General features: G+C 40.2%; 1 protein-coding gene across 1 annotated transcript; it reads right to left on the minus strand.

Moving 5' to 3' along the window:
* Window positions 1-639: 639 nt before the first annotated feature.
* Window positions 640-20582, minus strand: LOC120538208 (adhesion G-protein coupled receptor G4-like). The gene is made up of 5 exons (XM_039767659.1): window positions 20563-20582; window positions 19664-19782; window positions 16640-16844; window positions 959-1124; window positions 640-807 (listed from the first exon to the last, which is right to left on the minus strand). Exons 1-5 carry the CDS (start codon window positions 20580-20582, stop codon window positions 640-642), a joined length of 678 nt encoding a protein of 225 aa, XP_039623593.1.
* Window positions 20583-72089: the final 51507 nt, after the last annotated feature.

Genomic DNA, 72089 nt, shown 5'->3' on the forward strand with positions numbered 1-72089 from the left:
TTTATGCTTCTTTGATAGAAAACACACCATAAATATCCACAATTATGTTCCAAATTGTGCACACTCAGTCCTAAGAGACAAATGAGAAGGCAAGCCAGGGTGTCCTTATAAATGTGTAGCTACACAGCTGAGAGAGGTATGAAAATCAAAAGACATTATCTCCCAAACTCATAAAATGTTTGTACCTCTAGATTTGTCAATCTTGCCAATCCAAGTGATTGTTTAGTGTACTGTCAATCAGGGAGACATTAGTGGCTAGTCAGTATGTGGGTTGAACAAGAAGAGCATGTGATGATAGCAAGTTGAATAACTAGGGAGCAAACTATACTTAAAAAATTAACACATATACATGAATGCCTAGAACAAGTAATAATAAAACATAATTAATGAATAATAAAACTATAGCAGTAGGACAAGGTTTTTAAATAAAGGAATTAGATCATTAGATTAGGCTTGATAAAGTGCCTCTAAATAACAGCAAATCAAACATACACTAAAAGGTCTCAAGCGACTGCAGAGTAATCAGGAAATAGCAAATCAGAGGTGTATTCAGAGATGAGCAATTTAGTTTTCACTGAACATCAAAACAAGTTCAGAAAGGTAAGACAATGCAAACTATTTCCTGTATCGCCAAATGAATCATTCAGCATTGTCAGGAATTACCTGAAAAAGTGACACATTAGCAAAGAACTGAAACTGGAGTCGAGAAGCAGCTTCCAAGATCTGCCAATTCAGGTGATTGTTTAGTGTACTTGGTAGAGAAATAAATGCCACTGCATCATCAATGGGAATCTGGCTGATGAAAATCTGATTGATAAAAAAAGGTAAAACAAAATACAGTTAGTTCTCGCCAATATTGATGCTCATTATGTTGCACAACATGTGAAATTTTGATGAGCCTGAAGTCATAGTGCCACTAGGAGCCAGAACTGCATTTGTGGAGGTTCAGCTCTATTACCTCGGGGCCAAAACTATGGCTGAGTGATGAAACACCAAAGGTGATCCCCATGAAGGAGGAGAAGTTGATGTTCAAAGTTGACAGAGCCAGTAAGTCAGAGGTGAGGTTGACTGAGTGTCCAGTAAAGAACATCTTGTTGCCTACAGCATCTGTGATTTTCAAGATTCTGCACAGTATACGAAAAGGAATAAGATGAAAGTCAATAATTCATTATAAATAAAGAAAATTCAAAAGTCACTGAAATTAAATGGAAAGGTTTGCTTAGCATGTCAAATCTGTTTACAACCTTCACTTTTCTACAGCTTGACACCTGCTTGAGAATAGTTTTTTGAGGGACAGAATGGAATTGGGAGGCACAGACAGATCAGAATTTAGACAGGCAAGATAACCAGAAATTACTAAATTTAAATAAACAAAGATCGGGATGTACAGACAGACACCTGCACAGAATCATGGCCAAAGAACTGAACTGGTTTTAAGCCAAAAAAGAAACATATGATCAAAGCCAAAAAGTACATAACACATAAATCATAGTTAGAGGGATGAAAAAGTTGTAGTAACCCTCAACTCAGAAACTAAAAATTGTTTATTCATGAATCCAAATTTTGAAGAATGATAAAGTCTAAGACACTTATGCGGTTGCACACTCTCAGTCAGCAAAACTAGCAATGGCATAGCCATAAACAAAACCATTCCAGAATGGCAGTGCCCATAAGAAAAACACAATAACGCTATGGGAGAATGTGAATATTTAACACTGGTAAAAACATATGGGAGCAAAAAATAAATATTAGAAATAGAGTTATTGATCTTTAAAACCCCAGGAACTCTACTTAAATGAATACAAAATTAAATTAAAAATTAATCACTTTTAAAGGGTAAATAAATAAAAATCATAAAAAAGCATAAGCACTGATCATGACAACTTTGCAGCAAGTCTACTACTGTCTCTTGCCATAAATAGGCCAGAAACATTATGCTGCCCACTTTGCATTTTGTTTCCAACAAACTGGAGAACTTTACTGGGAAAGTATACATCAGCCTCTCACTTGTACTAACTTACCAAAGTCTAATTTATAAAAGATATAATAGTATCAAAAATGCCAGCTCCCTTTCCAAAATTTGTATACTACCAGTTTCCACCAGTAGCTGATTTGTTTTGTACAATGAGCTTAGCTGACTCTCTTTACTAGACAGCACAAAAGACAGAAGAGAGGAACAATGTTTCAAGAGGGCACTTTACAAACTTGTTATACCATTGTAACATTCTGTAATGTGAATCAAGTCTGATGGTTTCTTCAAGGCCTGACAATCATGTATTGCTTCACTTCAAAGCCAACTTCTACCATGTAAATGCCATGCTTAGCCAACAGAGAACTAAGGAAGTGTGTCATTAATCTTGGCCAGCAATATTTTAAAAAATGACTTCCATAAATCATTAAAGAAGAGTCATAACAATAAAATCAGAGGCTGAGATTTACAGATAAAACAAAATATGTATTCTCATGTCTGTTTTTTGTAAAAAATGGTCAAGATGCACACATAAGGTGAAAACAAAAGTAGGCAAAAACACAAGAATAAAGCACAAAAAAAAATCAAAGACAATTAGTCATCAAGAAAAAAACAAAAAAAAAAATCATGAATGCAAAAGGATTGAGTGACCATGGAAGGTATGTCCTCTTTTGTTCCCATTACATTACTGCCATATGTTTAGTGTACAGCAATAGAGCAACATATTAAGATGTCATATTCATGGCAATCATAACAATAAAACTGTAGTGGTCTACTGGGTTCAATTCTGTACTCAGTTTTGCAGCTTGTTCTGTCTTGTCATGGTGACCAAGTTGGGAGCATGGGAAGATTATAGGGGGATAAGACGAGGACTTCAGATACCTCAAAGCATGTTCTACACACCTATCAGGAGGCAACAAGAATCAGCTGGGAACAGACACACTCCAAAAAGAACCCAGAAGTTCTAGTGAGGTTTCCACACCTAATGAGGTCACAACCAAAGACAGAACTACCCTTTCCAGTCACATGTCATGAAAAACGGTGAGTCCACAAGGCCTTGCTTTAGCTGTTAGACCAGGAAACTAGAAGGAAACACCAATAAACAGGAAGGTGGCAGAATGTCAAAAAAATTGAATGTTCCATGTAATATGGTTTAAAACAAAAGACAAAATTCAAAGTCAGAAAATAACAAAGCCAAAAATTCTAAACCTATTGATTAGACTTTCCCTATCTTAAATTTAAAGTTTTTACTAAGCAAAACCTATTGTGAAAATGATTTATTAATTTAATTGCATTACGTTTCCTTTTGTGTTATTATTTAATTTGTATTAATGGAAATTCATGATTATTATAATTGACTGTTATTTTATTTATGTATATGTTCACATTGTCATGTTGTTTACTGTTCCTTTGCATAGTCATCTCCATTTTGTGGTCATTGATGCCAAATTTGCCTGTCAAGTGCATCAAAATGTGGATTGTATGTGATGTCTCTGCACAGAGACTATTTAAAATGGTACCGTACAGCACCTGAAGGCAAAGATTTTGCAAACAAAATCCATGCAGACTTAATGTAATTGTAGTGATGATTAGCACTCTTTTGCAATGTTGGCATTTCATTATTGCTTTTGTTCTTGGTTTAGTCTCCTGGAAATTTCTAACCCAAAGGCATATCTTTATCTCTCAGCATTAAACTCCTTGTTTTGGATCAGATTAGTAGATGATTAGTTACTTTGTTTCAATCTCCAGTTAGTTTGGTTGGGTTTTAAACAGCAAACAATACATGCACAGCTGGTATGTCATGGACTTCATTGATTGAGCAGAAATCGCTTTTTTCCCAGGAAAAAATCATCACGAAGATCTGACAAGAGCTCACTTGTGCAGGGGCAAATTTGTGTTGATTACATGGTTTATTTACCAAGCAGTGCTCAATGAGCAGAATGTCTGTTATCTGATAACTAGAAGAGAACAGGAAAACGTGTTCCTTTGCATTTACACCATACACAATATAGTGCATTCAATTTGAACATCATGTTTAAATTATTCCAATGGTGATGGGCAAATCCAGAGCCACTACTACCACCCACACGCCTATAGTATAAAGCTTCAGCCTAGATTTGATCCGAGAGCTCCATCCAAACACTGCTGCATGTCTTTCTGAGATATGAGCATTCTGGTGGCATAAGGGGTTCTTAAGACTTTCTGTGATTGGGGACCTGAGAAGCAAACATCCCCATCTTGAAAGCATTGTTTCCCTTGATTACAGGAACTGTCTATGGTGATGGGCACACCCAACCTTCAAAGTTTTACTTTCCTTTCTTATACTTGTTATCTATGGGCACTAGGGAATCCATTCCTGGGAATTCAGGAATCCCGCATGTCATTCCCCGGAATCCTGGGCTCCCGTGAATGATACAGTGCACGGGCATTTCACATGTGAACGGTTTTAGAACGACCAACACTTATTTTTAATAGAACTACTGCAATATGTTGACACCAATAAAAGACTAACTTTAACTACAAGCAGTTCATACAGTCATATAAGTACATGTATCTAGTTAGTTGCTCAATAAGAACGTAGAAAGCACAACGTGTCGAGCGTGTGGTCGCCCAGGCCAGAGCGCACCTTCGTGTAGAGTACGCCAGCTGCTGAGAAAGCACACTCTGCCTCCACTGAAGTAGGCGGCACAGTCATCAGATACTGATACACTTGTTCTATACAACACCCGAGCTTGCCATTGCTGTGAAACACCACCATTTCAGCTTTTACTGATGCATCCAGTTTCTTGTCATCATTCTGTGATGGCAAGTTTCTTGGCACAGTTAATGCAGATGCAACAAACTCAAGCATTGCAATTTCAAGTTGCTGTTCAAAGCTGTTGTCTGATGAAGACACCAGCCTGTACTGTCAACAGCATGTGCCACAGACGTCAACGAACTCTACCCCCTCCCGGCATTCGTGAGCTGCAGAGTGCAGACACCTCCCAGTCCACTGTGCTCAGTCTTAGTGGGAGCCGGGAGACTGACAGCTGCTGGTCTGTTGTTGACTGAATTAATGAGCAACACACTACACCGTGGGCCAAAAAAAGTGCCACTTAATTATTTTCTACCTATAACTATAATATGTTTTTTCTTGATTGATTTTTACACTTTTACACGCTATATATGCGAGCCTGGCCATTCCCGTTGAGCTGGGATGTCCAGCATTTACATTCCCGGGAATGCAGGAATGAAAAAACATCTGGGTACCAATTGAATTCCCTAACGGGCACATTGTTCTGTTTTTACAGCTTTTCACTATTTAGAAATGTAAACAGAATTTTAGGAGTGTTGAGCCAAAGTACAATGCCAGCCTGACGTTTAATGTACATGGGTAGACAATGAAGAGGGATATAATGTAAATGATGTATTGTTATATGCACACAAATACTCTGCCTGCTCCTATTAACTCGATGATAACTAGGAATATTGACCCCATTTGCAAATGCAGAAGAACAATTTACAGGCTAGAACTTCAGAATATAGCACAATTCTGAAAAATTTTGTACTTGAAGTAAAACCCACACAGATTTGTGGAGAATGTTCAAACTCCACACAGGCAGTGCCCAGGCCAGGACTCAAATGCAACAACAAAATAATTTAATTAGAATATTAAAATATTTAAGAAGAACAAATTTAATAGAACAACAGCCATCTGTTTCTCCCAGTGCAGCCAGTGGCTTTGTGTTGATTTGGAACTGAAGCTAACAAAAAGTGTATGACCAGCTAATAATAGAAAGGCAACCAACCATGATGTTTACTTTGTGTGGCTCTATCATGTATGACCTTTACTCTTCAGCACAATAGTGCTGCATGGCATTTAAGCTGCTGCAGAAATGTTGATAAGCTACTGAATTTACTACAGGAAGACCATATACCAGGTACCTTTGTATGCTTCCATCACATTACATCACGTAAAGATTTCCAATATTCCCAGTTATGATTTTACATAAGTCAGTCATCCATGATCATACCAGCCATAATTCTCATGGACGAACATAGCAGTCTATTGGATATTCGTGGTGTACAAACTTTTTCTTAACACACACAACAATAGAGGTATGGATTATGTTACCAATAAGTGCACAAACAGTAGTATTTTGGTAGTCTTTAACTGTCCACAATCATCATGTTTTGAAAAATGTTAGTCAATTGAGACTGACTTTCTACATTGGCCTAAATGGACTAACATGTTAAAATTCTTCACATTTACTTTTTTTGATAAAAAGACAACAATGGACTCTTTATGTACTTACAATATTTCCTTTCACTGAAAAAAATATTTGTTTAATGTCAGCTTTGTAGTGCAGGGAAGCCCAACATAGCAGAAGGGTGCATTGCGGGATCTAGCTTAACTTCATACTTATAGGCCATTGCTTGTGCTTTTGTAATGAAACATGCTTATTGCAAGTAGAGTTTGCAACACTGTGATATGAAGAATACTAACTGTAGTTTCTGCAAAAGTGATTAAGCTTAACTTGAATTAAGTTATCAGTTTCTTTGGAAAGAAAAAAATGGAAAATATAGGGGAGCTCAGCAACAAGTAAGCAAAAAGAAATGTCACACACAACTTTCTCCTAATATAAAAGGCATAAAAATAAGGCCTAATAAATACTACAATCTTTCTTCTTTCCAGAAATAGCAGATTTCTGTCTTAAAAATGTGCAACTATGTAGAATAAATGTTGTCAAAAGCACTTTAAATGTATGCTAAACCTAAAAATGAATTGTATTATCTCCAACATAAAAAAGAGGTAAAATGATTATAAGAGGTGAACTTTTTTTGCAAAAGACTAAATTTTTTTTATATTTATTTATTGCATTGCCACAGTTCATAATGTAATAGACAGCACGCATGCACTAATGACCCTTCCAGGATGGATCCCATTCCATTAACTGCCTTGGAGGCCAGGAGACACTTCCTGTCTTAGTCATAATGTGGAGCCAATAATATAAGGAGTTTGTCGACATCCAGGCAGGAGTAGATTAAGGACCCTTACCCAGCCAGGAGGACAACTTAATGAAGCAATCAGGGAGAACTCCATATGCGAGATGGCAGAATACATGGGCCTCGGTATTCTAATGAAATCTCCTAGGGCATGTGGGGAACTAGAGAGCTGTGGTGCTGCCCTATTGGATTCTATGAGTGCCACCAGGGGCTTTTTCTGGGACTACCACTTTACCCAGAAGTACTTCCAACATGATATGTGCTAGCACAGGAGGTACTCCTGGGTCTTGGATAAAAGAAGTTGCTCTGTCTCACCCATGCGAGTTGGAATTGGGTAGAAGAAGGACAAAGCTCATCTGGGAGGACTGGAGGAATAAACGATAGAGAAGAGAGAAAAGAATACTTTTTAATACAATGTGTGAGATGCCTTTTGTAAGGTATTGTTGTTAATACACATTGTGTTTGAACCTGCAACTTGTGTCCACGCAGTTCTGCCTGAAATTTGGGGTGCTGTAACGACCCCTAGTAGTCACAATAACAACACAAGAACCTTGACATATTAAAGAGTCATAGGTAGAGGGGTCATTATTGTAACATGTACAGATTACAATAGTAGAGGAGACCATTCTGCCCATCAAGTCAGTTTCTTTATCTAATAGCTAAATTGTCCTAATATCTCATCTAGACACATTTTACAGGTTGTCAGAGTATCCAATTCAAATCCATGCCATGGTGGTTTGTTCCAAATTTGCACAACTCTATGCATGAAGTAATCTTAAATACACTTCCCCTTAATTTACTACTATTGTCCTTGAGCAGGTGGAACACTGTTTAATTGAAAGATTCCTGCTATAATAACCTTTTTAGTGTTGTAAAAAGAGACAAGAGGAGACAGCATAAAGATTTGGGGTTTCCGGCCCCGTATACTGAAAAATTCTCCACAGTCAATAAACAAAACAACGGTCAGATACATAAACAAAATTGATCCTATGCACAACACAAAAAATGGCGTCGGCGGCCATTTTATAGAGGAGGAGCCAGAAGTGGAGGAATGCTGGGAAGGAACCGTGAGGGAGGATGGGATTGATGACGTCAGGAACAATGGCGGAGGAAGGGCGGAAGTAACGTTCTGCGGGAATGAGGCTTATGGTGGTGGAGCGTCTTTTTTCCTGGAAGAAAGCAAAGGAGAAAGGTTAGTACCCCGCCACTCCCTGCCGGCAAACGTCTTCCGAAGCATGTCAAGGTCCGTCCGCGGTCTTCTATTCGCGCGTGCGTGACACGACCCCCCCCTCAGCCCAAGACCGTCAGATCGGGCGGACCTAACCAAGAGGTCGTGGATGCGAGAGAGGGCATCGGCATTGGCCTGAAGGTTGCCGCGACGATAAGTGACCATGAACTTATACGGTTGCAAGTCCAGAAACCACCTGGTGACCCGCGGATTTGACTCCTTATGTAGGGACATCCACTGAAGCGCAGCGTGATCGGTCACTAGAGTGAACTCGCGACCCAACAGGTAGTAACGGAGATGGGTTACTGCCCACTTAATGGCCAAGGCTTCCCTCTCCACTGCCGCATACCTGGTCTCTCGGTCCAGCAGTTTCCGGCTTAAGTACATCACAGGGTGTTTGACACCATCGACGCTTTGGCTCAAAACGGCGTCCAGGCCTGTGTCCGAAGCGGTGTGGAGAATAAAAGGGAGCCCGAAATCAGGGGTCCTTAATACAGGTGCCGACGTTGGGGCCTTTTTTAGGTCACTGAATGCGTGTTCTGCCTTGTCGTTCCATACCACGTACAGGGGAGCGCCCTTCTTTGTTAAATTGGTCAAGGGTGCTGCCCTTTTGGAGAAGCGGGGTACAAACCGGCAGTAGTACCCCGCCAACCCCAAGAAAGCCTGCACCTGTCTCTTGGTATTCAGACGGGGCCATTCCAAGATGTCCTTGATTTTGGAACATTGGGGTCTCACCTGTCCTCGTCCCACAAGGTAGCCTAAATCCTTCAAGCCAAAAAAACACTTACGGGGGTTAATGTGGAGGCCGGCTTTAGCTAGTGTCGCGAGGACAGCAGAGACCTGCAATAGATGCTCCTCCCAGGTGACGGAATAGATGACGACGTCATCCAAGTAGGCGGCACTATAGGACTGGTGGGGCTTCAGCACTCTATCCACCAGACGTTGAAATGTCACTGGGGCCCCGTGTAGCCCAAATGGGAGGACCTTGTATTGCCAATGTCCGCTAGGGGTGCTAAAGGTCGTTTTCTCTTTCGCAGATGCCGTTAAGGGAATTTGCCAATACCCTTTCGTCATGTCAAGAGTAGTCAAGTATTGAGCCGTACCCAGCCGTTCAAGTAGGTCATCAATGCAGGGCATCGGGTAGGCGTCGAACTTGGAGACCTGATTCAGACGTCTGAAGTCATTACAAAACCTCTAGGAGCCGTCCGGCTTGGAAACGAGGACGATAGGACTGGACCAAGGACTATGGCTCTCCTCAATAATGTCCATATCCAACATCCGTTGCACCTCCAGTTCCACTTCAGCGCGTTTTGCCTTCGGGAGTCTATAGGGTCTCTCCCGGATGATTACTCCGGGGTCCGTGACTATGTCGTGCGCAATCAGCGAGGTCCGGCCCGGTGACTCGCTCACTACTTCGGGGACTGCTCGGATTGCCTGGGTTATATCTTGCCGCTGTAGGGGTGTCAGCTCGTCACCGAGGTTAAGGGCAGACGTGCTTGTGAATAGGGAGAGGGATCTACGAGTGTCGGGAGACTCCTCCCTGTCCTTCCAGGGTTTTAAGAAATTAACGTGGTAGATCTTCTCACTCAGTCGACGATTAGGTTGTTTAACCTTAGTCAACGAGCCCCTTTCTTTCCTTAACCTTGTATGTGCCCTGCCAGTGAGCTAGCAACTTAGAATGGGAGGTTGGGACAAACACCATCACTCGATCCCCCGGGCAGAACTCCCGGAGGACGGAGTTGCGGTTGTAACACCGGGCCTGCGCTGCCTGCGCTGCCTGAGCACGAGTCACGTGGTCCTTTAGGAGTGGACTGATTTTAGCGAGCCTGTCGCGCAGTTGCGCCACATACTCCAATATATTGGAGGAGGGAAGGGCCTCAGCCTCCCAGCCCTCTTTTAGTATGTCAAAAAGTCCTCGGGGTTGTCGCCCGTGCAATAACTCAAAAGGGGAGAAGCCCGTAGAGGCCTGGGGCACTTCCCGGTAAGCAAAAAGCACGAGCAGTAGGAGCTGGTCCCAGTTCCTGCCATCGGCGTTAACTACTTTGTTAACATCTGTTTAAGCGTCTGATTAAAACGCTCTACCAGCCCGTCTGTTTGAGAGTGATAGACAAACATCTTCAGGTGCTTTATCCGGAGTAATTTGGCGACCTCCCTGAACGTATCTGAGGTGAAGGGTGTACCCTGGTCCGTGAGGACTTCTTTGGGTATACCCACTCTAGAAAATAAGTTGACTAATTCCCGTGCAATATTTTTTGTGTTAGCGGAGCACAGGGGAACCGCCTCTGGGTATCGGGTAGCGTAATCCACCATGACCAATATATATTTATGGCCGCGGTTTGAGGGTTCCAGGGGTCCTACTAAGTCCACCCCTATTCTGTCAAAGGGAATATCTATTAGGGGTATAGGGACGAGAGGAGCGCGGTCCCTCCTAGGAATCTGGCGAATCTGACATTCCGGACAGGATTGGCAGAAACGCCGGACCTCCTCGTTGATCCCGGGCCAGTAAAAGCAGAGTTTTATCCTCTCCGAAGGTTTTTTGGCCCCGAGATGGGCACCTAGGAGGTGAGCGTGAGCTAGGTCACATACCTCCCGCCGGAAGGTACGCAGAACAAGCAGCAACTTCCGCACCTCGCCCTCATGTGTCGCCACCCAATACAACAGATCATTCTTAAGCACAAAGAAGGGTTCGCGTGGTATGGATCCGTCAGCTTGTGAGCTGCCTGGAAGAACAACAGCATTCCGGGCAAACCGCAGGGAATCGTCATTCCACTGCTCCCTTTTAAATGAGGCAGGCGTGGGCCGAAATTGATGGGCCAAGTTGCTCAGGGGGTCTTGTGAGCTGGTCAGCGGAAGTGTTCCCTGGCTCGTCCCCCGATGTGCCTGCGCCATTAGGGCCTGCCCCAGAGCACGGCGTAGAGACTGCGGGAAGGGTGCCTTGCCCCCTCATAACCAGACCCAGTGAGGCTCCGGGAGCGGTGTGTGTCTTACCGCATTTTTTTGTGTGACCAGTCTTGTCCCAAAATCACTGAAGGGGGTTCGGGCAACACCGCGACCATCAACTTAGACAATTGCCCCTTCCAGGTGATGTAGCACTGTGCAGAACGGTATGACTTGGTCTCCCCATGCACGCAAGTGACTTGCAAATGTTGCTTAAGCCACTGTCGTGGTAATACATAATGGCGAGCGACAATGGTTATGTTGCTGCCGGAGTCAAACAGAGCCACAACCGAATGCCCATTCAATAACACCACTCCCGTGTTCGGACTCGCCAGGGGGTGCGACAGAGTACAGTACCGTCAGCTCCGTGGTGGTGTTCAGGGGACAGGTCGGCAGTAGGTGGCTGGTCTCACCGCACTTGTAACAGTGCGGGGAGGCCGGCTTTTCTTTGGGTTTCTGCGGCGCGGGGGTGGCCACCCGTCCCTGTCGGTTTCCACGAGTTTGCCTTTCCGACCCCCCGGCTCAGAAGACCGCGAGCTGACGTTCCAGGACTTCCAGGAGTCCTGTCATGTCCTTATAAGGGTGGTGCCGGACCTGCTGGGCGAGGGAGCTAGGCATGGCATTTACCAGGCCTTCACAGGCCTCCTGCTCGACGACCTTCCGGGCTTGGGGACCCTCGGGCCGTAGCCAACACCCCATTTTTCCCCAGAAGTCGAAGGCCTGTGCTCGGGCCGGCTTCTCGGGGTCGAATTGCCAGCTCCGCCATTCACTCGCCTGCTGGCCCGGGCGTGATGCCGTAGCGGGCCAGGATCTCCTGTTTTAGGAGGTCGAACTCGCCTCCTCCTCGGGGAGATCGTAGTAAGCCCGCTGCGCGGGTCCCTTCAGGTAGGGCGCCAGAATGGACGCCCACTCGGACCGCTGCCACTTGTTCCAGGTGGCCATCCTTTCAAATATGCCCAAGTATGACTCTATGTCGTCCGCTTCCGTCATTGGTACTAGAGGTGGAGGCATTGGTCAAGGTGGGTCGGGCCTTACCCTCTGGGCTTCTGCCAACCTGGCCTTCATTGCCTCCAACTCTCGGGTGGTAGCGGCCTGCGCTTGCTGCAGGGACAGGATCTGGGCATTCATCCCCTTCAGCACTGTGTTGAGGTCCTGTCCTTCAGTCATTTTTTTTGAAGCAATATCCTGTCGACTAAGCCACTGTAAAAGAGACAAGAGGAGACAGCATAAAGGTTTGGGGTTTCCGGCCCCGTATACTGAAAAATTCTCCACAGTCAATAAACAAAACAACGGTCAGATACATAAACAAAATTGATCCTATGCATGACACCGAAAATGGCGTCAGCGGCCATTTTATAGAGGAGGAGCCGGAAGTGGAGGAATGCTGGGAAGGAACCGTGAGGGAGGATGGGATTGACGACATCAGGAACAATGGCGGAGAAAGGGCGGAAGTAACGTGCTGCGGGAATGAGGCTTTTGGTGGCGGAGCGTCTTTTTTCCTGGAAGAAAGCAAAGGAGAAAGGTTAGTACCCCGCCACTCCCTGCCGGCGAACGTCTTCCAAAGCATGTCAAGGTCCGTCCGCGGTCTCCTATTCGCGCGTGCGTGACAGTGTCTTTGAGAATTAAAAAAAAACTTGGACTAGGTCTCACTAGCTCGCTCTGCTCAAGACTAAAAAGGATTATTTTCCAGAGCATCCCAGAATTAAACACATTCTGGATACACCTGGCGACTCTCCTTTGCACAGCTTCAAGTAGTGCTATGTCTCACTCCTCCTCTTCCTTGTGATGGCCAAGCAGAGGGCACTGAGAAAACCCTAAGAAAACAGACAGACATCTCTAGAGTCCTCAGAGCATGCTTGTCATTTTGTTCAAGGAAGGACAGGAAGTCAAAAGAACAGATAATATCCAGTAAAGGAGACAAAAGCACTGGAAGGCATAGCTAGCCTAGTAAAGTCAAACCCTTGCAAAGAGCTCTGCCTCCTCTGGTTACACAAAAAAGTACACAGAGAAATAGAATGGCTGGAGGGTGATGACTCAATTCACTTCTAGCCAATGAAGAAGGAGTAATGAAAGAGGAAGAGAAACTCTGGTCAGAACCATGTCTAACCAAAGTTAAAGTGGGCCTTATCGCTGTAGAGAGAACCACTACACTTTTGAGAGCTTGAAAATGTTCATCAGACAATTGACGCTCATGGAAAGGAAACGGTAACTGTTAGGGGCTCATTTATACTTCACGCTCAGAACGCGTATGCGCCCGCATCATGGCTGCCACGCGTTCCCAGCGTTCATTTCACGCGTCCTCTGAGCAGGTCCTCAGAAATTAGCGCGACACGTGCGCGAGTTGCAATACCAGCAAAAAGTCGGTGGGCGCAGTGTGCTAAAAGTCGGAACGTGACGTCAGTGTCTCTGTTGACTATCTACATGTGACAGAAAGCCTCTATGCAGATCCTATGGGATGAATGCTTCAATGTGGTGAAGCAAAATGCTGACATACAGGTGCATTCGTGGTGCTTTTATATTCAAGCATCGCATATTCCCTATCGTAATGACACGATACATTTTAAAAGAGTTTTTTTTGCAACTTAATACAGCAACATAATGTATAGCGCTATATTTGAGCCACTGAGAAAAAAATAAAGGACACGGTGAAAACGTGTATTTTGTGATTAAAGTAGAAATTTCGGCTTTAATCTCGAAATGTCCACTTTAACCCCGTAGTTTACTTTATCATTAATGCAGACCATCGTAAACGTCATCCCAGTTTTTAATCGCTACCAGCTTCTTGGACCTGACAGCAGCGGCAAGCAGCAATAGATCACCACACAGAACACATGACATGTATGATATTCCAACTCTCTGCACATTTAGAATCTTTAGATTTGTACTTGATACCACTTTCATGATTAAATGCATTAAAGTGTGTATGTCACATTTTACATATAATTTCATTTAAATAATGAATACTGTTAATAATTACACACATGGAGGAATAATTACACACATGGGGGTGTCACGGTGGTGGAGCGATAGCACTGCTGTCTCACAGGGAGTTATGTTGCTGGTATTTCCTGCTTGTATTCCACACTGTGCTCTGGTTTCCTTCAACAGATATGCAGATTTGGTAATTTGGTGCAGCTAAAATGACGCTAGTGTATGCGAGTACTTGTATTCACCTTGCGTTGAGCTGAGGCCTCGTCCAGGGATTGTTTCTCACTTGTGCCCAGTGCTTGCTGGAATAAACACATCCCTGGATTGATGGATTTAATCAATAAACATAATTTTCAGAGATATTGTGGTAAGGTGTCATCAGAATTTAATGAGTGTTCCAGGCAATTCACAACACAGAGAAGCCGAACATGTTCTCACTGTGATAATATCTCGCACTGCCACTTGGTGGATTCCTCCAGATTTACATTAAGTACGCGCGCAAGTATGAACACTACAACGCTTGCGTAGCAGGAGCATCCGCTGCAGCATGCGTCGCGTGAAGTATAACTCCGGCCTTAACCCAAACAGATTGTTTATTTAAATCCTTTATAAATGTACTGGGTCTCTGATATCTCCAGGGGACTATCTGCATCATTTTCATTTTTTTTCCAATAAAATAAGTGAGTTTGTGTTCTGGTTGGTTGAGCATCCCCCCAGTAGTCACAATACTTTAAATGTATCTGAATCCATTTACAGAACCCAACAAGATTCTAAACAGTTTCACATTGTCCCAGTGTGTGTGGGCTTTATTTACACATCCCAAACCCATACATCTTAGATTGATTTGTGATACTTGTGTGCTCTAGGGGGGCACCACTGTGTAATTGTACCACAGCAGTCCCAATTCTAATAAAGCGATTTTAAATGAGACAATACCTTTGTACAGGCTTCTTTTGTTTAAAATACAGCACGGCACGGATCTGTCTTCCTTTTTCCTTCCTTTTCTCTTTACTCCTCCCAGACAAGTGTTGCCCTTATCAGGTCCCAATTCCGACTCCCAGGACAAGTGGAGGGCTCTTAAACCAGCAGTACCTCATGTGTTCAATCTAGTGCCTACGGGAGGCATTTTCAGGTTAGGCAGGACCACCCTGGTCACTCAGCAGTTAATTCCCAGCAGCTCCCCCAGCAGCTGCCATAGAACCTGAATGTGCAGCCATATGGGACCACAACTGTCATGCTGCCCTTTACTCACAGAAGGAATGCTGCCACCCATTGTACAGGGGAACAATCTGCCCATAGAAGGCAGTCTCCCAATGTTCCATATTTCTGGCCTCCCAACCAGGAAAAGGGTTGTCAACCACCCCAGTCAGGTTGCTTCCCCAACCATCCATCAACATGTACATAAATGGCTACTATGATACCAGCCCTGGCACACCTGCTGCCACAGTGTTCCTCCATGTCTAACTCCTGGCACAGAGGGGGAAGATTGTAGCTTGCTTCCTGACCATCCCTCATTTTGGCTTCCAGGCCAGGTAAGAGAGCAGGGTCCATCCCGGGTCAATCGCACACTATACTGGTTCAAAGCAAGTAAGTTTACATTTGGGGTATGCACAAGGTTGAATACAATAGTCAGGTGTGCCACATCCAGAAACAGCTACTGCTTTGTGCCCAATGCTTCTAGTATTGACACTGGATCTCTGAATAGTTTAGGAATGTTAGAAAATACAGAATGCAATCATACACTATCCCACCAAATCAGTGTAAAAAGCAAAACAAAATTCATCAATGTCCAAATACATGTAATATGCTTGAATGACTGATTGTTAACGGACAGAGTCAGACAGTTGTCAATGCTTGCACCATAGCAAGCTAGTGAAGTGACCTAAGGCACTGGACTATAATCACCAGGTTTTCTAGTTCAGTCCCTTCTTTGGGTCATTGTGTTTCCATGAGCATATAATCCAACTTACTAGTGCTCACAACTACACAATAAAAACATGAATTCATCACAGTAACTATGCAAAATGCCTTAAAATGGTTTTAATATATACATAACTAGATACATAACAATCATGACCATGTATACCTATAATATCACCACATACTTTTAGATGTGATCCCCAAAGCTATGTGACTATGTCACTATGATGTCCCTGTAAACAGCCTTTAAATGATGTTTACAATAAAATAGCACCATACAAACCACACCTTTGTAGATTCTATCCCACCCCTGAGACGATGTATAACCATGAGTAAGTAATTTTCCCTGTTAATGGCCTAGTTACAGAAAAGCAGAGACAACTATATTGTCACTCTGTTAATCTCTTAGGGTTGTTATTCACTTTGGAAACAGTTATAATAAAAATAAACTCTAGTTGATTCAATCTTCAGCATGCATTCCTACCCCTGACATTACACACATCATAACTATAACTCATAAGCACCTTAGTTATGATGCTAGATTGTACTTTATTGCTAACTTGAACTCAGACCAAGATTAAGCTGAAATTTGCCATTTTTGTAATGAATCTTCAGGTTTTCCTTCCATCATCAAACTGTCAGACCGTTCTCTTCACTCCATTACAACTTACCTGCTTGCAGTGTCCCATAAGTTATCACTTGCTTTCAGGACATTGCTGATGATATCAATAATGACCTGTCCAAGTGGAGGGGTCAGCGCTCCAACTTCTACCACCTCTGTTACTTTCAACAGCACAATGTTAAGATCTTCTTCAGTAATGGAAGTCATGTTAGTGGTCAGGTTCTTGATCAGCTCTGCCAGTACCCATGCATTGTCTGTTAACACAAACACAGATGCTTATTAATGATCCACACTGCCACTTATCCAAATCTAATTTCATCTCAGACCCAGACTTTAGCTTAGCACAATATGTTTGTAAATTCTGACATCTCATCATTCTGTTGGGTCAGACTTGTTACTAAGAGATCCAAGTGGCTTTGAATGGAAGAGTTAAATCTAGCCAGATGTAGAAGTTTCTAAGCCAACATGCTATCTTTCTATCAATATCAAGGATATGTTTATATTTGATGAAGAGTTCAAATTATGTAGCGTGGTGGGTGGCCACAGCCACTACCTGGCCGGGATGCCAACAGAATGGAAGGACCAGGGGAGAGGGCACTAGTGAGGCAATACCTCCCCTGGGACACTAGAGGGAAGCTCTCCTGGGTGGCTGTGGCACCATCGATTCCCGCAGGACATGTCGGGAGCTGGAGTTTGGTGAAGCTCTGTTGGGTTCCGTGGGGGCCACCAGGGGGGAGCTGTAGAACCCTATAGAGGACCTCCAGCACTCCTGGGAGTGATTCCAGGTAATACTGATGAGCCACCTGGAACACTCCCAGGACCTGAATAAGAAGATCCGCCTCACTCCATTGAATGGTCAAAGTCAGGAGGAAGGAGACAAAGCCTGAAGAAGAGTGGAGGCGGATGGACTGGCAACAAGAAGGAACTGAGTACTGGTGTGGTGTGGTGTTGGTAATTTGTACACTTTTACTGTAAATAAATACGGGTGTTGAGTTGAATCTGTGTCCGGGTTGTGGTGGCTGTACGACCCTTGGTGGTGTCACAAAAGCTAAAAATGACCTTTGGTTTTATGTTGCTGCCATTCCAGGTGTCCCTGTCCAGCTACTTTATTGCATGGCATTTAGCGAGAGAAAACACTTTCAAAAAGGTCCCAATGTCATTCATTCATTCATTCATATTACTACTCACTTATCTAGATCAGGGTCATAGAGAACTGATAACTATCTCAACTGCAGTAAGAGCAAGAAAGGAACCAGCCCTGGATAGGAGAACACCAGTCCATCGCAAGGCAGACGCATGCACATAACCCCACACTGGGTCTTTATTACCATCCAACTTCTAGCAAATTATTATTCAAATCTATCCTGAAAGTATAGAAAGCAAGTTATGGTAACTGGTGATTCTAAATTGATTCCCATGTGAATGTGGGTGTGTGCATGAGAGGGCCCTGAGATGAAATGGTGCCTGCCAAGGGCATTTTCTTATCTTATTCCAAGTGCTATCAGGTGAGGCCCGAGTCCCCTTACAACTCTAAATTGAATTAATGGAGTATTAATGGAAACAAGCTGTAATTATCTAAGTCATGTTAGTAAAGCCACTGAACTATACTATGTCTAGTATACTATAAAGCTAAAAGATACAATTCAGGCCATTCTGGGATATGTCCGGAGGACTAGTAAGACAAAAAGAGCACCAGAAAGGCAGATGTCAGATTTAGAGTCAGAGCAAGTCAATGTTTAAATAGAAATTCCAGGGCTGAGTTATATCGCCCTGCAATCTGTGTCACCGAAGTGTATTTACAGTTTGATAGACTGTACTTTAAGAGCCCTGTGCTAGGAGCCAAAATTGGAGCCATCCTTAATACCATCACTTTCAATATGATGTAGTATGGTCATGCTAGAAGAAGACTGAAGAACAAATTTCCAAAGCTGACTACAGCATATGATCACTTAGGTCCTATCAGATTGGCCCTTAAATGGATTAGTAGTTTAATATGTGATTACTCATGCAACCCTAAAAAATACCTAAAATTCAGGACCAAAGGCAAACTCCACAGAGAGTTTTCAGCTGTGTAAAGGAAAAACCTATTGGCTGTACTGAGCAATGCAGAAGGATAAAGGTGAAAGGGGCTATACCTTTGGTGAAGAAGCAGGGATTCCAATTCCCATCACCCAATAAAGATACATGTATAGGTAAAGCGAGAGGTCTGCAAACTATACTTAGCTCTTTTAGTCTTCTCATTTTACGATTGATGAGTGCCCAATAGTGAGAATATAACACATATTGGGAAAAATAAACTTGGGCAATCGTATCTCTCCCTCTCTTTATAAATTGGTTATGCTTCATCATGGTAATCTTTATATGTATATACAGTAATACACTACCGTGACTGTCCATTTGTCTGTCCAGGACAAATTTACTTGTAGCTCACAAACCGTTTGACCTACTGACCTGAAATTTGGTACACATATACTACATGACGTCTACTATCTGCTTTCGGGGTGATTATTGACCTCAAGGTTATTCTGATTTTTATTTTATTTTATTGTAGAATCAACTCTCAGTAGTGGCCAGCAGGGTGGGCATGTGGCACATGCATACGGGTGCCGTTCTCGTCCCTACCACCTTCGCCGTCACTTCCCCTAAATCTTCATATCTTAAATCATTCTTGAGGCAGATTGAAGAGTTAAGTGCCAGCTTAAGTGAAAAATTAAAGAAGACTAAGTAATTGCAACACAAACACTGACTTAATCAGTTTTAATGCAAAAAGATGCCGAAGAAAGAAGAAAAGAAACAGGGCGCTAGGGTAGAGAAAAGAAGAGCTGCTCAGGAAGCAGCAAGCACATCAACGTCTGAGCAAACGAATGCTAAACAGAGAAAGAGTATGAAAACAATCAATGCTCAAGTCAAATGTATTCACTGCACATTATCGTGCAGTGCGCCATTACTGGTTTATTATATTTATTATAAGAACATGTAAAATTAATAAAACATTAAATACACCATTTGAATCACAATGCTAGAAGAGTTGCATAGTAGATAATGTCACACATCAGAATGTAGTTCTACTTACTGCCATTGACATCAATGTCCTCCAGACCAGGGATGGTCTTTGGTAGTTCTTTAATCATAGGGCACTGTCCAAGTTCTGGATCCTGCCAATGAGCTCTAAATGTCTTGTTACTTATTTTGCTGCAAGAAGTTGAATAACATTTTTTAAAAGAATTAATTGGCTTTTTGGCATGCATGTTTAAAGAACAAAATGGCTTACATTTTGTTAACTTTGTGTTTCTCACAACATTCATTTTTTTTATCAAGGATTGTTATCTACAGTATCCGGAAGGTCCATCTATTTAACTGAGGCTAATTACAGTCAAGTGCAAAAAAACCTTTTAGACGTGGCTCTACAAGTACATATAATCTGTCTATTATGATACCCCCACACTAACATGGGGGCCGATCAACTTGGGAAAATGCATCTATCTTAAGAATGAAGTGTCTGACATGATAGTTTTATAAGACTGATGATGTTCAGAAACTTGAAAAAGACAGAAAGAGAATGAAAGATTAACAGAAAAGTAAGAGAACAACTACACAAATTGAGAAGGGTGTACCATTGGGGCCATCACTCAGAAGGTGATACAATCTGAAAGCCTTCTCAGACAGATTGGAATAGATAGAATACAGAGAAGCCGATAATGATTATGTCATATTTATTCTTGGACACAGCTTGTGCAGCTAAGGATTGCCATAAAATATAATCAATAGAAATGAGCAATCACATCACTTTGGTTCTGCTTCCCTAGCACCCAGGGTGCCATAACATAGACTGTAAATTAGTCAGTCACTTTGAAGATCGATCAGTTTTGTGTAGTGATCCTTCTGTTGCTATCACCATTGATTTTGCTTGAATACAAAATAAATTCTCTCTCACTTCTTAATGATTATAAATAATGTTCCAATTAAACTTACCAACGTCGGAAAGCATTCATAGTTGTGTTTTTAGCACAGCTTTGGTTGGCTGTAGATTCTGCTGGTGTTTTAGGCCAGATATAGCTCCCCCAGTAGACAGAGTTTGTCACATCATACAGGCAGTTTCCTGGTACAGAAATGGAGAAATGGAGCAAAAGATTTATTGAAATATCTAGAATCTCATTTCCCCACTGGAAAAGCACAAGCTGAACTCAGAGAATTACTGAATTTCAATTTGATTAAAATTACATCAATGCACACTGAGTCATTCAGGAGATGCTGAAGATGGAATTTGCAAAACATTAAGTAGCTGCAGGTGGTGCTTTAAAAAATGCCCCTTTGCCACAAACATAAGGTTCAACGTTTGATCAAAATGATGCATTTGAAGAAAGTGTACTGTGCAATGCCTTCATTATGTGATCAGAGATTGCATTCCCAGCAGCCTCAATGATCATACCAGTAATGTTGCAAAAAACACTATGTTTAGTAATAAAATGCCAGTTTTCATCCCATAATACTGTACATTTGTTTAAAATAGTACATGCGATTGAGTGCCTCCCAGAGGGCCTATTTAAGGAATGCTATTTTAATAGTGCGATAAGTGCTTTACTGTCAGTCTTATCATAATATTCATATTCAGAACAAGTACAACCAAAAAATTAGTGAGGGGAGCAAAAATTGTATTAGACTGACCAAAACAAAGTACAATTTCCAATGAACATACTTTACAAAGGCTCACATCTCAGCTCTTTGAAATTGGCTTTGACAGCTCAGATTTTCATGCATTGCCCTCCAAACTAGATAGATAGATAGATAGATAGATAGATAGATAGATAGATAGATAGATAGATAGATAGATAGATAGATAGATAGATAGATAGATACTTTATTAATACCAAGGGGAAATTCAAATACTCCAGCAGTAGCATACTGATAAAAAACAATATTAAATTAAAGAGTGATAAAAATGCAGGTATAACAGACAATAACTTTGCATAATATTAAAGTTTTACCTCCCTGGTTGGAATGCGAGAGTCGCATAGTGTGGGGGTGGAACGATCTCCTCAGCCTGTGTGTGGAGCAGGACAGTGACAGCAGTCTGTCATTGAAGCTGCTCCTCTGTCTGGAGATGATAATGTTCAGTGGATGCAGTGGATTCTCCATGATTGACAGGGGCCTGCTCAGCGGCTATCACTCTGCCACGGATGTCAAACTATCCAGCTCCGTGCCTACAATAGAGCCTGCCTTCCTCACCAGTTTGTCCAGGCGTGAGGTGTCCCTCTTCTTTATGCTGCCTCCCCAGCACAGAAGAGGGCGCTCACCACAACCGTCTGATAGAACATCTGCAGCATCTTATTGCAGCCTTGTTGTAGCCTTGATCAGCAGAAGAGTCATCAGGTGGTATTGTACATTCATCAAGTGTTTCGACCCCAACCACAACACTTCAGTTCAGTTTGTGGGTCGGCATTGGTGGTCAACTCACTGCCCCTCTCCTCCCTCTTGTGCCAGAGCCAAAAGGTGTCTTCCTCTGCTGACTCTCCCATCCTTCAGACTGCTGTTGATCTGTATTAGCCTCTTACATCCCTCCTGGTCATCAGACACCTCATCTGATTTTGTAGGAAATCCCTGACATGCTCACCTCCACTTCCAAAGTTTGCAATCCCTACCCTTAAAAGTCATTTACCAGCTGTTATTTGTTCATTTCCCGTTCTGCCTCTTTATTGCCTTCTTCCCATGGTATAGTCAGCTGTACTGTAATGATTTTTTTCCCTTCTGTTGACCAGCTATCATTGCTATCATTGCTATGGTTTCAGTATGTAGTGAACAGTATGACCTCAGGGAACTGGAGCTTCTTTCCCAGGTCAACTCTCAACTTTACCTTAAAATAAAGCATCTAAAGACCGTGGTGTAAAAAATGACGGTCTGGTAGAGAGATTTAATCAGATTCTCTAGCAAATGCTTCATAAGCTGGTCAGCGAGGTGTGACGATGCAGGTTCTGCTTCATGCTCCCATCCGCTGTTCGGGAGCCCTTGAACCCAACACCGTCGATAATGTCACCGAGATGAGCTAGACAGTGGAGGCAATATAGCAAGGGGATGATGTACAAAAAGTGCAAAAGTGCTTTTATTTAAAACAGTCAACAAAACAAAATGTTCAAATAAAGTGCAGTGCATTCAAATGTGTTCGTTAAATAAATAATCCAATAAGAAAATGTGGAGGTTAAAAACCAATAAATAGAAAAACAATCCTTTAAAAAGAACAACGAGGTTCAAACCGTCACTGGAAGCAGACTTTAAAACAATGCGAGCCCGGTGCTTTTCTACGCTAGCACCTCTCTGCAGCTGCCCTCTCTCTCATTCACACGGGTCTGGAGACCTCCCGATCCTGGCTTTGGTCTGGCATTCATCCCAGGCCTGAGACTTGGACTCCTTAGTTTCAAGGACGCTCACACCAAGGACTGCAACTCCAAGCCTCGCGACTCCCGCTGCCTTCCCGGTCTTCTGTGGCCAGTCGCCTTTCCCTGGTCACTCCCGCTATCTGATCGCTCAGTGGGAGCGACTGCTGCTACGACTCCTGGGTGTCGGCCTAACACCCAGGCTTCCTCGCAGCTGCCCGCAAGCGCTCGTTCACTCGTTCACTCGCCCACATGCTCCGTGTCTCTCTCTCATGCACCGACTGGGTCGCTCGCTCGCTTCCTCTAACCTCCGTCCTTTTCTTTTCGTTTTTCTCTCCCCCTTTCCTAACCGACTCGCGCTTCTTTTATATTGAGGGGCCATAGCAGCTGCAGCACATTAGCCACAGGAACAATCACGGATGTGGGCAGTCCCTCACCTGCACTAGGTGAGAAACGCCCACACCGCAGATCGCCCTGTGGCTTGCCACGCCCCCTCTCCAAGCCGCGAGCGCAGTGATTTATTTAAAAACAAAACGGCCTTTGCTGGAAGACCTGTGGACCCATAAAACCACACGAAGATGGAAGGAACTGGGATCAGCTCCTCCCCCTAATCCTTTTTGCCTAACGGGAAGTCCCACAGTGGCTTCTTCCCTTTCGAATTATTGTATGGGCGACATTTTAAAAGAAGGATGGGAAGAAGAGGCACTTCCCTCTACAAACATTTTGGAATATATTGCGCAAATGCGCGATAGATTTGGTAAAATTTGACCCCTTCTTAAAAGTCACATGGAATAGGTTCAAGCAGCACAGGTCCATTATTATGGCAGAGGCACGTCTCTCCGGGAGTTCCGCCCAGGAGATCGGGTCATGGTCCTAGTACCTTCCTCCCACTCTAAGTTATTAGTCCATTAGCAAGGTCCATATGAAGTTAAGGAGAGGAAAGAACTCATTGACTATTTGGTGAGTCAACCCAATTGTCGGCCGAGGGAGCGGGTTTATCATGTAAATCTGATGAAACCATGGATCATGAAACCTGATCCCTACTCCGGTCAGCCCTGCTCACTCTTTGCTCACATGAGTAGCCCTAGCTTCAGTGTGGATTTAAGTCCCAGACAGCGACGGGAGCTGGAAAAAGTTATCCTGTCCATCCCGGAGGTAGTGAGTGAAAACCCTGGAAGGACCTCTCTGATTGAGCACGACGTGACAGATCCCGGGGTTGTAGTCCGAGAATGCCCAAGGCAAAAAGAGCTACAGTGGAGCTTGAGATCAAGCACATGCTGGAAGTAGGAGCAATAGAGGAAAGTCATAGTCCCTGGTCCAGTCCCATCGTCTTGGTCAATAAGCCTGATGGGAGTTGGAGGTTTTGCAATGACTTCTGTCGGCTTAATCAAGTCTCCCAATTTGATGCTTATCCAATGCCACAAGTGGACGACCTCCTCAAGAGGCTAGGACAAGCTCAGTATGTGACCACGCTGGACATGACAAAGGGGTACTGGCAGGTTCCTTTAACGGACTCCGCGAAGCTTAAGACCGTGTTTAGCACCCCTAGCGGACACTGGCATTATTGTGTCCTTCCAGCGTCTGGTGGACAAAGTGCTCCGACCCCATAACTCATATAGTGCTGCCTACCTGGATGACGTGGTCATCTATTCCAGCACATGGACGGAACACCTACAGCAGGTAAAAGCGGTATTGCGGACACTAGATGAGGCCGGACTTCGAATTAATCCAAAGAAATGTTTCTTTGGATTGAGCAAAGCCAAGTATTTAGGCTACCAGGTGGGTCGGGGTACCGTGAGGCCACAGTGCACCAAAGTAGATGCCAATTTGAAATGGCCCCCTCCTCAAACCAAACGGCAGGTCCAAGCCTTTCTCGGACTGGTGGGGTACTACCACCGGTTTGTGCCCCGGTTCTTGGAGAGAGCGGTGCCTTTGACTGATTTGACAAAGAAGAGGGCCTCAAACATTGTGGTATGGACTGAAAAGACAGGCGCTGCATTTAGTGAGTTGAAGCATGTCCTTAGGTCCACACCTGTTTTGAAAACACCTAACTTTTCTTTACCTTTCATCCTCCAGACGGACGCTTCGGACACAGGCCTGGGGGCCGTGCTGAGCCAAAGCGTCAACGGTGTGGAACACCCCATCATGTTCCTGAGCTGGAAACTGTTGGACCAGGAGACCAGGTATGTGGCAGTGGAGATGGAGGCTTTGGCGGTTACTCAGCTGAGGTACTACCTGTTGGGCCGGGAATTCACCCTTGTCATGGACCATGCACATTTACAGTGGATGGCCCTGCACAAGGAGTCAAATCCGCGGGTCACCCAGTGGTTTGTTGACCTCCAACTGTACAAATTTTTGCTCATTCATCGTTGGGGCTCACTTCATGCCAACGCCGATGCTCTTTCTCAGGTTCACAACTTCTCGGTTATTTTCGCCCGACCTGACAGGTCTGGGCTGAGGCGGGGGGGGTTTGGGGGGTAAGCCTTGTCACACACACACACATGGGAGACAGCTAAAGGGCTTGAGTAAGGGAAATTACGAATCAGACCGGGATATGGCAGAGTGCACTGACTCTTTTTCTCCCTTTCCTGCAGACCATTCACGGGAGATTTCACCTGGCCCTCTTGACGTCACTTCTGGGTCCAAGCCTATGGAAAAAGACCTTGCCAGCTCTGGCACCTGAGATGTCACGTCCGGGCTCGAGCCTATGGTTGAAGACCCTTATGAGCCAGACCCCTTTGACCTCACTTCCTGTCTTCCCCTTTCAAAGCCCCAAACCTTGATATGGCTCTTTGTGGAGTTTGTGACAGTTTACCCTGAGTCCTTCATTTTACACCATACCTGTGCGTGTTTTATTTGTGTTTCTTTCCACTATTGTAGGTGTGGACCAAGACCAGGTGATGATCCTCTGACATAGTTATAATAATATGTCCAGGTAAAATAAGCAGCACATTTTCTCCACAATGCTTAAAATGACCATTAGTCTCAATAAATAAAAGCAACATAGAAGATATCTTACCTACTATTATGATCTGTATGCAGGTAATGCTCACATCGCTGTGGCTATTATTACTTGCACTTTGCAAAAGTTCTTTAATGTACTGCCTTGTTGTCTCTTCACTATCTGTTGTTTTCACTTGTAAGAGAACCACACAGAAATAATTTCCTCTGGAAAATATAAATCAGACAAATTTATGTCGAATCCATCTGTGAAGATATAGTAAACCCTGAAGCACAAGGAATATTGTAGGCAGAGGCGGCCAGCCTGATTAAGATTAGAATCCTCTTTCCAGATTGAAAGGTAACATAGTGATAATGAGTACCATGCAGCAAAAGGTTAAACTTTATTGTAAAATCATTTTAAATAGTACACAAAAATATAAATGTATTGTATAAAAATTGCATTGTTAATAGGGCTTAGTGGAATTTCCTACACAGACAATTTTTGGCAAGTTAATTGAGGTGAGTAAGAAACTGCACCCTGTGATAGACTGGTGTTCTTTTTTGGGTTGGTTTTGACCTGGCATCTGAGGTTGCCAGTGATGGCCACCCTGTAATGGATTAAGTGGGTGTGATACATACAGAAATATATTTTACAATTCACTTATCCCATTCAGAATCAAATGAAAAATGGAATAGTTAATGTTATAAAAAACAAATGGTGGTAATGCCACAAAAAAAGAGGCTTCAAGGAACTTAACTGTATCATGTTTAAAAACTGTTACCCAGGGATTTATGTATAACTCAGAATAATGAGAAATATGGAGGAGTAGCTAAGGTTTTGAACTGCTTTATTGAGCCTCAGTGCAGATCACTGGCTCAGATGTGCTTCAGTTGTAAAATGCATATTAACAGTACGTAAAACAACTGGGACTGATATGTATGACAGAAAGGTACTATGTGAAATTAAGTTTGCATGTTTTAATAGTATAAAGTCTAATATTACGCAGGTGTCCTACAAGAGTTATAAATTGTTCACATCTGAACATTTAACCTGTCATCATTAAATACCACAATCTACCATTTGATTTTGTTCTTTTCAGTATCTTTCTGAAGTCCTATAATATGCTCACCAATTAAGGCACATATTAAAGGTCTGTTCCTACCTTATTATATCCTCTTTGGATTTTGAACGCCTCTGGGTCAAAACAAGAAAAGAACAAGAAAAATCAATCAGCTACACAAATCTGTTATTGTAACTCTCAGTGTTCCATTCTACATTGCAAAGCCCTGAGACATGTTGTTTGGTTAAAGCAGCATGAGCCTGTGTGTGTGTGTGTGTGTGTGTGTGTGTGTGTGTGTGTGTGTGTGTGTGTGTGTGTGTGCGTGTGTGTGTGCGTGTGTGTGCGTGTGTGTGTGCGTGTCTGCGTATGTGTGTGACTGTAGGCCTTGCAACTGTTTGGCATTTTGACCATGTAGATTCCTGCTTTGTATCCCGCTATTAAAGTTTCCCTTCATCCCTGCAATGGAAAAGTGGGTTAATAAAAGGGAAGAATAGAAGAAAACAGCAAACATAGAATGAGTGTAAAAAACATAATTAACCTTAACTGTGACATCATCAAATATTTGTTACTTTAATTTTGCTATTTTGCATATCTTTTACTTTGTGCCCACCAAAGTATTACATTTAACTTGTAAAATTAACAAGTGCCCCCGGCTGTCCCAAATCATCATCTGCACCATTATTTCAGCACCACGGCACAATATGTTACTCACTTTTTCCAGCATTCGTGTCTCTCTTTCCCAGATTCTATGATAACGACTGCAATAAAAAAAAATGCATCTTCTCAATAAATAAACTGGGATTAAGACTGGGGAAAACAGAAGTACCATATCATACCTTATATTTGTAGAAGTAGCGGTGATGTTGAGAATCAAAAATATGATTTTATCCTTTAAAACTGGTTCAAGCTGTTATCAAACAATGGAAAAATAATCTGTAATGTTTTTGCATAAAACAAAATTGGGTACAAACACTTTTAATCTCATTGTTTATCTTTTTTACCCATGATTGAATGCATTCTGAAGGTGATGTCACATTTTCCTGCACGTGTCTTATTTTAACATCCATTCTGAGCTCATAGTAAGAAGCTGCAATGAAAAAGCAAGTAATGGAAATATCATGAAATTGTGAAGGCCAATGACAGTGAAATGATGAACAGAATGAAAATGAAACATTTATTGATATAAAATAATTCTTGATACACTTGATGCTTGATACACTCCACTATTTCACTATTTTTATTCCAGCCAGGCACTTAACACCTAAACAACACTTCATTTAAACTGGCTGGTGGTTGTGATTATTTCTTCCATTTTCATTTTGGTGCAGTGGTTAGCACTGCTGCTTCACATCTCTAGTGTACTGAGTTTGAATCACAGCCCTGCTTGATGTCTGTGCAGAGTTTGCATGGTCTTCTTATGTCCATGTGAGTTTTCTCTACAGAGTACTCTGTTTTTCCACTAATTTCCAAAAGACATGATATATAGTTAACTCAGAGCTTTCCAAACTAGGTGTTGTAACACATTGGAGTGTCACTATATGGTTTGATGAGGTCTCAAGAAGAATTTGTTTTAAATTTTCAATTTCAATTTTTGACTTTGGATATAGAACAAACAAATCTGCAGTATGACTGTTAAATAAGACAAAACTGAAGATCCAAACACTCATATGTAATTGTTTTGTGACTGTTATGAGTGTTGCTGTCATCAAGGATTTGATTCTCATTATTTCTTTCAGTCAGGTTTGTATTTGGAGGATGTGTTGTGTTCAAGTTACATTCCGTGTTTGTCAACCAGTGTAAAGATAACAGGTTTCATTCATCAAAGTGTTCACTACCCAAATCGGTACTCATGAGTCTAAGATGTTTAACAGGCATTCCCGGTATTAAGCTGTGGATTTGCCTGCGAATATTTAGCGGCAGCATGTCTATTAACTTAATTTAAACTTAAGCTTTACACCTTGCTTTCCTATTGATATGTCAACAAACGCTTGTTCAGGTTGTTCATTTCTTACTGCATCAATAAACAGCTCGTCTTCCTCTTTATCTGAGACATCACACACTGCATGCACAGGTTTATCTTTCCGAGTCCTGCAGACTATAGCGAAGTGGTTCAATTTACCACATTTTTTACACTGTCTTCCTTTAGCTGGACACTGACTTTTTCCACAGTGTGCTTTGTTTCCGCAGTAGCTGCACTTATGAATATGCTTGTATGCGTCAGTCGCTTCATATTCTGTTGCTGCTGTCTCAATTGTGTAATGCGTTTTTTTGTTCAGCGGTCTTTGGAGCTCTTGCTTTTTGTCTGAGAACTGCGTTCACAGTCAGTTCACTTGAGCCACTCGGAGTACATGCATCAAAGGTTCTCAGCTGTGCTTGTGCTATCTCGTGCGATCTTGCGATGTCCACGGCTTTATTTAATGTTAGCTCAGACCCGGCAATTAAAAGTTTCTCTCACACTTTTGCTGAGTTTGTGCCAAACACTGTTCTATCCCTGACCATCTCATCTTCATTTGCATAAGCAGAGTCCTTCACCAGCAATTTTAACTCTGTTACAAAGTGATCAAAAGTGTCGTTTATACCCTGCGTCTTTTCATTAAACTTGTATCTCGCTAATATCGTATTCAAAACGAATACGGTCAAAACGGTCATAATAAGATTTTAGTACCTTGGCTTCCTCCTGGGTGAGAGTCCATGTGTTAAAAATGTCTATTCCTTTTTCCCTAGTCCACAGGAGCAGGTAGCTGCATTTCCCACTCTCGTCTTTGCCTTTTAGCGGGCCAGAAAACATCAGCTCCACGTGCTGTCGGAACTTTTTACATTCTCCCGGCAGGATAAGAGAATCCCAGTCAATTCGTGGTGAGGGAACTCCAACAAAATCCATGACTGTCCTCTATTCTGACACCATATCTTGTTTTCACAAATTGTGAAAAATGAAATGATGGCGAGAGTTTCTTTTAAAGTATGTAGGGGAACTTTATTTATTACAGCTGTTACATTCACGTCATCCATGTTCTAAATTAACTTCCATAATAGTAACCTTGAGGTCCCTAATTCTGGTGCATTCCTGATGACATAGGTGCCTAAACTATGCCTGATAATACATTTCAATGACATATAAATATTACAGTGATCACCTCGATAGACATCTCACCACCCAAATCGCTAATTGTAAATCTAAGATGTTTAACAGGCATTCCTGGTATTAACTTTTAGATTTGCCTGCAAATATTTAGTGGCAGTGTGTTTATGAACTTGTGGATTAGCCCGCGAGTATTTAGCAGCAGCGTCTCTATGAACTTGTGGATTAGCCCGCGAGTATTTACAGGCAGCTTGTCGATTAACTTGTGGATTTTTGTGCGAGTATTTGGCGGCAGCGTCACAAAGTTGTTTTCGTCTAGCTGCATCAGAAAATGTAGCACCACGTCTGACACGCCTCCTTTTTACTGTTTTCTCACAGCTTGGATCGCTGCTGATGGACGGCCTTATATGGGTAGGCATTCAATTACGTAGAGGCGTGGGTATTGGGGACGCAATATAGGCAGGCAGCCAACTACGTGGGAGGCGTGGTGATGGGGGACGCAACTCCGCCTCACACGGCGACCGAGCTGCAGCCTATGGCTGTATATATGTACGTAAGTAGGATTCAGTTATGATCGTTAAGCATAGAATTTCAAAATGAAACCTGCTTAACTTTTGTAAGTAAGCTGTAAGGAATGAGCCTGCCAAATTTCAGCCTTCTACCTACACGGGAAGTTGGAGAATTAGTGATGAGTCAGTGAGTCAGTCAGTGTGGGCTTTGCCTTTTATTAGTATAGATAAATATATATACTAGGAAGGTTCACCCCCCCTCGCTTCACTCGCCAACTCCACTGTCTGCGCTACGCGCCAGCATCTTCACATCTCTGCCACTCGCCAAAACAACATACTTCTGCCATATCACCTATGTCCATACAGATGGACAGTTTGAATAGGCGCCCGATCTGACGCTGTTTGTTTTCAAATAATATTACATGTACTGTGCGTTGAAACTGCTGCACTGAATAAGCTGACTCCTTCTGTAACAGCATCAGCCTGTGTTCAAACCCGATCTGATGCAGTTCGTTTTCAAATAATATTGCATGTACTTAACTATTTTAGAATAAAAACATACATTTGATTTCAGTCAGTCTGTAAGAGCCAGTGTAAATGCATGATAAATGTAAAGGTTAGCTTTTTTTTTTAATTCAGTTCCATTCTCTCAGTCGCGTTCACGATCCCCCCCAATCTGACAATGCTGTTTTCACATAAAGACGTGCTATAACTCAAATGTGATTTATTTGGAGACGCGCTATACTCGAATGTTATTTAAACAGGGAAGAAAGTACAATGTCAGGTGCTCATTCAGTGTAATAGGAACCATAGCACAGAGAGATGTGTACACTGCAACAAGTACACATGTCGTGAATGTAAGAAAGGGTGTGTGGGAATTGTTAATATTTGAATGTGATGATTTTATATAGCACGGATCGGAAATCAGCAGTTCTTAGCATTGCACCACGCAAGCTGTCGTATCAACCGCCTACTGTAACTTGCTTTATTTTTTCTTCACTTATAGTCTAGAATAAAAAAGTGCACTTGTTTTGTTATACTTGTGCACCAACATATGTTCCTGTGTTTGAGCGACACGGGTATGCTGAAAAAAATACACGTGTAATGCCACGAAAAGTGCACGCAGGCACTTCAGTTCGCAAGCATTGGTACGAGAATGCAGTCACAAGTACGCTGCAGAGCTACAGCGCATCTTTATGTGAAAACAGCATTCTCAGATGGGGGGTAGGGAAGGATCCTGAACACGACTGAAAGAATGAAAAGTGAATAAAAAAAAAATCTATCCTTTACAAGTATCATAAATTACACTGGCTGTTACACACTGAAATCAAATGCATGTTTTTATTCTAAATCAGTAAGACTAAGAGCAGTTTACTTCTCAAAACTGAGTGGTGCAGGATCAAACTCGCGACCTTTTGATTCCCAGTCAGGAGCTGATCCTATTGCGCTACGGAGGGAGTCATAATAAATGGGTGTCAATGTCGCATGTTAAGGCGGCTTTTTGTTTCTGCAGTTATATTTTTGAATAAAAGCGCAATTGTGTTAGATTTGTATCTTTTGTGAAATTATTTCTTTGATACTTCAGGCTTCATATATTATATAGTTTATGCCTACATTTTGTCATCTACTAGTAGAATATAAAAAACTTTTCTGTTTTAACAATGTGTTTACACAGATTACTGTAGAAACAGAACAGACATGAAATGCGTGTGTTCCAAACAACGATCTATTATTTCCACTCTAAAACTCCACTTCATTCCCACACTGCAGTTAACTGAAGCAGTCAATGCTCCATCTGGCGGGATTATACAGCATTGCAACCATCTTTTTAGAAAGCGCATGGGGGCGTTTATGGGGCGGGGCATCGTTAACTGCGTCATCAAAGGGGGATCACATTCCGTGCACGGATCGTGCATGGTCCTGTCATGCTCCAGGCGGCTGTTTGACGTGGCTTCCACTGTATATTCGATCTCATTTCACTATATAATATAGCATTGAATTTTGATTCTGTGTTTGGAATTACATCGTGACAATGCAATGTATAACTACCAATATCATTTCTTTCTCTCTACACGAACTGTGTCTGACAATAGCATTCGCACAAATAAAAAATGATTGAACCATGTGCGTGGTTGTAAATGTTTTAGATGTGGGCAGGACTTTTCCAAATCTCTTTGCATAAAGTCTTGTCTCGCAGGGCTTTAAATTTCCTCTCGCAGGATTTCACTTTCACCAAACAATCAATCTTTTAATTTTTGTGGATACGCATCTTCATTGGGAAGAAACACTACTTTTCCCTGATGGCAACACAAATTAGACGATCTACAAGTCTCTGACCTAAAGTTTAAATTCGAACACTATACTCAATCTCTTTTTGCTGTTCCGTTTTTTCACCGAGTAATAATTTCCATTTGTTTGCATTAATGCAATCTTTACTATCAGTTTTTGAGACTTTCAAATTTTCATACTTCCATTATCTCTATCCTGCTCTGCATGTGTATCGCAACAACATTTTTGAATTCTTTACAACATTATACTTTGTCATCTACTCTTTGTCTTTTATTTCTGGCCCCGGGCGTGGTTAAATCTCTTGGCACAAAGTCTCGCAGGATAAAAAGTCTCGTCTCCCAAGATTTTTTTATTAATATATATATATATACAGTGCATCCAGAAAGTATTCACAGCGCATCACTTTTTCCACATTTTGTTATGTTACAGCCTTATTTCAAAATGGATTAAATTCGTTTTTTTCCTCAGAATTCTACACACAACACCCCATAATGACAACGTGAAAAAAGTTTACTTGAGGTTTTTGCAAATTTATTAAAAATAAAAAAATTGAGAAGGAACATGTACATAAGTATTCAAAGCCTTTGCCATGAAGCTCAAAATTGAGCTCAGGTGCATCCCATTTCCTCTGATCATCCTTGAGATGTTTCTGCAGCTTAATTGGAGTCCACCTGTGGTAAATTCAGTTGATTGGACATGATTTGGAAAGGCACACACCTGTCTATATAAGGTCCCACAGTTGACAGTTCATGTCAGAGCACAAACCAAGCATGAAGTCAAAGGAATTGTTTGTAGACCTCTGAGACAGGATTGTCTTGAGGCACAAATCTGGGGAAGGTTACAGAAAAATTTCTGCTGCTTTGAAGGTCCCAATGTGCACAGTGGCCTCCATCATCCATAAGTGGAAGAAGTTCGAAACCACCAGGACTCTTCCTAGAGCCGATGGCCGGCCATCTAAACTGAGCGATCGGAGGAAAAGGGCCTTATTCAGGGAGGTGACCAAGAACCAGATGGTCACTCTGTCAGAGCTCCAGAGGTCCTCTGTGGAGAGAGGAGAACCTTCCAGAAGGACGACCATCTCTGCAGCAATCCACCAATCAGGCCTGTATGGTAGAGTGGCCAGACGGAAGCCACTCCTTAGTAAAAGGCACATGGCAGCCTGCCTGAAGTTTGCCAAAAGGCACCTGAAGGACTCTCAGACCATGAGAAACAAAATTCTCTGGTCTGATGAGACAAAGATTGAACTCTTTGGTGTGAATGCCAGGTGTCACGTTTGGAGGAAACCAGGCACCACTCATCACCAGGCCAATACCATCCCTACAGTGAAGCATGGTGGTGGCAGCATCATGCTGTGGGGATGTTTTTCAGCGGCAGGAACTGGGAGACTAGTCAGGATAAAGGGAAAGATGACTGCAGCAATGTACAGAGACATCCTGGATGAAAACCTGCTCCAGAGTGCTCTTGACCTCAAACTGGGGCGATAGTTCATCTTTCAGCAGGACAAAGACCCTAAGCACACAGCCAAGATATCAAAGGAGCGACTTCAGGACAACTCTGTGAATGTCCTTGAGTGGCCCAGTCAGAGCCCAGACTTGAATCCGATTGAACATCTCTGGAGAGATCTTAAAATGGCTGTGCACCAACGCTTCCCATCCAACCTGATGGAGCTTGAGAGGTGCTGCAAAGAGGAATGGGCGAAACTGGCCAAGGATAGGTGTGCCAAGCTTGTGGCATCATATTCAAAAAGACTTGATGCTGTAATTGCTGCTAAAGGTACATCGACAAAGTATTGAGCAAAGGCTGTGAATACTTATGTACATGTGATTTCTCAGTTTTTTTATTTTTAATAAATGTGCAAAAACCTCAAGTAAACTTTTTTCACGTTGTTATTATGGGGTGTTGTGTGCAGAATTCTGAGGAAAAAAATTAATTTAATCCATTTTGCAATAAGGTTGTAACATAACAAAATGTGGGAAAAAGTGATGCGCTGTGAATACTTTCCGGATGCACTGTATACATATATATATATATATATATATATATATATATAGTAATCTCGCTATATTGCGCTTCAACTTTCACGGCTTCACTCTATCGCGGATTTTAAATGTAAGCATATCTAAATATATATCACAGATTTTTTGCTGGCTTTGGATTTCTGCAGACAATGGGTCTTTTAATTTAAAGTACATGCTTCCTCAGTTTGTTTGCCCAGTTGATTTCATACAAGGGACGCTATTGGCGGATGGCTTAGAAGCTACCCAATCAGAGCATGTATTACATATTAACTAAAACTCCTCAATGATATAAGATATGCTTCTCGCGCGGTGTTTGATTGTTTGCTTTTCTCTGTCTCTCGCCCTCTCTGACATTCTCTGTGCCTGACGGAGGGGGTGTGAGCAGAGGGGCTGTTTGCACAGAGGCTGTTTGCCTAGAGGATACGGACGCTCCGCTACAAAATGTCGCTTTATCGCGGTGCTTTGGCATACTTAAAAGCACGTATTGATTTTTTTGATTGTTTGCTTTTATCTCGCTCTCTCTCTCTGACATTCTCTGCTCCTGACGGCGCTCATTTGAAGAGAAGATATGTTTGCATTCTTTTAATTGTGAGAAAGAACTGTCATCTCTGTCTTGTCATGGAGCACAGTTTAAACTTTTGACTAAAGGGTGTTATTTCATGTCTAGAGGGCTCTAATAATGTTAACAGTGTGAGAGAATTTATAAGGGCTTAAAATATATAAAAATAACCATATAAACATATGGTTTCTACTTCGCGGATTTTCATCTATCGCGGGGGGTTCTGGAACGCAACCCCCGCGATCGAGGAGGGATTACTGTATATATGTATGTATGTATACTGTCTCAGGCAGTGCTTTGGTCAGGGCAGCATTTTCATGTAATTTTTTTTTTTAACATTATGAAACAATAACACAATAATGTTAAGTGTTTACCTAAAGAATTACATACACTTCCATTACCATATTTGTACTGTATACTATGTTTAAAAATGTTATCAAATAAAATTTCCATTTAAAGGTTTAACATTTTTCATTATGCTGTTCACAACGATACAACACATGTCAATACATTGCACTGGTGTTCATTTTTTTGTTGTATACCTACTGACATAGGTGCAGAGGTGTGGGATGGAAAGGGGATGGGGAGGAGTGTTTACAGCAGTTGTGTTACCCTTATGTAATGAATAAATTGTATTATTTAATTTATTGTAAAAAGCATGTTTGGTTATTTTGTTGAAAAAAATACCATGTCTGAACCACAAGAGAGAAACTGAAAGTTATTTAATGTAGGCTGTCGCTGATTAATGAACTTCGGGATACTAGAAGAAATGAGACACCGGTGGAAATTTGTCAACCAGTGGAAAGTTTTGTTTATGATTTTTACTGTGGTTATGAACATCAGGAAGCCACTTTTTCATTTTTCTTAAAAGGAGTTGGCAATCCATTACCTTCTAACACAGCAAGTACTTCTCCCAACACACAACCCAATACATCATCTTCAAAATTGTTTACACTCGTATCTTCAGACTTTCAAAAGGACCCCCATCCCTCCCCCCAATCACCCCACCAGAACCACCTTTCAGTCTCCAGAAACTATTTTTAGGTTTTACTGATTCATTGGACTTAGAAGAGGGTTATTCCACCAAACCCTGAGATCGTTGAAGAAGCCAATAACAAGCCAATAAAACAGGGTACCTGCAGTTATTTGTTCTTCTTCACACACTGATGATAATGATAATAAAATAGCATTGGCTTAATCATTAAGCAAAGCAAGCAAATGCTTAGGGCACCAAGGGAAATGGAGCGCCAGTAGTGGCTCAAAAAATTTGTATAAAAACTTTTTGATCTCTTTTGATCCATGTGTGTTGAAATGCTGTATATTTTACAAGTTAAAAAGCAAAGGAATGGGAGGCATTTTGTTTCATACAAATGATATTTCTTCATTAGAGTATCTTTTTAAAAAATGTAAACCAACATAGATGTCTGTAGAAAGAGGATTTTGAAAATCAGTTATATGACAAGTGTGAAAGGTTTCTTTAATAGGCTGCATGTATTGTAAGGCTCTTTCTGATCGCCTCTGCTGAGGCAATACTCAGCCAGTGTAGGCAGACATTTTGTTTGGTTTGTGGTTACATCATTTTTCTTCAAGTTCATTAAAATGTTTTGAAAGTCAATATTAAAATCCAGTTAGACTGTCTTTTTTTGTTCGATGGGGAAACAAAGGAATTGGGAAGAATCACAAATTATGTTATTTGTTCAGGGTTTTCTTGTAGTATTTGTATTTCTGTACTTTACAGAGACTATTATTCTAATCCAAAGCGTTTTGTTTCCTGTATTTGTCTTTACTTAGTGTTTTATGCTATTATTTTATATCCAATGTTGTGTATTTGATCATCTATTGTTGTTCATTCTGAAATTCTGTGAAATACTTTTAGCATTAGTTGATTAAAATAGTCCTTATGAAAAAAAAGCATCATAGTAGAACTATTCACTGGTAACCTATAAAATTAGGCCAATAAAAGCTCCTGAAATTAATTGAGTCTGAAAATCATATGCCCATAGATTATCTTGCGATACATACCATAATTATATTGCAATACAGTAATCCCTCCTTGATCGCGGGGGTTGCGTTCCAGACCCCAGCGCGATAGGTGAAAATCCGCGAAGTAGAAACCATATGTTTCTATGGTTATTTTTATATATTTTAAGCCCTTATAAACTCTCCCACACTGTTTATAAATATTCCCCGCAGAGTTATACAGCATAATCCTTTTGTATTCTCTTAGATATTAGGTAAGATTCATTGAAATTATGTATATAAACACACTGTTTATATACAGTAAAACCTAAATATTATTTTAAAGATATTGAGTGTCTCCGATATCACATATGTTACAGCCATTACGAGACAGGCCACCAGCAATAAATACGTAAAATGCAAGAAAAATAGTATACAGTAAATGTGTGTGTACAGTGACACTAAACGTACGTACATGTACTAAGTACTGCAAGTAGAAAATTAATTATGGTTACTCACCAACAATTACATGATGACTTGTCCGATAACAATGAGTTTAATTTTACTGCACAACAAAGGAGAGCGTTACAGCTCTTCCAAAGGAGCCACTTCAGGTAATTGTGTAGCCGTTGTTGTTCTTCTGGCAGTCTTCAATCCAAATCCCTAAAGCAGATTCCATCCAGACTACTGCCTTATTACATCCACTTACAACTCGTTTTGCACCCTGGTTAAAAGGACACTGTGGCCAGAGGTCTTATATTCCTTTCCTACTTTTTAAATAAAAAGAATCGTAGCCTTCAACAAATCCAAAACATTTACCTTTTCGGCAATCGTTAATATCTTCCGTTTGCGCTTGGGCACGGCCCCAGAAGCAGTAGCAGATTGTTTTGGAGCCATAATGAAGGGCTTGACTATGCACAAAGATAAACACAAAAGAGCACAACTCTTTACACAGCGAAACACGTTGATGCTGAATGAGCGAGACGAGACTTCCTGGTTAACAGTGCATTCAGCAAGCAGGAACTTAACTGCGTGCTCTGATTGGTTAGCTTCTCAGTCATCCGCCAATAGCGTCCCTTGTATGAAATCAACTGGGCAAACCAACTGAGGAAGCATGTACAGGAAGTAAAAAGACACATTGTCCGCAGAACCCGCGAAGCAGCGGAAAATCCGCGTTATATATTTAGTTATGCTTTCATATAAAATCCGCGATAGAGCGAAACCGCGAAAGTCAAAGCGCGATATAGCGAGGGATTACTTGTATACATTTTTGGCCATACCACTCACCCTTACTTCACTATTCTGGTGTCTCGACTAAAAGGTGAAACAGAGATCCCTCACTCTCACTATATCATCCATACTTGTAGCTAAAAATAAAAGAATCCTTTGTGGTACTATGCATTTACTTAGCTAGTCCCTTTACTACAGACCAATTGCTTCAAACTTTAGACTATGATTATTGTTTTCCTGAATTGGTTTTTGTGAAAGACAGGATTAATCTTCTGGTGCAGACCATTTGACTACACCTCTTCTTCTGATTCACTTTCAAACACCCATGTCTTATTCAGGCTTAAGATCCAGTAAGTACTTATTTACTCACTAGGCTAACTATTGATGCTTATATGTATTGACTGTCAAAATGATGCTTTAGTGAGGTAAGGAGACTTGGAACTATGCTAAGAGGTAGTGAAGGAATCAGAGACCTCCAGGGATTCCTAGTTGTATAGTTTGACTCCTGCAGGGACAAAGAGGTTCAGCAAGTTCAGTTGACATGCTCTCAGACTATAAGTCATGTCTAGTTGTGTAGTGTGAGGCCATCTTCAGCAGCATCTACTGGTTATCACATTATAAGAAAGCTCATCTTAGCCTGATTCTTTTTTCCTGTTTGCCAGATTTAATCACATGATGCCAAGTTTATAGTTCATTAGCTAACTCTACACATGTACAGTGCTTATGTTTGCAAGCAACTCAAGCTCCCTTTAGGTAATCCTCTGAAATCGCTCTATGATGAACATTGAGGAGGCCTTCTTTTTTTCAGAAGAAAAGAGGAAATACAGGAAGGAAAAGTGAAAACTATGACGGCTCAAAAATACAAAGAGTGGCATTTCGTAGTCATTGATGGATATAATGTCACACATGTATGGGGTGGTATGCCTGAATAGTGTGCAAACTCTACACAAAATGTGATTTAAGCTTTGATTTCAACCCAAGATGTGTGGCAGCACCACTAAGCAATACAACCCAATTAATCTGTATACATTATTCCCTTTGCTTTCTAAAATTGCTAGAAAAAATGGCTTTGTGTGACAACACTGGCAGAATAACCAAGCAAGTAACCTTACCTTGAAGGTCAGGATCAGTTGTTGGAATGGTGGACATGGTGGGTATAGTGGTTTCATAGCCATCTGCTGATTCTCTGGTTGTGAAGGTGAGAGAAGGACTGGTACTTGATATTATGGAAATGGATGAGATTTGCTGACCAGTGCTGAGCCCTGTGAATGGCAAACAAGCAATATGACTGTTTGACAAATGAGATCATTCAATCCATTGACCTTGCTTGATTAGCTAATAATAGTAAGCATAGCTAATAATAATTAGCCAGGTTGTCTTTGGCTTCAGTCTAAATTGTACCTCTTCTTAATTTTTACCAGTGTTCTCAAGAAAATATCTGTTTGATTAAACAAATTATGCTGGATCGATGTCATCATTGCCTTTGAGAATTCTGAACATCTGGATTAAGTCTCCCCATGCAACCTAATCTGCCTAAGGCTACAGATTCAATTCCCTGAGCTTGTCAGAGTAAGTCCTGGGATACACTTGGTTGTTCTTCTCTGCACAACTTCAAGTGCTGCTATGTCTTTCTTGTAGTGTGGTGACCAGAACAGCACACAATGCTCCAGATTTGGTCTCAGAAGTGCATTACAGTGTCTGACCATAACGACCCTAGATTTATGTTCATTAGTTTTTATGATATAACCTAATATGACTCTTTTTAATTGCTTGTGCACATTGCCTAAATGATGAACATCTTGCACCAATGTAAACTCCAAAATTCTTTTTAGACATTGCTCCCTGTTCGAGAGTGCTTCCCATTGTGTATTCATAATTCATAGTCCTTTTGCCTATGTACTGTATATCACTTTTTTTTTTTTGCTGCACCAATTTTAGTGTCATCTGCAAACTGCACAGGTTTACTAACTACAGTATATGACAGTCTCTGTCATTAATAAATTAGAAGATCCAACAGTACAAACACAAACTCCTAAGGGACTCCCCTGAGGACTTCACCGTGAATGAAGCATTGTGGCTTATCTTAATATCATTACTCTTATTTACTCCTTTTCTCTGGTCAATTAACCAAGCAACAGTTTCATATGTAAAGACCCCTGACATCTACCAGATTCTAGTTTACAGATGAATTAAAACACTACAGTTAACATTAATTTATTTTTCCAGCTAGCCTTTTCTTTCCTGTGATGGTCAACTAGCAGTTTTCCAAGGAAGGTGCTAATTGGTTTCCCATAATTTGGTTCTAAGGATCAGTTCAAGGTTGCCTATTGACCTGGCTGGCATGTTTTGGGAGGATCCTTGCAGGTCTGGATATACAGAAGGTACACCGATGCTCAGTGTAGGTGATGAGAAATAGGGGCTTGAACCATCTTAGTTATGGGACAGCAACATTTAACACTGTACTGTGCCCAAGTTATAGACCTGACATAAGGTGAGGCAGATACAGTATATGTATATGAGTCTCCATGTTCAGACACTTGACGATACAACACCTCTGTACTGTTTAAACCTTCCAGCCCTCTGAACCTCGACAGTCTGTTCTGACTCTTCAATTGCAGCAGTAAACTTCATGTCTCATAACTCTGTGATCTCTTGACAAACACTGAATCATACCTGTATTGATTTCCTAGATGCTTACTAATTACAGAATTTCTATAATAATATTTTCAAGACTGCAATTCTAAATTCACGGTGTGAAAGCACAGGCATATCCATTCAGGGTTTCAGTGGAATTAACAAGTGAGCAATAATGTAATGGACTTACCCTGGGATGTGACTAAGGAATTGGATGTCATAGAGACTGGGGTAAAAGTCCCATGTGGATAACCTGAGAACAACAAACGAAAATGTCGATTTCAGCAAAGTAGAGTATTCACAGCATCTTTCTTATAAGATTATTAACAGTCTGTCCATTTTATGAGCTCACTTTTTTCCACTCCATGGCAGGAATCAATATTGAATAGGAAGCTAGTTTATCACAGTGATCATTAACACAACTCATATTCACCTCATGACAAATTAATGTCACCAGTTAACCTAACCTGAACTTTGCTGGAATACAAGAAGCATGCAAGAGTATCTTAAGAAGCCTCACATAGTCACAAGAAGAACATGAAATTCAGGTACATGGAATTGTGAGGCTACAGTGTTCACCAATTCCTCACTTGGTCACCTATAAAAATATTACGAGCAACCTTATGACAGGTATATACTGTACCAGTTGTCTGTTCAGTTGTCTGTTCAGGTGGCATGGGCGTTGTCACAGGTTCTATGGTGCTGCAGCCTGCAGACTCATTTGATATGGATGAAAAATCTTTTTTAAAAAAAGGAGAAATGTTCATGAATAAGCCACATTTAATCAGCACAGATTAAAGCATGCTTTATATTGCCAAGATGACAAATCAGTAACAAATACTGTACATTCAAATCCATGCCTTATTAAGTGAGTGATTTTGGTGTCCTACAGTAGCTACAGTATATGCACTGTCCCCATTTGTATAGCCTTAGATGAATTTAACTGTCTTGTTTAACTAAAAGCACTCAAATACAGAAGTGCTACACTGTCATTGTCATCATGGGAAGGCACAATCAAAGCTGGACTATCCACAGTTACACTGTCAAGCCAACTGTAAGAAGCAAGGGAAGAATTTAAAAGTAAGAAAGTACAGTATGCCTAACAATGGAACCGCCACAAATCTTCAGCCAATCTCATTTACAATGTCGTTGTGGGCTTTCTGTTTGGCAGCACAGCTACTCAAGCATACTGAAGCCTGATATCCAAATGAGGTTTTAAGTACTAGATAATGGTCATTGCTGAAATAATTATTACCTTCATAGAATTTTAAGATTGTTTTCACTATTTGCTATGGTGATTACGGTCTTTCTGGCGGGTACAGCTCAATTCTACCATATAAGGGGTATGTGTTCAGTGGGCCTATGAAGTGCTAAGTTAGGCAGAGCTCCACTATTTGTTTAATGATTTGATGAATGAGTTTCTGAAATGTTGTACCAATTTCTTGTTTTGTTTTCTTTGTGCTTTTCGTGCTGTACCCCTACCCTACTCTACAAAAAACAAATAAGTTACTATGTTATGCAATTTTAATCTACTGTTCGGCTGTGTTACAACAAAAAATTGGTTTTAAACACATTGTAGGCATGCAGTAGGTGGCATGGTAGTTAGATCTGCCTTCTCAAAGATCCACAGAATGTAGTGGTTAAGTTTATTGTTTGTTTTAAACGCATTTTTAATTATGTTTAAAATGAAATGTATTCTCCTGCAGCACCATATTGTTTATCATATGGGGGCTGCCTTTTTGAGACTTTTCTGTTGCTGGTTGTTATGCTGCGGCTGAGTAAGGTCAACCAGAAGTGTGCCACGTGTGGCATTACTGCGTCAAAGGTGTGCACTTTAGATTCATACACTTCCTTGTTGTCCACAATTATAGATGCAACATAGAAAAAACGTAGCATTCTCAACAGTGTTTCAATTTTAAATTTGGCATTGAATTCTTTTGTTAATTGACTACAACTTCCATCTTACATTTTGGCTCTGGTTATGTTTAGTCTAGTTGAGTTTATTCTGTGGTACATGGCCGGCCGTTCATCCCGGCCAATACCCCCAGGCCGCCAGATGGAGCCCTCCTGGAAGCATAAAGGTGCCCCGAATGCCAGCAGGGAATTATGGACATTGGACTTTTAATGCACAGCCCTGCTGGATACCATTGGGGCCGCCAGGAGTCGCTGCAGGGAGGCCCAGAGACTATTTGCCTTACGCCCAGAAAGTACGTCATAGTCACGTGGACAAAGGGAACGATGTTCTTCCTGGGTGAAGAAAAGAAGGATTTTTATCTGACCCGGAAGTGTTCCAGGTCACGTGGACAGAGAGGGTGAAACGCTTATGGGTCAAGGAGTATAAAGGACTGTGGGAAATCCCAGACGGACGAGCTGAGTTGGGAGGCAGGGTGGCTAAGCGTCTGGGAGTTTGGAGGATTGGATTATTGTGTATTTAATTATTGGAGTATTTGGGAGTGGAGGGTGCTTTGTGCACTTATTATTATAATAAATCAATTATTTGGACTTTTATCTGGTATCTGACATGTGGTCTGAGGGTACAAGGGTGCAAGAAAACCCTAATCTGTCACAATTCATAAATCATATTTAAAACAACCAACGTCTATCAAAGTGCTGCACATTAAAATGACAGGGTAAAAAGAACTACATTCAAACACATGATAAAGTTATACAAAAAAAAAAACATAAAACACAATAAAGATGTTAATGAAACCAATTCAAATGAAAAGCCAAAAAGATGTGTTTTTAGCCTGGATTTAAAAATGGCCACAGTTGTTGTAGACTTGAAATGAGCAGGTAGACTGTTTCCAGAGCCTTGGAGAAGATGTTGCAAAAACACAGACACCTTAGTCAATCCCTCAGCACCACTAAGAGTGTCTGATCAGAGAATCTAAGATGGCAAAATGGAATGTAAAGGTGTAAAAGGTTGGAAAGATAGGCAGGTGCTGGTCCATTTAGGTACTTTAAAACAAATTATTGCAATCGACCCTGTAACGGCCTGGAAGCCAATGAAGGGAGGCTAATGAATGAGAAATATGGTCATGCTTATGTGTGTCCATCAGAAGTCTGGCAATAGCATCTTGGAGCAGTTGTAGATGAAGAAGGGATTGCTGAGTAGGTCCAGTGTATAATGAGTTACAGCAGTCCAATCGCAAAGACGTAAGGCATGAGTTACCTTTTCAAGATCAGTAACAGACAAATGGGCATGGTCTTAGCACCTAGTTCGAAAAAACAGGCCTTTACAACAGAATTTATATGTTTATCTTATTTGGGGATACCGCCAAATATCACACCTAAGTGCCTGGACTGGGTTTAATGTATGTTGCTAGTGGACTGAGATTACAATCAAAGGCTCTAAGGAGGTCAGAGAGCACAAACATCACAAACTCGGTTTTCTTTAGACAAAAATCAAGAAAATTTAATGATATCCAAGAGTTGATGTCTTCCAAAAAGTTCAATAGGTACTTAAGGGAGTGACCCTGTTTCAATGGTAAATAGGTTTGCAGGTCATAAGTATAACATTGGAAATATAGACCCTAAGGGGAGGATGTACAATGAGAATAACATGAGACCCAAAATGTACCCTTGGGAGAAACCACAAGTGAAAGGGGCAGAGAAGCAGTCCCCAAGGCATACACAGAAACTTCTACTTGTCAGATTGGACCTGAACCAAGCAAAGGGAATATCTTGAAGTCAATAACTTGCTCAAAATGGGTAATAAAGATGTCATGGTCCACTGTGTCAAAATCTGCAGTGAGATCTAAGAGTATAAGGAGTACAGTATCTCAAGAATCAGTTATTAGTAAGAGGTCACTAAATACGTTTAAAAGAGCAGCATCAGTGCTGTGGTAATCTTTAAAGCTAGAAGACTAGAATATTTCACTAATGCCATTTCTCTCCAAAAAGGTCTGAAATAGCAGAAAAATATCTTTCTCCAGGATTTTAGAGAGAAAGAGCAATGTAGATATATTCTTAATGGTTGAAAGAACTGTAGGAACCAGATTTGGCTTTTAAATAAAAGGGTGCACGATAGCATGTTTAAAATAAGCTGGCACAGACCCCATACTAAGGCAGGTATTGACAACTGTTAAAATACTAGGCCCAACAATGTCAAATACCTGCTTAAGAAGCCAAGAGGGTGAAATATCAGAAAGACAAATTTGCAAGTTTCAACTGACAAACTATTTCTCCCAGGACAGAGAGACAGACAGTGGTTCAGACTGCGTCAGGACAGCAGACCAAGTCAAAAGGACAGATGGGTCATGAGCAGGTGGTGCGACATCAGCATTCTTGTTCACAAAGAGTTTACAAAAGTTTTCACATGTTGACACATCAACACATGCAGGAAAAATGGGATTAATGACAGTATTAATAATGTTAAACAAAACTCCTGGTCGATGAGAATTATTAGTAATGATACCTGAAAAATATCTAGTTCTAGCACCCTTGAAAGCATTTAGCTCTCCTACTTGCTTGTCTAGGGGCCTTAGTGGCATCATTTAATCATGGCTCCAATTTAGATTTAGCACGGCCTAGCCTTCAGTGGAGCAACAGTTTAAAATATTGGAGCAAGTAGAATTAAACAAAATAAGAAGGTCCTCAGCACTAAGGTGAATAAGGGGCCTTTCACAATAATAGGCCTGAGCAGCATCATTATAGGCAACAGCAAACTGTCTGGCAGTAGCAGGGTTACTAATGTGAGAGCAGCCATCAAGACCACAAGCAGTGGAGCAACAGTCCAAAATATCGAAGCAAGGTAAGAGATGCAAGCAGGGGCACAAGGTTTAACAGTTTGTAACGGGAAGCCTCAATTATAACGAGCATATGATCAGATAAACATGCATCACACACTTCACTATGACAAACGATATGACAAAACAAGATCAAGTGTGTGCCCGTGCTCATGTGTAGGACCTTTCATTGGCTGAAGAAGATTAAAAGAAATGTGAAATTATTTTGTTTTTTAACTACAGTACTCCACTACATTCTTTCAATTACAAATTACGTTTCACATTCTGGACTTGTTTGTTAGATTTTTTAAATTTTTATTAGATCTTTCATGATGAACTAACTTGGTCTCTTCCTGGACTTGTTTGGGTCTCCTCCAGTGTCTCCACTGAAGTTCTAAGACATGGTAATAAATTAAGAATGTAAGTGTAATGAATCTGGGCTTGACAGGGTAATATTACAGTTAATACGGTTAAAAATAAATAATAACATCTAAAATGGACAAAGAGGATTTAAATAATAATAACAATGAACTCCATAAGGTTCAAAACCCTTAATTCACAAAACTACGTCTTTTATCTAACATAGCGACCAGAACAACATACAGTACTTCAGATGTGGTTCCAGTACTGCATTACAATCGGAGCTTAACATCACTTAATTCAATGTTCAACACTTTTACAATAAAACCTAACATTTTATTTATATGTAACTATTTCTGCACATTGAGTATGTGAGAAGAATTTTGTGTCTATGGGAACCCCTTCATTCATTTTGAAGGTTGGTTACTGTTGAACATTTTCAACCATCTTGTTTTTATTGAATGTTCCTTTTGCCTATATGAAGCAATTTGCCCTTCTGTATATTAAACTGAATTTTCCAAGTGTTCCCCCAGTTCTGAAGAATGTCCAGGTCTTTCGGAATTGTTCTTGTTGCCTCCTCAGTATTTCAAAATTGTGTGTCTTTGGTGAATTTCATAAGTTGATAACGAGCTGTGCTCTGCCAGGGAAATTTTCGAAGTCAATGGGCCTCAGTTAAGGTGACATTGTTTAATTAGATGTATTAGACATACTATGTAATTAACAAAGTACTTTTCTGTATACAACACTTGCATATTTTTTTTCATCCCGTAGCTGTGGCAGGCAGCTCCTCTTTCTCGTGTCGTTTCCAGTGTCCCATAGGTTTGGCCCGGGAGTAATTTCGGGGGCAGGGCTAAGTTGAGAAACTCCAGTTCCCATGATGCCCTGTGAGACTCTGGGGCGCTGCTACAACCCAGGGAGGCTGACATCTTGCACTCCAGGGGAGACAATGCCCTGTACATACTGTCTCCCCCTGCCTTTTAGGCTGCTGGCTGTCCCTCACTATATATTTTTTTAAAGTAGCGGTTAGAGTACAGACCTCCTAAAGAACTCACATGAAGTACTATCTTCTTATATTTTTTTCATTGTTTCCTGATGATTAATCAGCTTGAAGCTGAAAGTCCAAGTAAACTATGTCATTTGGCCTGCTTTTGTCTCCTATTCCATCTGCTCATTCAAATAAGCCTAAAAGATTGATTTTGCAGGATCCTCTTCTGATGAACTAATTTTGACTGCTTTATAATATACTTTATTATTTTCAAATAAATACCCCTCTAATTTATTATAATTATTATTATGTATCATTATTATTATAGTTTTGAAGGACTAAATATAAGGCTGATTGGACTGAGATTGATTGAGTGTGATCAAGGGTCTGGGTGTCATTGTCCTCCGTAATGATCTATCATGGTCCTTAAGGTTGGTTCCTGCCCTGCTGGAATAGGCTGGAGTTGCCAATTGACCTGGTCTGTATGCATTTGGAAAAATACTTGGAGCAAAACCCACTCAGATACTGAGTGTGTAAACGTCATAGAAAATGTCGTTAGACACAGATTTTATACAGGTCATAGGAGCTAAGTGGCAAAATCATTAACCACTGTGTAATTTCTTGAGAGGCACCATTTCAGTCTGGTCCTCAGAAAATATATTGTTTTTGCGAAATAAGTAAAATATGCATAGTTTGGAATTTTTCACATGGAAGAAAAATGGCAGGAATGAGGGGTAAAGGATTAACAAAATTTTATGTTACATTGGTCACAAAAACTATTTTCTAATTAAAAAAAACTTGAAAGGAACCAAAGTCTGCAGCCACTACAGACCTCCAGACCAAGATTATCCACCCCATTTAAAAAATCTTCTTTGCCTTTTTTTCCCTCTGTTCTTCTTCCATTATTGCCTACCATGATGAAAGGGAAATCCTTTTTAATATTACACTAAAGACCTTTCCATTGCTTGTTTTATGTTTTTCCTTGTATTCTGGCTGAAAGAATAAACAAATTACACATCGCTGCATCTGTCAAAATATTTTTTAATGACAGGTAATGGCTGTTGATGTGAAGTAACTGAAAGTTAACCACAGGAAAAAATGCCAATAGCATTAAAGGTGACACCCAACCAAACCAGTTTAGCTAGAATTACATTGTCAGAAACGTTAAAAGTGTGAAGCAGATGTTTTTCATGATATGCAAACCTGCCACCACCATTTTCACACTACTTTTTTATTGTTCATTTCTGATTGGCATTGAATTACCTTTCCCTTATCAAAATACTGAGCCTCCATGTGGGCGCAGCGCTCAGTCCATCATATTACAGATTGCTAAAGTAAGCTAATCGCCTGCCTGCAATCTCAGCTCAGAATGGAAACATATTCAGCTGACACGTTTTAATATCTTCAACTTCACTGAGTGCAAGAACTATATAGCCTACACTGAAACACAATTTGCTGAGGAAAATTTAAACATAAGCTTCTAGGTATTAAAAAGAAGAAAATTAACATTTAGTCTGTGTGGCTTTGTTATATTCAATTATAAATATTCACATTTACCTTGTATTACAAACTGCCAGAGGAAACAAAGAATAATAATGCGCTTGGAACAAAATGGTCATTTTCATGGCTAAATATTGGATGGGTTGAGGGGGTTCATTAACAGGCAAAACCAAAGAGCCTAGAAGATCTCAGCAGCAGATTATTGAGGTTGTGTTTGGAGATTATTCTAAGTATTGCTCTTTCTTTGAATTTACTAGTTTTCGTGAGTTTTGCTCTGTTTTCTGGATATTGAATATTGAATTGTGGATTGGAACTTTTTTTGCTTCAGTGCCTTTTAGGCAAATCCTTGTTATCCTTTTTCACCTTGTTAGTTTCTATTATGTGCTTCCTTTTGCTGTTGTTTAAATAACTTCTCATTTTATTAAGACTTCAGTTCTGAGTTATCTAAGCAAGCCAGAGGTTCATTGTTTCCCAAACATTGTTAAGTTTGAGACTTTACTGAATATTTTTATCTTTTGCTGGGCCTGGGCAGGCCACAACCTGCAGTTTGTAGTTAGGTTAGTTGCCGCCTTGGATGAGCTTCTTTAGGACTGGCCAGTTAAGGTCATGAACTTCTTTTTTGGATTTGTTTTGGATATCTCACACATGGACACCACTGTACCATGTTTATTTCTCTGTATCACAGTAATAAGTAGCCTGAAAAATACATTAAAAAATCCCAAACACTTTGCTGGGGGCCCTACACCTTACACTTACTTATTTGCCTGTAAAAATGTGCTTTCAGTTGGCTCAACTATGATGTAGGAGAGAGTACCTACTCTTATTTTCATAATAGTATAGTTACATTTCATAATTTTTCACATTTTATTCTTCAGCTTTTCATAAAGTGTTTTTCAGAGGTGTGCTTTGTGACAGGCACTATTATTGTTTAACTTATAGATTGATTGATTGATGGATTGTTTGGCTGTTTGATTGGCTGATTAATTTTCTGATATGGACATAGCTTTTTATTATATGGAGTCATGTGACAAGATTCGGTTTCATCCTCTAATTTGTGTAAGGACTGCATTGGTGCCCCATGTTGTGTTTGTTTTCTTTGGTGCTTTTTGGGTTTTTTTTTTAGCTCCTTACTATGTCAATTCCATTCATTTATGTTCCATGTTTGCAGGGAAGGGCCTTCATCCTAAATTAAAACTCTCAGAGGATGTGGACATCAAGGATTCAGTTACTTGAGAGGAGTATAGTGTAAAATCTGACTTGGGCATTGTATGGCCCCCAGGCCACATCCGGCCATTTGGCTATCCTTTACTAGCCCATGTGAGGACAATGGAAAATATGGAATAATTGCACATCATGCATTCAATGCAACTGCATTGTTTTCATTTTGAAGGTGACTTCTAATTTTTTTATGCACATAATCAATTAACACATGTTCCAGCAGGTGCGTGCAAGCGAGCATATTCTGCTGTAATATGCTGGCAAGCAGACATTTACGAGAAATATGAGTTAGCCGTTACCCGTCAAAAATGTCAACTCATGTTAAAAAAAGAAAGACTGATAAACAATGTAGCATTTTTAATAAGACATGGACTTCTAAGTAATTATTTCCTGAAGTCAATGGTAGAGCCATGTGCTTAGTTTGTGGAGAACAGATCGTTGTATTTAAGGATTAAATTTGACTCACCATTACGAGACTAAACACACAGAGAAATATAAGAACTTGACTGATGTGGGGTGGGCACAGACATCTGAAGCTTTGCTAGCTAAACTGCAAAAGCAACAAGAACCTTTTACAAAGCTTTACACATCCAGGGATGGAGCAGTCGAGACCAGCTTTGTGATACCCACAAAATGGCAAAAAAACAGTAAGCCATTCTCTGATAAGAAGTTTATCAAAGAGCGTTTGGTGGACTCTGCAGTGTTAATATGCCCTGAGAAAAATAAAGCATTTCAAAATGTGCCCCTCTACAAGCGAACCGCAGGACTGAGGACATCGCAGGAAATCTAGAGCTTCAGCTGCAAAACAAAGAGGACAATTCTGACTTTTTTTCCTTGTCTCTGGACAAAAGCTATGATGTCTGCAACACAGCCAAGTTAGCCATTTTTGTATGTGGGATAACGAAAGACTTTGAGATTACGGAGCAGCTGGCAGCAATGAGGTCAATGAAAGAGATGACGACATTCACAGAGGTAAACGCATGCTTGGACCACATGGTACTGAAATGGGACAAACTAGCAGGTGTTACAACCGATGGTTGTCCAAATCTGACAGAGAAAAATGTCAGACTTTTGAAGCTGATGGAAGATAAAGTGACTGAAATGAACCCTGACCAGAAATTGGTATTTCTGCATTGTATTATACACCAGGAGGTGTTGTGTAAGTCAGTGCTAAAAATGAACCATGTTATTGATGTTGTAAATAAAATAGTTAACTTGATCAGGGCAAAAGCATTGAATCACAGTTTGGAGGAGCATGAAATTGAACATGGTTACATACACTCACCGGCCACTTTATTAGGTACACCTTACTATTACCAGGTTGGATACCCTTTTCGATTCAGAACTACCATAAGTCTGTGGTATATATTCAACAATGTTCTGGAAACTTGCCTCAGGGATTTTGGTCCACAGTGACATGATAGCATTTGCCAGCTGCACATACATGATGCAAATCTCCCGTTCCAGCACATGCCAAAGGTGTTCTGTTGGATTGAGATCTGGTGACTTTGGAGGCCATTTGAGTACAGAGAATTCATTCATGTTAAAGAAACTAGCTTGGCATGATTTGAGCTTTGTGACATGGTGCAATATCCTCCTGGAAGCAGCCATCAGAAGATGGCCACACTGCGGTCATAAAGGGATGGACATGGTCAGCAACAATACTCAGGTAGGCTATGGTGATTAAGCAATACTCAGTTGGTACTAAGGGGCCCAAAGTATGCCAAGAAAATATCTCCCACACCATTACACCACCACAACCGTTAATACAAGGCAGGATGGATCCACGATTTCATGTGGTTTATGCCAAATTCTGACCCTACCATCTGAATGTCACAGCAGAAATTGAGACTCATCAGACTTGGCAACATTTTTCCTATATTCTATTATCCAAATTTGGTCAGCCAGTGCAAATTGTAGCCTCAGTTGCCTGTTCGTAGCTGTCAGGAATGGCAGCTGCTGTGGTCTCCTGCTGCTTTAGCCCATCTGCTTCAAGGTCCGACATGTTATGCATTCAGTGATGCTCTTCTGTAGTTATTTGAGTTACTGTTGCCTTTCTATCAGATCAATCCAGTCTGACCATTCCCCTCTGACCTCTGGCATAAACAATGCAGAAAACTGCCTCTCATTGGATATTTTACATTTTTTGGACCATTCTCTCGCATAGTCACTTTTTACATTCTCATCTGTTCAGGGAAAGGGTACACTGCCATTCTAACTAATGCCACTAACTTCAGGGACAGCTTTACATAAAGTTATTAAATAGTCGTCTGTATTGTCACTAGTCTGTTTGGGACACACGAGTAAAGATTTCACTGTATGATGTCCTCATATCAACAAATTTGAAGATGTACAGTAATTATGAGCTTCAGAATGTATCATACAATACTATAGGATCCCCATGAGGGGGCAGGTCACTCCTGCCATGAATGGACTTAGTCAAACATACAGTGGAGAAGTTTATTTTCTCCTGAAAATATTAAATTGGAAGCTTTTTTTTTCCTCACTTTGGGTACCAATAAGCCATATATTTAGTTAGCATGACTTCTGTAATACTTATCTATATTCTTTATTGAGTTCTTCTTCTGATAGCAGTTGAACCAAAGTTTAACAATCTCTCTCTGTCTCTCACAGATGATTTAACAAATATGTATGCTTATGCATGTATATGTTATGCATTTTCTGTTTCAGTTTTGTATTTGTAGTTAAAAACATTAACTAATTAGCAGCATAATTGCATGGAATTGATCATATCTAACATTTAAACATGCAATCGTAAAATAAATGTATAAATCATTAAGTAAATACACACTGAATCACAAAATTAATGTAGAATGAACACAAAGGAATCTTTAAAAATTTAATGGAATAGTTTAAACTTACACAATGACCTGAAACCCGACCTTTTAACAAAATATTACTTGAGCAAGTACAATCTGAGTTTGAATGTCTTCCTAAAAGTCAAGTTGAAAATAAGGCAATAAGAAAATGAGGCCAACGTATTAATTCTCAAATTGGTATGCCATATGAGACACAGACGTGTCAAAGCAAAAATGAAACAATCAAAAAGACTGTAGACTTTGAATGCATTGCTAAAGACTGACTTAAATGAATTAAGCATCTCTTACATTAAAACTGTGGTGGGCTGGCGCCCTGCCCGGGGTTTGTTTCCTGCCTTGCGCCCTGTGTTGGCTGGGATTGGCTCCAGCAGACCCCTGTGACCCTGTAGTTAGTATATAGTGGGTTGGATAACGGATGGATGGATGGATAATGGAAGGATGGATGGATACATTAAAATTTGTGTTAAAGTTCCACAGATGTCATCCTCAATTGTTCAACCCATCAAAAACTTTATAATTATACTTTAAACAAGTGTTTTTCAAATGATGCACAATTAAAGCTACCCAGGTATGCCGTATAGGGCACCTGTATGAGCAGGCAAAGGGGCAAAGCAGCCGGGAAAATGTATCCAAAGTGCTAAGTGCTGTGGCTGAGAATGCCAACATCCATGCTACTTTTTTTTGCCATTGTCTCTGATAGTCTCACCCCTTCAGACAGTTTAGCAAGTGTATAGATTTAATGCATTTGTGGTTGGTAGAATCGTGGTGTGAATTGGGATTTTGGGTCTTGTTCAAAAAGCAGACGCCACTTGAGACAGCCTTCCGCTCACCCAAACTCTAACCTTAAGGTCAATAAAATAGGTCCCTGATGTTAAGTCATTATTTTAGAGCTAAAATGATAACAGAAATGTGAAACCTACTTATATACCTAATCTTAATTGTTGTGAAACAACCAAGTGGTATCCACTTTCTGAACAAGAGCAGGGATTTTTTGGGTTATTACAAAAAGTGTGGCCCCCTAGAAAAAAGGTTAGAAAACATTGCTCTACCTATACCTTTGCTCCTGGTACACTACCAAAAGATCTGAGTAGCTGCTATCTTGGTTAAAAACTGACACCACGCATTACTTGGGTGGTTATGTTGCGACCTTTGCATAAATTAGCAAAGACACTGCAAACAGGAGTAATGGTTAGGGATAATCATTGCACTTCTCTTTTGTAGAATTTTGTCACTGTATTAGGGCCATAAGCACTGTAAGCTATTATTTTGCACGTATATGATATGACATTGATTCGATCGTCTTACAAAAACTTAACATGAAAAAAAGAGACAGCGTAATTTTTACCTTCACAACTTTTCTTTAGTATTACTCCAGGAGTATCATAAACTCGCCTTCCTCCCACTACCCTATGCCGGTATGTACAAATCAAGGAAATGACCTACTGACGTATGGCAAGGCGTTTTGGATAATAACCATTGAATAAAACTTTATTTGTCAAAATTTTTAAAGGCAGTATATAAATATGGTTCTGGATGTGTATATAATTCTTTAGGTTCAGACTTTTTGCATTATTGTTTCATAATGTAAAAGAAAAAAAAAATTTGCAAGAAGTTATTTGGTACTTTCATGTTAGGCCAGGCGATCTGATAATAGTATGCTAGTAAATCTAAGTCCATCACTGGAATAGCCTCCTTTTTATACCTGGGTAGACTTGCTCATTTTACAGTTGTAACTGCTATTTCATTCAATTTCTTGTTTACCATCATCAGTGTTCACCTCTCTCTCTTCTAGAACTTTTGTTCTCACAATGTATGTCAGTCTTCCTAAAAGAATTTTGTTTGAAATTAGCAGTGTGACTTCTGCTGTAGGCAAGACTGGACATCTGTTGAATAAGCAACTCTGGGATCACCTATGTCCATAAAGTTTTTTTAGATCATTTTAGCAAACTCTAGTGAAAATAAAGTGAAATGGCATTAATCTAACAGGTTGGAGGAAGGAAGACGCTGATAAAATAGCAAAAAAGACTGGTGCTCTTATTTTTTAGAGCTCAAAATCAAAGATGAAATCCTAGAGATGAAAACAGATTTGATTATAGAATTATAGAAAAAGGCTTTAGTGGCCTCAAATTTAAAGAGACAAAGATAGTGTTATATCAATAGTATTAAGAACTCTTACTATGAATTTTGATGCTTCCTTGCTCTGCAATCACACTGAGAGAACCTGAAGAATACATACAGTTTTCAAGTGCATTCTTTTGGTCTTGAAGTGTACTTTCAACATGTTGTGATGTCACTTGCACAAAGACGATGCAGTTGTATCTGTGAGGAAAGCAAAAAGGTAGCTTATTGAATTTTTGTACTATGAAGCCAATTCAAAGTAATATGGCATTGATGTGTGCTTACTACAGAAAATCCAGTCTTTGAACAGTTAACTGGAGTAATAAATATTGAACATTAACTCTGAAGCTGAAAGTCATTGGCCAAATGGGCATCTTAAAGCACTGTACATGGTGGTGAGGATATCAGTGAAGACCCCTAAAGATCTAAGTTAGGACTATATAGTTTTCTATCCTTCAAGATTTAAAAAATGCTTATAAAAATGATCAATTACACTAAAATAAATGTGATTGCAAACAGTGAAGAGGCAGCAAAAACAAAACAATTCAGAAAGACCTGGGAAATCTTCAAATATTATGAAGACTTACAAAATAAAGTTTAAAACAGACAACTGTAAAGTGCTACACATTAACATATGAATTATAACTGCACAATAAGTGACAATGTCTTACTATGAAGGAAACTCTGACAATGACTTGGGGCCATTCCATTGATACAATATTCTCATCATCTAGGCCAGGGGTCTCCAACCTTTTTTCCTCCTGAGAACTACTTTTGCAAAATGAAAATGGCAGAGAGCTACTCATGTTTCCTAACGTTTATTCTTATTGCTTATTTCAACCCTAACAAACTGAATAAGCTTGTTTTGCCTGAACATTTACAAAATGTTGGTGTCCACAACTCACATTTTGCATTAAAACATCAGAAAAAATATTTAGTTCACCTGCAAGTGCATTTTGTATGTCTGTATGCATTTTCTAGTGTATCTCACACTATTGAATTAAAACAAAACAAATGCAATTCCAAATACACAGATATTCCTTATTCGTTTGTCATTTTGTCACTGTCTCACTTCACAAGAGTATTCACATGTCCAGTTGCACGTGTGATGTGTTTTTTAGTTAGTCACACGACTGGCACTGCATGGAGCCAACAAGAGAGGCAGGTGTATGGTGGAGTGGAGCCACTTAGGTTCACTCTTATGGAGTCACTTAAATGTTCATCTGTCAGTCTTGTTCTGAACTTTGATTTCATGACATTCATTTCAGAAGAGGCAGACTGACAGAGGTATGGAGACCCAAACAAAGCAGACATTTTCAGAGCTGCTTGGTGAAGATTCTTATAGTTATCTGGCTCTACTAAACTCCAGAAATGCCGAGAATGCTGTTGAGACTTTAACTGCACATTATTTTGAAGGTTTACTAATATATAATATATAAAATCCAATGTCTCTCTGTCCACTTTTCACGAGAGAACTACTTAACGGATTTAGATTGGGTTTTTTTCTATAATTTGCTTGAACATTCCGGCTGATTTTACAACTTCTCTCATTTCGCTATGTATCATAGTTCATTTGCAGTGCCAATTTATTTGTGTGAATCCGAGTGAAACGCAGCAAGCAGAGGGGAGTGGCGCGGGGCCCTCCTCACTCACACGTCAGCCTTGGGGTGTGTACTATACCCCCACTTAGGTAGTGAACAAGGGAACTACTTAAAGGATTAGATTAGATTCTTTTTCTATAATTTTCTTGAACATTATGATTGATTTTGTGACTTCTCTCATTGCGCTAAGAATCAGAGTTTGCTTGTGGTACTGATGTACTTGCGCGAATCCCAGAGACACACTGCGGACCGAGGAGAGGAGCCTTCCTCACTCACTCGCCAGCTTCGGGGCGTGTTCTTTAACTCTGCTTAGCTAGCGAACGAGAGAACAATTGAATTCAACTTTGTTTGATATTTAAAATAAAGTGTTACTTAGGTTTTGATGAGTTTGAGTCCGGATATTCTCTTAAGTGTATGCCACATTGAAAAGATAGATTACAATTCAGATTGTGGATCGTGATTTTGTGTTAAAAGGATCGTGATATGATTTTTTGGAAAGATCGCCCACCTCTAATTTGACTAATCAAGTTTTCAAATTTATGTAGGATTCATTAACCCTTTGGCGAGCTACTGGGAAAGGGGTTGCGAGCGACGTGTTGGAGACCCCTGATCTAGGCAATGTGCAAGAGCAATTAAAAATTAGAATAAAATGCTAATTTAAATTGTAAAAACTATTGGGTATACATCCTAGGATGCTATGCTCAGGTTGTTTAATGCATTAGTGGAATGATGTCTGGATTGCTGTGAGCAATAATGAACACCACACCACAGAAAAGACATAGCAGCATCTGACGTTATGCAAAAAAACACACCCAGACTGAAGAACACGTCCTACTCTGACAGTTTAAGGGAAGTAAATCTCTTTTAATACATGGAGGTCAAATCCAGATCTTTAAAATTGTCTGAGGTGTCAACAGAGATGATCCAGCAGAATTCTGTAGATTTAATAACAAAGCACATACTAAACGACAATGGAGAAAATTAGTGGGAAGCACATTTAAGACATATACCAGAAAGTCCTTCTTCATATAAATGGAAAAGGAAAACTTGATTGATTTTAAAAACTTTGGAATGAAATGATGTAAGAACTGGAATGGATTGGCTTGCCAGTTGGCCTAGACAAGGCAGACTTTATCTGACCTCAGTCCCCTTATTTGCCCTCCTAAGAATGACACTGGCAAAAAAATTTCCACCAGCTCATAGAAGTTACAATTATATTTCATTCAATACAATTTCTGTTTTTAATTCTTCATTGAAACAATAAATCACATTTACTCTCATAAGGATTTATATGATTTGTATAATAAAAAACAGAGTAATATGAAATTATCAGGACAAACATTTGGATAACATCCTCTGGATTAATTGCTGCCTCTTCAGTGTCCCCAGGTCACATTGGCCTGCTGCTTAGTTTATTACATTTAACACTCAATTATATAATAGTATTTTCTCCCTACCTGTATTGTATAAGAGATTCCCGATGTAGAATCTTCATTCTTTTAGTGGCCTATTGGATAAAATGGAAAATGAGTGTATTAAGGAATCATGAAAAAAAGCATTGCCAAAACTAGCTGAAGTTGCTTTTATATTTTGCTGTTAATCTAATTTTTATGTTTTAAGACTGTAAAAATGTGTAAAATAATTATTTTTAATTTTAAATGATTTAAATAATCCACCTTACTTTTCGGGGGAACTATGCAGTATGCAAATGTGCATTTAATACACATCAGCAACTTTATATTCTATAAGAATTTGCTGCAACTAAACAAATTAAGCAATGCTGGGACCCCATAGAAATAAAATCTTCCCTATTGCCAATCTCCTTTATCTCTCTAGAAAAAGAATCCATCTATCCATTATAGCTTGAGCCTATCGGGCATTAAGCCCAGTTGAAAAATTGATGGACCCAAAGCGATGATGGCATTTCCACACTCCTGTATTTCACAATTCTTCCTGAATATTGGAAGCTACACCATTTCCTCCTCCCCATGGTCTCAGTCAGGCATCTCCACAACTGGAGACATTTGCAATGAGTTGGGGCACCTTCTCCCTTCCACCTCTTACAGTATACTTTCTGTCTGTGACTGAGGTCTGTTACAGATATGCAAGTAAGAATTTCACTGTACTCTCTCTGTACATATGATGATAAATATGTGTAAGAACTCAGTCTTATAATCTGTTACAGATTCTTTTTTGATTCACTCTTTGAAGAAGTCTCACCCACAAAGAAACAAAATCAAGATCCTGCTTCATTCCCAGCTTGCTCTTCAGGGAAGAAATAGTGCACATTAGGCAGCCTGATTCTTGTGCTATGATGAGGAGGCAGGTATACATATATATAGGTAAACTTCTTTACAACGAATATCTTTACAACGAAATTTCCATTACAACGAAGTATTTTTATGGTCTCGACAGTTTCCCATATAATGCAAGTCTATAGAAATCTCGTTACTACGAAGTACATTCAGAAGAAGACCTTGAAATGCCTGAATGAATCATCCACAGAGCAGTTAGTTCTGTGGCCGCAGCTCAGTTGTGCACAACAATCCCCCAAACAGAAACATTGTAATTTTTTTCTCTTTCTTTGAACTTTCCTCGTAGTTTTTTTTTTTTTTTGCCTTTTTTGTTTCCTGCAGTTTTCAGTTTGCTTATTGCTAGTCAACATTTGAAAAACATCCATTGGAATTTAACTGATTGTCACCCTCCTATAGAAACAGCAGACACAAAAAAAAAGATAACAGTTCATATTACAAAAAAACACATTTTTGCAGCTCTCAATTGCAGCAAAAAGAAAAAAGACATTGCCAGTGAATTCGGAATTTCGCCATTGACACTGTCAACTTTCTTGAAAGACCAAGCAAAAAAAGAAGAAAAATCTCGGTTTGCAAACATATGTGAACTGCTGCATTTGAAGATGTCGAAAAAGCAGTTTTTATGTGATTCAGTGATGCTCATTCAAGAAACATTCCTTTTAATGCGGCACTCATTCAAGACAATGTAAGGTTTGTAAACTCTCTTGGGACTTCACCCAACTAGACAGCATATTGAAGAGCGTCCCGAAGTCTGATCTCAAAATCTATGAAAGACTGTTTATCTGTTGCCGGGGCAACAGCAGGCTCAAAGCTATGCTGCGTCTCTCCACCAAAGCAAACAGAAAAGAGCTCAATGGATGATGCAAGGAACATTGTAAATGCAGATAACAGGATTACTTGATCACTGATCCGGCCACGACCCTGCCTGACTGCAGACCCCCATGACCCTGTAATTAGGACATAGCGGGTTGGATAATGGATGGACATTAATTAGAATGACAGAATTGAGAGTTTGGTCTTAAATAAAGAGAAACTTATGGGCAGAACCTTCAGACCAGGCTCTACTCTCCCATAGACTTGGCACAGTTAGTTTCTCCTTTTTATATAAAGTCTGATCAAGACAACTGTCTGTAAGCTAGCTGTCTAGACATATGTTCAGCACAATGACTGGTTAGCTTCAGTATGGTTTCAGGATATGTTGTAGAACACCATGTTAAGATCATTCATTAGTTAACTTTCCAGTTGTTATTAACATTCAGCTCACAATTGAAATCCTCAGAACAAATGTTTGCATGCTACAGGTTTGCTAAGCTACATCTGGGAATCAATACTCACTGTGCCTTCTCTGCTGTTTGCTTGTGATGATAAAGTCAAAGGCCTGCATGGATGAGAGAAGCAAACAACATAATCAAACAGAAATTCTGTGAGAAAGTTTAGTGAAATTTATTTTCCACAGACGAGTGATAAATATATTTATGCCATCTGTATCACACAGTTTTTCAGTAAATTCCTACAAATAAACACAATAAAAGAACATGTGGATTGGAGATCACATTTTATACATCTCAGAGAACACCTTAAGTGCTACCCTAGGAAAAAAACAAAACAGATGACTTGTTTAATTACTGACTGCCATACCTGGCTAAGCACTGTCTCCTCATGATTGGTTTTAAATCATTAAGATGAGACATTTCCTGCAGAACAGTTGAAGGATGACCAATTTCCTAACACCACTCTGTTCCTCAGAGTCACGATACAGCTCTGAGAGTAAGGAGCAATCAGACTAGGAGCCTCAAACTTATTTGAATAAACATATGGTATAAGGACATAAAATTCTCAAAACACACATTAAATGTAAGCATTTTTTAATAGTTAAACATCAAAAGACAAAATCTCTGGTATTTTCTCTTAGTCTTTCATATCTTTAAATTTTAACTGAACCAAAAGAAAAGTATAATGAAAATAAAATTTGGTATAAATATAAAACATGCATTACTGTGTTAATTGCATTATAATTTTTTTCATATCTCACATTATTTTTCTTTTTTTTTATTTTTAGAGGCCATATGCTGTTCCTAATTAGGTATTTGCAATTCTGCTCTTTGTCTTTTCATATTGTTGGATTTAATTCATGCACCTGACTAATAATCCACATGTTTCTTTGTTATCACACTGCCTTCCATTCTGAAGATGTGCGGTGAAATACAGTAGTACAAGGCATCTAAAGAGGAATTCTAGGGTTCCTCTATCTATTTAGTGTTAGGATATTGCTGTATGATGCATGTATGATATCATCCTTTGTGTTTGTCATTTTTCTGATAGTCTTTCCTTTGTTTCATTTATATTTTACTTTTTTAGTTCTTCCTGTACCTTGCTCTTTCTTCTGCTCATCATCTGCTCTTCAGCAGTGTGTTTTCTAATTAATTTACACATCCTAGGTGCGACAGTAACTTGACAGCTATTTAAGATACCTACTTCCACAACCACTTTATTGTGGCATTAGTTTTCTTTGGACTATTGTGTTCTTTGGTTCCCCTTTATGCTTGCCCTTTTTTGTAATTTTTACTCTTTTATTTGCTACTTTTGAAAACCATAAAATTAGCATCCTTCTCAAATTAATAATAAAAAACAGATACAGTGGAACCTCGGTTCACGACCATAATTCATTCCAAAATGAAATTTTTTTTAAGCACAAATATACTTAATTATACCATAGAATGTACAGTGTAATAGTAAACTAAATGTAAAAACATTGAACAACACTGAGAAAACCTTGAACAACAGAGAAAACTGACACTACAAGAGTTTGTGCGGTAGCGCTATAAACTGCTCGTTAAAAACACTTTATTTTAATGAGTTTTAAGCACAGGGAAAAAAATGAACATTTCAAAAATCCGTAATTTAATAAACCACCAAGAAAAGTAACACTGCAACAATGCACGCTAAGAACCGATCACTGTAAACAGAAGTGAAGTGGAGGTTAAAATCCAATAGAAAAAAGTCTTCATTAAATACAATGCGGTTAAGACAATGCTCAGATCTGTCTCTTTAAAATCAAGCCTTATGCGTCTAGCCGTCTCTCTCTCGTGCGCGCATGTGTGTTTGTTTGTCTCTCTCTCGTGCGCGCGTGTGTGTCTCTGTCGCACACTCGTGCCTGTGTGTGCGTGTGTCTCTCTCGCGCCTCTGTGTGTGTGTTTCTCTCTCTCTCACTGCACACGGAATACACAGGGAGAGACTGAAAACTTGTGGAAATCATGGGCATGCACAAACTGAAAGGGAAACTGGCTTGTTCGTATACCGAGTCTGTGGTCGTGAACAGATGCAAAAGTTTGACGAGCTTTTTGGTCGTAAACCGATTTGTACGTGCTCCGAGACATTCGTGAACCAAGGTTCCACTGAAAATCAATTTACTTGAGAATCAATCCAGAGAGGGTGGCACAGTGGCACAGTTGTAGTGCTGCTGCCTCGCAGTTAGGAGACCTGGGTTCGCTTCTCGGGTCCTCCCTGCGTGGAGTTTGCATGTTCTTCTCGTTTCTGTGTGGGTTTCCTCCCACAGTCCAAAGACATGCAGGTTAGGTGCATTGGCAATTCTAAATTGTACCTAATGTGTGCTTGATGTGTGGGTGTGTGTGGGCTGGCACACTGACCGGGGTTTGTTCCTGCCTTGCGCCCTGTGTTGGCTGGGATTGGCTCCAGTAGACCCCCAGGATGTAGTGGGTTGGATAGATAGATAGATAGATAGATAGATAGATAGATAGATAGATAGATAGATAGATAGATAGATAGATAGATAGATAGATAGATAGATAGATAGATAGATAGATACTTTATTAATCCCAAGGGGAAATTCTCATACTCCAGCAGCAGCATACTGATAAAAAGTAGTAAAAAGTGTCCAGGGAACGGGTCCACATAAAAGAAAGTGATGGGAGTGACAGGAGTGATCAGTAAAATAGAGAAAAAGGTTGAAAAATAAAGTCATACACAGAGCTGCTGGAAAGGCTGTCACTCGCAGATAATGACTAATGACTGATTGATGGATCAATCCAGAGAAAACAGAGATAAAATAAAGATAAAAACAAAAAAAGCTATATTCAGCCCCACCCCAAAGTCTGTGGTCTTTTAACTATGCTATTTTTTTATTCTTAGATTAGAATTTCTAATATTTTTCAAACAGCAAATTTTGGCAAGATAATCAATCTTTTGATTACAAAATTATATTCATTCAGTCACTATATTTCTTCATTTACTCATTGTTATTCATTTTTTCATTTTGCACCTCTATTTTGAATTTTGAACTTTGAGTTCATGTTCATTTATTTAATATGAATTTAAAAATTTGCTTTGGGCAAGAGTTTTGGTTGTTTAGGCCTTCCAGGAAGTTCATGAGTCTTAGACATATGAATATGTGCATTATTTACTATTTCAGTACACTGTGATTGAAAACAGTGATAATTAGATTGGATTAGATTAGACAAATCTAAGAGTACACTAAATATACTGGCTGACAGATGACAGTTCACAACAGTAGGGTACATAGATAAGGAAGACCTAATAGTGTTCATTTAAATTTGTAGTGAAAATATTAACTTTTTTACATTTTATTAGACATTTAGATCTTAATGACCTGGATTTGTTTACACAAATAGACAGATCAGCCCTTGTGAATCAGCCCTTGTGAGGTTTATGATTCATGGATCCATCTATTTGAGGGTTAATGGCAACACAGAGAGCAAATCATCTGTTCAAGAATTTTAAATTTTACATCACAAAAGAAAAAGAGTGGCAAGATCTGATGATGAATGCCAAAAAAAAGAAAATGAACAAAAAAGAGCTGCATATAATAAAAATCAAGAACAAAGAGAATTGTCCAATAAAAAAGACAAAATATCCCAAACAATTTGCAACAGAAATGCAAAAAAGCAACGTTTATAGAATGTTAGGTAGAGGATAAAGTCATTCATAATATTATTTTGATGAGGCGTTAATGTAATTCACTTTTTTACATTTACCCCTAGTTTTACTAAAAATAATCAATGTCCTTTATTAACAATCCAAACTATTTTTTAATTTTAAAATAATATTTGTTTTCATCTAACTAATTCACATTTATAGAGATAAAGAAACTTCTTGTGAGCTTGGGATTAGATGACAGAGTTTAATAAATGGAGTCATGAATACACGTCTATATTACGTTTAGTAAAATGTGTAGATGCTTTACGTCATCCTAAACTTCATGTCTCTGATCAGTTTACCTGCAGATCTTATCAAAGACAACATTTACAACAATGTATTGCACATTAGCCCTACCTGTTAGTGACAGAAATGTTGCACAGCTCGATGTAGCAGACGGCAATTATTTTCAGCTAACAAAAAAATGACAATGTATTACATTAAAGGACAAGTGAAAAACATTCAATAGCTGCATTTAAAAACATCAGTTGGCTAAAGTAAAAAAGAGGTATATTCTTACCCATGTCCTAATTAAATTTTCACTATCAGATGTACTAATTGCTGTACCATCACTGTTGGTCACTTTAGCAGTCATTTCAATTTTATAGATGTTATTCCCTGAAATCCAGAAACATACTGTTAGTAGAACAGACAAACACATGCTTTTGACTAACTAGCAAGTCAAAAAGGCACAATTTATTATCTCTTAGAATAAAGGCGAGTTCCCCTAGGCGTCAGACTTCAGGCAAAAGATTACAATCTCTGAAGACGATCAACGTGGTCCAGTGTGCAACTGCTGCTGAGGAGCCAGCGTAACTAAACAGATGCAAACTCTCCTTTATCCAGCAGGTATTTGAAGGACTGGGTCAACACTGTAAAATTTTTAGGGATTGCAGAAAAAGCATGAAATAGTTTTAAATACTCAAATTCAAATAGAATAGGCAAAAAAATCACCAAATGTATTCAAGAATCAACCAGCTAAATTTTATCAATTTGTACATATATTTTTTATATTTTATCAAGATCATAAAGTTTGCGGATGACACGACGGTGGTTGGACTCATCTCGGGCAAGGAGGGTGAGTTGGCATACAGGGACGAGGTGGAGCGGTTGTCAAAATGGTGCCCAGTCAATAACCTGCTCCTCAACACCACAAAAATGAAGGAGCTTGTTATTGACTTTAGAAAAAAAAAACGACATCCAGCCACTCACCATTGGCGGGGTCTGTGTGGAGAGGGTCCCGGTGTTCAGGTTTCTGGGCATTGAGCTGGAGGATGACCTGACCTGGAGCTTCTGAAGAAGGAACAGCAGAGACTGTATTTTCTGAGAATTCTCAGAAAGCAATGCACAAGACACATGACAGCGTGTGGAGCCACATGGGGGCAGCCATGGAAGATCTTGGAGGTGTCTGTGGCATTGGAGAATGGCCAAGGAAGGACACAGCAGTTATGGTAGAGGATTAACCCTTAGGGAATATTATACCTTGCTTTCTACCCTAAAACAACTTTAAAAAAACCCAAACATTTTTATTGAGTTTCATATTTGGTAATTGCACAACTAATTTAGGGGCAATATTGTAGAATTATACAAGAAATTAAACAAGAAATTAAACTTGAATGTCTCTCTTATTAATACTAAAATTAAAATTACTTAGTCAAAAGCACCTAGGCCATTAAAGATTTTTTGCTACATTAACAACTATTAATAAAAAACAAAGTGATTCAATGACTACCAGTGCTGTCTTGACAGTGCCTGAGGTCACTGTTTATTTGAAAAATGTGCAAGTTACATTATTTGGAAAACTGTAAATTTAACTTGTATGAGTCAGTGGGTGAGGTTCTACCTGAATGGTATGGATCTGCACAATCTCCTTAAGTCCATGTGGAATTTCTCCAGGTCCTTTGTTTTTAGGTTATCTGGCAAAATTTAACTTGTATGAGTCAGAGGGTGTGGTTGTGCCTGTATGTGCCCTGCAAGACGCCCACCCATCCAGAGTTGATGGCTCTTGCTTTGTGTCTAATGCCTACATGATGGATAAGCAGATTTAACAATAGATGGACAAAAAATGTAACTAAATACAAATTTTACTTTACACTGACATTCTGCTATTGATTAGAGCTTTTACATTCCCAGGAACATGCTGACATGGGAAGAAAGTGCATGGCTGGGACCTGAACCCAGGACCCCGAAACTGTGAGACAGCAATGCAAAGTTCTCATCCATCATGTCATCCACATTGAAACATATTATATATATTTTACATTGATTTGAGAAGGAAGCGTACATTTTCATTTCCTTAAGCGATATTTTCTAAAACAAAACAAACCTGAACTGGTTACAAATTCTTCTAAAGTGGTACTGATGTTTTGAACTGAAGTATATGAAAAACCTCCTGTAAAATTCAACAGAAAAGCACATTTAGTTAACAGTCATTTATCATAATAACTGGCATTATTATTATTATTGCACCCTAAGCACAAAATCACTTAATACCTTGAAATAAACTCAAACCATCATTGTTCTACTTTAATATAAAACACAAACACACATCCATATAAGAATTTGAAAATGATTTAAGATAACATTCTCAAACTCATTTAATCTACATATTTATTAAAAGTACTTAGCAATAACTACAATAAATTTCCCCACATGGGATTTTGAATTGACCAATGCAATGGATTTTCTAAATATCATATGTAAAATATTCTACACAAAAAAAGTTTAGGTGAGTGGGATTTTTTTTAAATCTCTTTATCTGACCCCTTGTTACATTACACAGTAACATGAATAAGTGGCTTAGAAGATGGATTAAAAATGAAGTTGTTTATTTTTGATTGATTAATTGATTGTTATTTAATTGACCATTGAGTTTTGTTAAACTTTTTACTTTCTGTGGTGTAGTGAGATGTTGCATATAAATTGATAAATATTTTGTGTTTTTATTTATAGAATTATTATTTAACTTGCAATAATGTTTAAAGAGCAAGGTATATGGACAAACATATTTTTTTCTTTACCTCCAAAGCTTTTGGAATGCTGTTTTTTATGACTGATATGACTGAATTACTTTAACATGGCTTTTTGATAACTTCACCTTCATTTAATCCTGACTAGCCAACCTTCAGGCTGCTTTTTAAATGATTTTTAAGCACAGAGGAAAAAATAAACATTTGAAAAATCCGTAATTTAATAAACCACCAAGAAAAGTAACATTGCAACAATGCACGCTACGAACCAACATACAATTGTCCGTGACTGAAAACCGGAGGAGCGCCGTCGCGCCTTCAAAGCGAAGGACGGGGTTGAACGGCGCTCGTTCAGTACGCACTGCCCGCTTATGTGCCCGCCCCCAACTCCCTACCTGAGTCGCTTTCGTCTGTGTACAGTCCACACGCACCTGTGAGTCACGTTGACTGTTAATTTTCCAAACACCGCCTCAGTCGGTTTCCACGTTGATTTTTTATTGTTCTTTGCGGTTCCGGCTGCTTTTTTTATATATATAATCCACCAGATCACCCGACCATGAGGGGCTTTACAAAGGGCAGGGACGTAATCAGTGCGAGCGTATGACCCGCACGTACTGGGAATTTCTCGTTCGTGGGTAACAATTGGAAGCCACGGTCTCCATCACGAATGGGGTTCAACGGCTTACCCATGCCTCCCCGCGCCGGGTAGACACACGTTGATCAGTTCTGTGTAGCAAGCGTGCAGTACCGGACATACAAGTGCGTCACAGACCTGTTAATGCTCAATCTCACGTGGCTGAAAGCCACTTGTCCCTCTAAGAATTTGGACGCCGACCGCTGTTGGGTCGTGTAACTATTTAGCAGGCGAGAGTCTCGTTCGTTTTCGGAAATAACCAGCCAAATCGCACCACCAATTAAGAACTGCCATGCACCACCACCCACAGAATCGAGAAAGAGCCATTAATCTGTCAATCCTGTCCGTGTACGGGTGAGGTTTCCTGTGTTGAGTCAAATGAAGCGAAAGGCTCCACACTTGGTGGTGCCCTTCTGTCAATTCCTTTAAGTTTCAGCTTTGTAACCATACTCCCCCCTGAACCCAAAGACTTTGGTTACCCGGTTGGCTGCCCGGTGGGTGATGGGAATTACGCCGCCAGATCGCCTGTTGCGGGGCCTGCATTGGTGAAGCAGGTGAGACGGTAATGAAACAGAGGCACAGGGCTTATTGGTTTTTAAAGACTGCTTCCTTCATTGGGTTTTAACCAATGCACGGAACGAACCAACACACAATCGTCCGTGTGGCACTCAGGGAGGAACGGGAGGAGAGGAGAAGGACATCCACTCCGCTCCCTCCGTCATGCTAGTCTGCTGATTTCTCGTTCAGTATACACTGCCTGCTCATGTGCCCACCTCCAACTCGTCACTCGAGTCGTTGTCTTCTTTGTACAGTCCAGATGCACCTGTGACTCACGTAGACTTTTCATTGCTCTGTGCAGTTTTGGCTGCCTTTCTATATATAATCCACCAAGACACCCGACCACGGTGGGATGGGGGTGTGTACAAAGTGCAGGAGTATCTAAGAAGACGCATGTTTGTCGCGGATGCGAATTGCTGTATGTAGCATGTAAAACAGTTTGCTATAGTGCACACGGTCGTGCGTCGTAACCGAAAACTCATTTTTTAAAGACTGCTCACTTCATTGTGTTTTAACCTCAATTGAAAAGGAATGTTTTAAGGATCCTATGGGATACCCCTCGCAAACAGTTTTACACGGCGCATATGGCGATTCACCTCCGCGAGAAACATGCCTCTATGAACAGTCAACGTGGGTCGGAGCTGCATGTGACCTCTACGACAGACGAATATAAATGACGCCGGTTTTTCTGTGTCTTCGCGTCCGAGTTGGTGGGCGTGGCTCTGTGAGTTGTCGTCGTATCCAATGGTCTTGGAGTTGGTGGGCGTGGCTCCTTCCTGCGTGCGCCATAGGTGTCTCACTTGTCGGCGGCTTAGTGAATCCCCGCCCCTTCCGACGTGCTTTCCATGGTTGTCTTGCCTTAGTGAATTATATATATAGATACTCTGTATATTCAATTCATTATAATAACCATTCATGGTGGCTCTAAAATTTGTACTAACCCCTACTCTCTCTTCTGTTTCTTTTCGCAGTTTTCTATGGTGGCGACCTGCGCCATCACCACCTAATTAAAGCATCGTGATGTTCCTACATTGATGGATTAAAAGCCAGAAGTCTACATGACCATCATCATCAAGTCCTTCCAAGAGAACCCAAAATACAAAGAGGACTGTTTCATTTATGTTAGGTAGAATGCCCAGAGGCGGCTGGGCAGTCCCACAGCCTGGAACCCCTGCAGATTTTATTTTTTCTCTCCAGCTGTCTGGAGTTTTTTTGGGGTTTTTTCTGTCCTCCCTGGCCATCGGACCTTACTCTTATTCTATGTTAATTAGTGTTGTCTTATTCTAATTCTTATTTTGTCTTTTATTTCTCTTTTCTTCCTCATGTAAAGCACTTTGAGCTACATTATTTGTATGAAAATATGCTATATAAATAAATGTTGTTGTTGTTGTTGTTGAATTGCTCACCACCTGTGACAGAGACGGCTAGTCTTACTACTTAATGACTTGCATTTCTTTTCTTGGTTGTTTGTATGAAGGATGCTGACAAGAAACTAAATTACTTGAGGTGGGGGGCTGTGCCTGTGCTATTCTATCGGTGAATGCCAAGGAAGGTGTGTGTTTGTCAGGAGCTCCTCAGGGACAGCAAAGAGACAGACTTGCAATGGCATGCTCTCTATGCCATGTTGCATCCTGACGAAAGCAGACCAGATGAAAACAGGCTGCCTGGGCCTGTGCACATGATGAGATGACCAGGAAGAGTCGAAAGCAACTATATGTTGAAATTACACATATACAGTTAGCACTTTCCGGTTGTATGGCCTTGGTTTATAAAACTACATTCTGTTTGCTTGTATGGCAATACTTATAATAAATGTTATCTCTTATATATATTTCTCTTCTGGTTGGCCCTGTTTCCACTTCAAAACCGGTCCCACCCACACGCAGCCAACACAGCATTTCTCAATTCCTATTCATCACTTCCATGTCATGCACTATACTGGCCTGCTGAGCATAATACATCCAACAAGTACTCAAGATGCTGCCACAACGGTAAAGTAGCTTTACCACCTTTGCGGAAGCCACCTGTGTCTTTACAACAGCTTCTTACACGGCAAACATCAGAAGCTAAAAATTATCATGAACACATTAGAGAATACAACTCTTCTCTAGCGTTTGCTTCCGTGGGTGCATAGATAATTCAACCTCCTGGCCACGGACCATACTGTTTTAAAATACACAGGCAAATGTATTACCCAATCTCTCCACTATACGCTAACACTTCTACCTTTCCAGGATATGGACAGTTGTATGTTGTTGACACAGCGCAAGCTACTGCAGTACGCTTACAAAATAAAGCAAACTCTGCATGCAGCAAAAATTTACATCTCCAGCTAGATTCCATGCTCAGAACCATCAACCCCTTCACTAAATCATACGAACACATGCATGAAATCGCTCAGTCCAATCCAACAGCATCTGTACGAATCCTTTTCAAGGAAAACCCTAGGCAGGATTTATGACGATACAATGCCCCGACATTGCAGTGATTTTCATTGGAGAAGATGGTGAAACGCCTGCCGAAAGAGACATTTGCATCTATCCCATACACAACTCCTGTAAACAAATTGTATTATAGGTAATAACATTTACTATAAGTGTATTATAATTAAAAGTGTAGCTCTTCCTTCTGCCTGATCTTTCACTCTTTGTCTACTTGCCTGTGGTTAAAGATAAAGAAGGGACACAGAGGAAGTGCTGAACTGAAGCAGTGTATCTGACCACAGAGTGTTAAGTGTAAGGATTTAAGATATTTTATTAAGGACTACACAATATTTGGAATAATATTTAATAAAGAGTATAAAGGGGAAAATAGGGTCAAAATAGAACCCTACAAGACAAAACACTTGCTTATATATATACTAGTTGTGTAAGCCTGTGCTGCAAAAAGCTATTGAAATTGACAGAAAAGAAATTGAAATGTTGAGATGTCAGGTAATTGAAAGGAACTACTCTGGTCATCTCTCTCCTTGGAGGTTTTGTTTTGCCAACATGCTTGCATCGCTTGTGTATTAGCAGCTAAGCGAGATTGTCTTTCTTCGGAGGTTTCATTTTGCCGATGTGCTCGCCTCACTCATGTATCCTTTAAGCCCATACCCTGACTCCACGTCTCATTTCCGGGCCGGACAGACACACACACTTCCATGTTTAAACATTTATATACAATATATATATACTAGCCGACGCCGCCGTAGCATACGGCGGTGTAAGAATAGGAACGGAAAACGGTGAGAAAAGAATTCAGAAATCAAGCAGAAATAAATACTTCTTGAAAGACGCATTATGCATGTAGAATTTCCGGCCAAGTAGGATTACATGTGAAAGTGATAAATAAATCAGGCTTTCCGAATTTACGTACTATGGCCATGGCATCCTCATAGTTTTGTTGCTTGGACTTCCGGGAAATGTGGACGGTAATGTGATCATTTTGCCTGCATGTACGTTGTTATTTTCAGCGTTTACTTGCAGTACGTCTGACAGTCCTTTGTATTGTTCCACACACAGATCTTGATGATCTAATCTGAGATAGTTGAGACATGCACCCTCTGTTTTAACATACGCATCTACGGCGTACTGTTGGAATAGTTTGCCGCTGGAGTGCAAAATACTAAATGTATTCCTCATTGCTAATCTGTACGCATAAAATTGACATTGAGTAAGCCTTATTCACTTGGTGGTTCTTTTATCGGGAACATGTTGTAAATCTTTGTGCCAGCCAATGTCTCTGAATGGAAATAAAAGTGGGTAAATCATAGGATCGCAATTCATATTGAGGGTGGAAATCTGTTTACAGGAGTTGCGTATGGGATAGATGCAAATGTCCCTTTTGGCAGGCGTTTCGCCATCTTCTCCGATGAAAATCACTGTAATGTCAGGGCATTGTATCATCGTAAATCCTGCCTAGGGTTTCTTTAAAAACCAGATGCTGTTGGTTTGGACTGAGCGATTTCATGCATGTGTTTGTATGATTTAGCGAAGGGGTTGATGGTTCTGAGCATGGAATCTAGCTGGAGAAGTAAATTTTCGCTGCATGCAGAGTTTGGTTTATTTTGTAAGCGTACTGCAGTAGCTTGCAC

Source organism: Polypterus senegalus, chromosome 10, assembly GCF_016835505.1.
Source record: "Polypterus senegalus isolate Bchr_013 chromosome 10, ASM1683550v1, whole genome shotgun sequence".
NCBI classification, from domain to species: Eukaryota; Metazoa; Chordata; class Cladistia; order Polypteriformes; family Polypteridae; genus Polypterus; species Polypterus senegalus.

Coding starts and splice junctions, on each gene's coding strand:
- LOC120538208 (XM_039767659.1), bottom strand. CDS start 20,582: ATGAATGCTTTCCGACGTTG. Junction 19,783..20,562: donor ATGAATGCTTTCCGACGTTG/GTAAGTTTAATT, acceptor AACTTCTTGCAG/CAAAATAAGTAACAAGACAT. Junction 1,125..16,639: donor TTATGGGACACTGCAAGCAG/GTAAGTTGTAAT, acceptor TATACTGTGCAG/AATCTTGAAAATCACAGATG.